Here is a 61340-nt window from a genome sequence, read left to right as displayed (position 1 = left end):
GAACATATAAAATCCTGTGTTTGTATCACGGGAGACATATAAAAATCCTGTGTTTGTATCACGGGAGACATATAAAAATCCTGTGTTTGTATCAGGGGGAACATATAAAAATCCTGTGTTTGTATCACGGGAGACATATAAAAATCCTGTGTTTGTTTGTATCACGGGAGATTTATAAAAATTCTGTGTTTGTATCACGGGAGACATATAAAAATCCTGTGTCTGTTTGTATCATGGCGAACATATAAAAATCCTGTGTTTGTATCACGGGAGACATATAAAAATCCTGTGTTTGTTTGTATCACGGGAGATATATAAAAATTCTGTGTTTGTATCACGGGAGACATATAAAAATCCTGTGTCTGTTTGTATCATGGCGAACATATAAAAATCCTGTGTTTGTATCACGGGATACATATAAAAATCCTGTGTTTGTTTGTATCACGGGATACATATAAAAAATCATGTGTTTGTATCACGGGAGATATATAAAAATTCTGTGTTTGTATCACGGGAGACATATAAAAATCCTGTGTCTGTTTGTATCATGGCGAACATATAAAAATCCTGTGTTTGTATCACGGGATACATATAAAAATCCTGTGTTTGTTTGTATCACGGGATACATATAAAAAATCATGTGTTTGTATCACGGGAGATATATAAAAATCCTGTGTTTGTTTGTATCACGGGATACATATAAAAAATCATGTGTTTGTATCACGGGAGATATATAAAAATTCTGTGTTTGTATCACGGGAGACATATAAAAATCCTGTGTCTGTTTGTATCATGGCGAACATATAAAAATCCTGTGTTTGTATCACGGGAGACATATAAAAATCCTGTGTTTGTTTGTATCACGGGATACATATAAAAATCATGTGTTTGTATCACGGGAGATATATAAAAATTCTGTGTTTGTATCACGGGAGACATATAAAAATCCTGTGTCTGTTTGTATCATGGCGAACATATAAAAATCCTGTGTTTGTATTACGGGATACATATAAAAATCCTGTGTTTGTTTGTATCACGGGAGACATATAAAAATCCTATGTTTGTATCACGGGAGACATAAAAATCCTGTGTTTGTTTGGATCATGGGATACATATAAAAATCCTGTGTTTGTGCAAGGTGAAGATAACGAACAGTGATCAATCTCATTACTCCTATAAGCAATACAAAATAGATAGTTGGGCAAACACAGACCCCTGGACACAGCAGAGGTGGGATCAGGTGCCTAGGAGGAGTAAGCATCCCCTGTTGACCGGTCACACCCGCTGTGAGCCCTATATCCTGATCAGGTAAACGGAGTTATCCGCAGTCAAAATCGGTGTGCCAAGAACGGCTTAACAATCGGTATGAAATACGTCAGACAGCACAGGATCACGGGAGACATACAAAAAATCCTGTGTTTGTTTGTATCACGGGAGATATATACAAAAATCCTGTGTCTGTTTGTATCACGGGAGACATATAAAATCCTGTGTTTGTTTGTATCACGGGAGACATATAAAATCCGGTGTATTTTAGTTTGTTTGTATCACGAGAGACATATAAAATCCGGTGTATTTTAGTTTGTTTGTATCACGAGAGACATATAAAATCCTGTGTTTGTTTGTATCACGGGAGACATATAAAATCCGGTGTATTTTAGCTTGTTTGTATCACGGGGGTTATAAACTACATATTCAGGTTCCACACAACTTTTGACTCAAATTAGAAATTAATCAGGCACCTCATAAATGTGTGCTTCTTGTCTGTAATATTTAGAACCATTTCATCTAGTTTCAGCGATTATATCCCATGATTTGATCTAATGTTATGAATATCCCCAGTATGGTTCGAATGCAGATTCAAGAAAACAAATGAGCGCAAAACTACGATGGTTTGGTAGTTCAATTCCATTAATTTCGCTCAAGCCATGTTCATTGGTACACGAGGTAGTCTATGTGGAGTGTTAACCAAATGTAACAAACGTGTGTCCTTAATAGAATCAATATAAATTCTTCACCACTGTACCATTTCTATTCTAAAGATACGGGTGGTGCTCTGTATTTTCTGAAATGAACCACACTATTCTCATTTGTTTTTATCATTTTGTGACACAGACACCCAGCCTTTCAAACCATACTCCCGATGATCCACTTCTTTTGATTTACAAAGCATATATTCTGTAAATGTCTATTGCATCTATGTGCGCTTTTATTAGACACTTAATTTACACGTGTTTACGGGATTGATAAAAAGATACAAAAAAGAATTTTTAAAAAGCGGAAATTGATATTGAGAATTGAAAAATGAATATAATACACCTATAATCTATGTATTTATAGGCGATATTTATGATCAGTTTTGTTTAACACGAGGACCAGGAATTTGGGTCCAAACGTAAGGTGCCCATGTCTGTTACCTCTGTAAATGTTCTATTCTTTAAAATCGATGTCTATTGGATAACACAGTGAATTTGGAGTTGGCCATCATCACTTTGGCAAAATATGTCAAGGTTGAAGAGATGGTACCATTGAAATTTTTCTTTTTTAATAACTAGTATTCCTTTTCCCCCTCATTAGCATTTGTTGCTACTCGAATTATGCATAGCCGTTACACGATTTATTTGTACCATAGAAATGTTCTGCCACCCTTCCAGGAGTGTCTGATGCAAAGTGGCTAGAGTCTCTGATGGATATGGACGTGTTCGAATTCGTCGATTTGACTTGTCATACACATGTACATACTCTATTGGAGAGAGATCGGGATTGTATGGGGTCAAGGTAACGTGTGGATATTGTTTTGGTAAAGATAGTCCATTGCGCGTCGCCCCTTATGACACCGGGTGTTGTCTTATTGAAAAAATAAGTTGTGCTGGTGGACAAACTGGTGGACAAACGGCACAACGACATGTTGCGGAACAATGTACCGTCAAGCTGTCAAATTGCTTTCAGTGATGACTGAGCAGGTTTTGTGGCCACTACAGATCCTACCATAACGATACCACCACTAAACCTGTCACATTCCACCATATAGTAAAACATTCACCGCGACGTCAGAAACACACAGACGCCCACCTGTAAAACGTGAATCTAGAGTACACAGCGCCATCTTTGCATAGGAAACGCATTTGGTAATGTCGCAACTGTTGGAGTAACCTCACGTCGATGTAAAGGGCTATCCCACCTTAACAAGACGTGGTTAGGTGTCATAGGAACGGAGACGCCTTAGCACAGTATCTCGATTTATTCTTGGATAATGTGTCCCTAGTGTCTTATTTGCAGTTTTTTATGCAATTGTAAACCGGTTGCGGAACTGCCGCAACCTCATGAAACGATCCTGACGAGGCTTCTTAACCTTCGAAGGACAGTTGGCAGTTACACCAGTCAAAGGCGTTTGTAGAGACGAAATATTGTTCTTTTGTGGACATTCAGATCTTTGAGGTGTATTCAGCCGATAATGACTGCACTGTAGCGTACGTTGTTAGGAAGTTTAGGTATCCTTTACACAATATGAGAAACGAATTTCAACATTGGACTATTCTAATCCCGTGTGGATACGAGTTTAAATAGGTCCTCAGTACCTCTTGCTTGTCGTTAGAGGCGATTAGATGGGGCGGTCATTCGGATGAGACCACAAAAACCGAGGTTCCGTGTCACAGTAGGTGTGGCACGTTAAAGATCCCTCCCTGCTCAAAGGCCATAAGCGCCGAGCATAGGCCTAAATTTTGCAGCCCTTCACCGGCAATGGTGACGTCTCCAAGTGAGTGAAATATTCTTGAGAGGGACGTCAAACAATATTGAATCAAACAATCAATCGGACTTTTCTTGCCAGATACGTGAAGGATAAGAAACAGGTCTGAGACGCATGAGATGTTGTCGCCTGTATCCGTGGAAGAGCTCTCTCGCAGACTTAAGAATGTGTAGTGTGCATGACCGACCGAGTTCTTGAAATCAGTCCTGAGTTGCTTGGAATTGTGTACTAGTCTAGTATCATGCAATTCAAAAATAAATTATTGAATGGGGGGTTGATTGGAATTAATTGGTGTTGATGTGTATCAACGTTCATACAACCTTAAAAACGTGCGTATTATGCACTGTTATGGTATTGTAAAAGCGGTTTCTAAATATTTATAAGTATAGTCCATTGATAGAACTTCTGTCATGAGAACTTTTAATCCTTGTATACCTTTATATTATGAGTCTATTTGTTATCAGAAAAAAATTCACAAATTTTATTTTGATGTTAAAAGAGATTAGTATATCCTCTATAAACAAATGGAAGCAAGACTTAGCTGTATACGGGGTCGATTGTTTCACTACAAACTTTTTTAAAAGCATGTTTTCAGACAACAACTGATTCTTCTGTTCAATGGTTGCAATTTACATTGTAGAATTTGACATATAATTCTTCTGTATTAAATATCTCAATATTGAATTCTCTGACTGTTGTAGATTTTGTAAGGAAATTGTGGATATTTGTCAAATATGTCACTTTTAAAATACGAAATGAAAAAAATATGCAGCAATATAAATTTTTTTGAAAAACAGTTGTCACTGGGGGAAAATTTTTTTTTCCTTCTCATAGTATTTTTTTTATGCTATCATTAACTTTATTCAGCTTAGACATATTCCAAGTAAACTACTGATTAGCCATTTTGTTTTTGTTTTTAATTGAACGAGTCAGAATGTGAGAGAAGTGTATATCATTTTAAAGAAATAACTTCTTATGTTGATATTTTATTCATTGTGTATGGATTAGAATTAGATTTGTTAAATTTTTCTTTTTTTTTTAAAAACCCATATATATCGAAAAGATTTTAATTCCAAATACATAATATATATTAAACTTCGAACCCATTGTGGTTCCGCCCGAACACCATGGATCATGACTTGAACAAATCTGAATCTGCACGTCATGAAGATGCTCGCATATCTATTTGTCAAGCCGTACCTTTGTGGTTCTTTAAAAGAACACAATTTTTAAGATTGTTTGTATGTATAATTAATGTTAAACTTTGAACCCCTATTGAGGACCTGATCTGGCCCTATGGGGTCATAGCTGAAAATACACTACATGAGAATGCTTGAAAATAAATTTGACAATTTTCACCCTCGTGGTTCTTGAAAGAAGATTTTTAAAGATTGTCCTATGAATACACAATGCTATTTAGAACTATTACGGTGGTGAACCTGGACATGATGTCAACAAACCTACTAAAAATGTACATGACATGAGGGTGTTTGCTTATTTATTTGACAATCTGTATCTTTTTATTTTTCATGAAGATTAACATGTATTTTTCCTACGTATAACCAACCCCTCCTGTGGCCTCACCCTAGCCGTGGAGGTCATCGTTTGAACAAACTTGAGTATTACAGTTGTAGCTACCAATAGTCACCGAGCCGGAAGGGATTATACTTCGAGGGTTGCTAGAAACGAAATCTGGTCAGCCACTTTTGTGTACAAGTGAAAGGTGAAAATAACGTGATCAATCGCATAACTCCTATAAGCAATACAAATTATAGAGCTGGACAAACATGGACTCCTGGATATACCAGAGGTGGGATCAGTTGCCTAGGAGTAAGCATCCGCCGTGAGTCCTATATCTTGATCAAGTAAACTGAGTAGTCCGTAATCAAAATCAATGTGCCAAGTTCTCTAAGTTAGGTTGTATTGGCAAACTATATTATTATAACGACTATAGAATTTACGAAATGCTGACTTTAAACGAGACTGTTGAAACCTCTGTAACATCACCTTGTTTGTCAGTAACCTGTCTCGATTTAAAAACTGTTCATATGCCGAAAGTAATGAGAGGCATGCGTTTTTGTTAGAACTTATTAAAGTCATCTTTAGATTGGTTTCAATGCTACTATAATTCAACAATTGTTACTACTGCAACATATAGTCAAAAGCGAGAAGAAACGCCCAAATCTAATAATCAATCGTATCATTTCGGAAATTTTGTCCGATGTTGGAGAAATCAAATGTCATACTCACCTTGAAGACACATGCAGGTTAACACACTAATTACGTTTTAAATCATTGCTAGGTTGTTGGGTCACCTTCAACCCGAAAGGTCTGAATTATGTATTCAATCGTATAATAAACTTCAATAGGTCTGAATTATGTATTCTATCGTATAATAAACTTCAATATGCCGTAAAACTTTTTGATAATGTGTGTACAATGGTGTAAGCAAATCAAGCGTGTTTGACCATATGCTAGATATAGTCGATGTTCAAAACTTCAAATGTAAATAAGACCGCGGACATCACTTTTCCGTCTATTTCTAAAAATAGGATAAAAATATGGATTCATTTAGGGTGGAGTAATATGTGCGTGTAATGAGTGTTATATAACAGAGCAATTTGAAAAATATATTTCCACGACCAATAGAAAAGTAAAAACTTATAATAGTAAAACTTAAAACACTTGTAAGGGGTTATTGACTAGATTATTTTCTAGTTCGAGCAAATTACAAACATAGAAAATAGCTGGATTGAATGAACGGCAAAGATAACGAAGAGTGATCAATCTCCTAACTCCTATAAGCAATCCAAAATAGATAGTTGGGCAAACAGGGACCCCTGGACACACCAGAGGTGGGATCAGGTGTCTGGGGGGAGTAAGCATCCCATGTCGACCGATCACACCCGCTGTGAGCCCTATATCTTGATCAGGTAAACGAAGTTATCTGTAGTCAAAATCAGTGTGTCAAGAACGGCCTAACAATCAGTATGAAACACGTCAGACAGCATTTGACCCAATGATAGGCTGTATTGGCAAACTAGATCGTTATTACGACCATAGAACTTGCAAAATGCTGACTTTAAACGAGACTGTTGAAACCCCTGTGCCATCAACTTGTTTGTCAGTAGTTTGTCTCGATCTAAAAACTTACCATACGCAGAACAAGCTCTTGCGTATCGAATCAGTTGAGAGATATAAACACCATATACAGGTGATAATGGAATATTGTTACATAAATATGGGAAGTTGACGATGGAGAAGCTGAAATCACCCCATTTGATATGAAGTTGAGTTGCTAGTGGCGACAATTTGGCATGAAATTTCGCCCCGGCGACGATTTGGGACAAGATTGTACTGTCATTAGGGACGACGATTTGGGATGTACTATAGTACACACCAAATCGTCGCCCGCCAATATCTTATTGTCTGTCTGTCCACAATCATATCTCTGGTGTTTGCCGACCTATTGGGCTGAAATGTTGTATGTAGATTACAAGTGACCCTCTGACATGCCTCCCCCAAAATGATAATTCTGGAATGAGAGATTAAAGCGCCGCGAGTTGTGGACAGTTTTCAGCAACTCTTCAATATCTCAGGTGTTTGTGAACCGATACGTGGGTTACATGTGTTCCTGGCATGTGCTTCCTGTAACATAAAATCTCTTGATCGAGGGCTCAAATGCGCCGCGAGCTGTAATTATAACGAATTATTTTCGACTGTCACTCTGGTGTTTGTAAACCGATTGAACTGACATTTTGCATGTAGGTTATATGGGACTAAGCACATAGGTTTCATTTATGTGTTTGTTTGCTTGCTGTTCATTTACTTATTGAGAGAGAGAGAGAGAGAGAGAGTAGATTAGTTTCACGCAAAGCCAGTGCAATTAAACAGTGCAGTACAAATTAATGATCTGGGCAACGAAGAAATACTCATGTTTTATGCAGACGAACATTTTCAAAGTAAAAAATAAATTGTCAAGTCAAAAACGTAATAAAACATAATAAAAAATAATACTTTTTGTATTACCAGACATATTGTCTGGTAATACTTTGCCACAGCCAGAACGAGCCTTTTCTCTCGGGTGTTGTCACACAAACCCTAATAATTTGCATAATATCCGACGTAATTTCTTCAAATTCTTATCAACCAAAAGAGAAATGAATGCTCTTTACAAATATGTAACGTTCTGTTGATCCAAACGGGAGTTATGATTTAAAAAAAAAATCTTTTCCGCGACCAATATCAGCCCGTCAAAACCACGAATTTCGCCTTTGTCACGAGTTTCAGTTGGTTGGTAGGTACGTTGCTCGCGATATCTCAAGAACAACCTAAGTGAAATCAACTCAATTTGGTAGGGAGGTAATAATTAATCCGAAGTTATATCCCGTTTAATCAAATTTCAAGCTGACTAATTGGCGCATTCGCAATGAAAAGTTCGCGATATCTCACGAACGATTGAAATGAAACCAACCAAATTTGATAGATTGGTACATGTAACATATAACTTGAAATTATACATCCCGCCTAATTAAACCTCAATTCGGCTGTTTGGCGCATGTGCAATAAATACATGGTGATATCTTATGAACAAATGAAAGGGAACGTTTGGCAAAGTGGTAGCTAGAATAGATTTTGCAGTAGACATAGATTAATTTTTTTTTTGTCTGGTAATACGTTGTCTTGTTTTTTGTTTGTGAAAGTGAACGCATGAGAGCACACCTCGCTGTCATCCTGGTGAGAAGTGCGATGCGATAAATACAATCATCATTACCACTACCACCACCACAATTGTTAACGAAGATGTTTCCAATTAGTTGCAGCAGGTTATGCCCGGCGACCATTTGAGACGGGCGACTATTTGGGGTGTTACACAAGAAACCCCAATTCGTCGCCGGCGACGATTTGGGACGTAACAGCTAGTTGGCCTTCAATGAAATATGTAAGTAGGAAGCAGAAGTGGACGACTCTGTGGTGTCTTTTTTTTTCGAGTTCACAGGGATATATCGAATCGACATATGAATGGAAGTTATTATTGTTAATAGATAAAACGTCGTCGATATATCTAAATGTCGAATTGAAGGCCAAACGTTGAAGTTTTTGAATAAATTCTGTTTCATATGAATATAAAAACCGGATGCCTTAATCACCAAAGGAGTTATTACAGGGTATACATTGGGTGATGAACGAGTTTCAGTCTGATAAATAACAAAGGTATCAATATCCAAAAACCAACAAAGGTATCAATATCCAAAAACCAACAAAGGTATCAATATCCAAAAACCAACAAAAACATCAATTCAGGACACACTCTGCAATATGCCTTTCTTTTTCATATTAATTGATATTCAACTCTTTGCAAAATATATATGTACATGTATTATCATAATTCATTATAAACAGAGGCACTATTGGTGAAGGATGAAATTTACAGTCGGAAGGAGCACGTTCAAAATTACGTACACAGAAGTTTGAAGTTTGTTTACAGAGTAAATTCTATAAGGATGAAGTTTCTGCCCCCAACATGAAAGTTCAGTCAACATATTGATTATCTCGCAAGGCTGTGTCACATCTTGGCGTTGTGCATGGTATTGTAGCAACTTATGGGTTAATATGGATCAGTAAACAAGTTATGAAACAAACGATCCTACGCACAATAATCAGGAAAAAAGATAGTCAACCACAGAATATAATATGTTGTGTATATTTTCATTCATCTAAAAGTATATATTTTATCAAATGAAATTGGAAACTCAGGAAAAGTTTGAATGCCCTGTGTTACATAAATATTGAACACGCAAGAAAATAATCATAAAAAATGGCTTTTTAAAATGTAAACTTTTGTGGGAATGATCGACGGTTGTCGTCTGGTGTATGACTGTTTGACGTAGTTGTATTATGACTTCACATCACTTTATCAAGATTTTGAGATGATTTAAAGCTGAATGAATGAAATTTCCCTCGTAAAAAATTATACATCTCAAACAGTTGCCTTTTTATCCTTTAAATCATCCCTGTCAACCAGTCATTTTTTCATTGTAGGGGTCATATGCAAACTAATAATCCAATGATCTACAAATGCCTTATCTCGCTTATTTCCAGAAGACAGATTCCGGAACAATACAAAAAGTTTGGGTGTTGAGGATGCGGTTTTTTAATTAAAATATTCAGAATTATCTTTAGGGTTTCAAATAAAACAAAGAAGATGGATGAACAAATAGAGGGGAAATACCTATTCATCGAAATACATACCATAAACATATTTTCTATCATATATTTTTTCCTTGTGATAAACATGATTTTTGATATTTTTGTTGTTTGATAATATATTTTTTAAAAATCTGTAATGAAATAGAATATATTAGCCACCAAAATGTATGAATAGGAAAGAGATATTAGAGGTATCGAACCCATAATACAAAATGTGCTACTCACAAATTACATTTGTATCCATTGGTTTCTACCACTTGACCAGCTTGCTTACAATATTCATTGGGATTTGAATTATACATGATATACAGTCATGAATGTAAGGGACTTGGGATATTTTTACAAAACGCCATTATTTTGTGTAAGGTTTTCACATCTTTCATCTATAGTGGGTCCTTATTCCATCTTTTTGAAAACTGAAAAATGTACGTTTTAAGGTGTTTTTTTTTTTAAAGAAAAGAAAAGAGTCGACCAAACACGACTATCAAATGGTCTTTGACAATTTTGACTGTTCTTATTTTCACATTCCAATATTCCAATTTTATTAATTGCTCGTGTGTTTCATTTACAACCTATGGTAAATATACATACTTTAAAACTAAATTGTCGAATTCGAACTCTTTTTGAGAACGATTTTATTTTTGTCTTTCCAATTCACCCACTCGTAAGACCTTTTCTCGCCTTGTGCACCCATCTTCTTTCCACAGCATTGTCATGGTTTTTTGTTACGGTCTCTAAAGTATGTGTACATCAAAATAGAAATAAACACATATCATTTTGTTTGAAAAGTCTGGATTTTGAAACATTTTTCAACAAGATTCAGTGATAAAGGATGACAAATCATGTACATGTAACACATTCATTATATGAAGTTTATGTGAATAAGATATCCTTCTCAACACACCCATCCACCCTCCCAGTTACCTGTATATAACAGGTGTAGACATATGGGGTCGCAAAAGAATTATTCAAAATAAAAGGATGAGAAGACATGTTACCAACTGGGAAATGTTATTTAAACAAACTTTTTTTTTTATCATACATAAGTTAAATTCCAACCATATACATTAAAAATTGTAATACGAAATTAGAACCGGATCTGTGAAAGGGCGGATCTACTAAGACACGCCACTTAACGGGAAAATACAATTTTATTCTGCAATGTCGATGACATTAGTAGTGTGAGTATTATCATAATTATTGACTGGGTTCGAGGACAACGGCTGTTTTTGTTTGACCCAAGAACGGATCTGTTGCCCAAAGCCATAGCCTGAGGTGAACAGATTCGTTCGAGGGTCAAACAAAATAACTATTGTCCGAGGACCCAGTCTATAACTTTTATTTTATACACCTTCATTTTAGGTTATATTTACCAAATGCACCATCTTCGCTAGCCAAGGAAAACCCTTGGCTAGCGAAGATGCAGATGCACATAGTTTCATGTATCTGTTCTGCTTTTCATCTAAAAAAAAAAAAAAATTCGTATTTCATCATCAGTCAAATTAGTGAACCTCACCATTACGTAAACAAATTAGCACACCAAGAATCACATGACTTGCGTATAACAGCTTTAACAATAAAATAAAAGTAAGTAAACTTAATTTTATACAATTGATTCTAGAGAAAGATGGAAAAAAAATTTTTTGTTATACCCCTATAAAACAGTTCCTATATAACTCCTTACAAAAAAGTCCAACATTTCAACTGTTCGGGAACTGTTAAAATCGACTGTTAAAAAAGACTGTTGACCAATGACGTCATATGGCGCTAACTCGAGTTATCTTTTCGTGCTGTTTGGATAAAGAGAAATGGCGGATGCACATTTTGCGATAGGAACAGAAGATGAAATTCAATTAATTCGTCAAAGTAGGGACAACAAGAACACACAAAAAAAATATTTCTTCATCATTTTCTAGAATCAATTGTATAAGATGAAGTTTACTTATTTTTATTTTATTCGTGTTAAAGCTGTTATACGCAAGTCACATGATTCTTGGTCTGTTGATTTGTTTACGTAATGGCGAGGTTAACTGATTTGACTGATAATGAAATACGGAATTTATTAGATGAAAAGCAGAGCAGATACACGAAAAATATAAATATCAATTAGGATATTGGGTATGTTTTCTTTTAAATTAGTGGAATCGGTGATAAATGCACGCAATCACACTGTCGATCCGTTTAAAGTCAACAAACCATGTGCACCTAGTAAAAACAATTTTAAAAAATTGAAGGTGTATAACAAAACAGTTATTAACTGGGTCCTTGGACAACAGCTGTTTCGTTTTACCCTCGAACGGATCGGTTGCCCTCAGCCTACGGCTTCGGGCAACAGACCCGTTCTCGGGTCAAACAAAACAGCTGTTGTCCTCGATCCCAGTCCATAACTGTGTAATGTTGTCGCTGTCCCTACTTTAGAATTACTTGAATTTCATCTTCCATTGCTGCCACAAAATGTGCATCCGCCATTTCTCAGTATTTATCCAAACGCCAGGAAAAGACAACTTGAGTTAGCGCCATATGACGTCATCGGTCAACAGTCTTTATCAACACTCGATTTTAAGGTAGGTAAATACTATTAGAAATTTCTGTCAATCAAATTTTTTTTCATTTAAATAACTTTAACAATTCATAAACTAACTAAAAAACCCATATTAAACATACCTTTGCAGGTTTATTTTTATACTATGTGCTACAGAGCACATATACCCCCAAATGCAAAAGCCAAATTTTAACACAAGAATGCATGATCTCATGTTTTATTAAAAATATGCACCAAAGCACATTATATTAAGCTATGATATATAAAGACCAATAGCTATTCATTTACTGAGAGAATTTTTAAAGATATTCAATTGAAAACATACACAATTGCTGTTTAATCTGCGCACATCCTTCAGAAAAAAATCACAGAATATCGCAATTTTGAAAAATTCTCAAAATCTAAATTGTTTACATGCCAGTTTTTCTTTAAAAATATTTAGAATTATATCTAAGGTTAACAATAAAACATATTTTACCATAGTTGACCAGAGATATTTTGCAAAATGGTCTCTTGAATACGTAAACCCCCATTTTTAAATTTAAGTTTTACAATTATTCTTTGCACACTTTGAAAATAGTAAATTGTTACAGCAAATACAGTCTTAAAATCAAGATTAACAGAATATGACAATATATATATATATGTAAAACATACTGAAAATTTTGTCCTACCAGACAATTAGAACACAAGGAGTGGGTGGGGGGGGGGACCCCACCCCTTCCTTTTTCTCACAATTTTTTTTTGGTGTGTGTGTTATTCTTTTTTTGTTTGGCTATCAATCATATCCTACATAACAATACCTACATGCTATCTCATACTTATAGAAAAAATAAATATAGTGTAACATGTGTAGATTCTAGCAACTACAGCTCATGTACAAATAATTTTGTTTCTTGAAAATACTTGTGAAGAGTTCAAATATTCAACAACTTTACTGATAATGTTCTGAGGATTTATAATTTTGGTTTCTTTGAACCAAACACAAACTCACTAAAAACAGTTTGAATTCCGCCTATGTATGATTTTTAACTTGTTCAGGCTTAGATTGCAAGCTATGAGCCTTTTAGAGATCAGTGTAGATATTACATTGCTTTGTACCATTGGAGCTAGTGAGGACTTGACACTATAATAAATCATGGTAAATATATCTAAGATTCACATTTGAATGCTAAATTTGACTCGTAAAGTTCTCGTAAACTACAAACATCAGACAAAGAAGTTATAACTGGAACTTTCTAGTCGGTGTTTAAAATTTAAAACCGGATACGTAAAAGCACGGACTTTCCTTAACAGTTCCCGGTCCAGCAGTCGAAATGTTGGACTTTTTTTTTACGTAATGAGTTATATAGAAACTGTTTTATAGGGGTATAACAAACCAGTTTAGTCGGTCACTTTATGATTGTCCTATTAAATTAAAGGTTCTTCCTTTTTAACATGAGAATTATTAATATTATACACTACCCGGATACAGAAACGATCTCTTAAAAACCTCCAAGTTTAAGCATTTTTTATTGCTGTTAAAACCCTCTTTGTTAACTTCACTAGGTAATGCTTCGGAAAGCAAGCTTCTCAAAAAGGTACAGTGTACATTGTTTTTGGTTGTGTCAAAGTCTACGGACTCATGTGAATGCTCATGACGTTATGGTTCTGGGGCCCGTTTTACAAAAGGTCGTAAGTCTTAAAATTAGTCGTAAGACATAACTTACGATGTGAGACCGTTTTACAAAGATTTAGGATTTACGAGTTACGATGAAATTCGGCCTTAAGTCTACGACCGCCCGGGGGCGACCCTATGTCCCAAGTTTTGTCGTAAGTGCTCCATAAAATCTTTGTTACTATGGTTATTAAAATAATTCAACATGGCTGCATTTCTAATGTTTAATGTTATGAATGAGACTCATAAAAAATGTGCGTTGCGGGTGTTTCGCGATAGAAATAATCCGTTGGACTACTTCAGTGATGATGAGGAAGTCGAGAGGTATCCTTTGCCCAGGCGGTATCTCTACGAGTTAACAGATTTAGTGCGGGGAGACGTAGAGCGTCCTACAAACCTAAGCAAGGCTGTACCAGCTGTTATTCAAGTAGCTTACATACCATGATTCATTATTGTCTGCTATATAACAAGCAATACGATGGATGATGGTACTTGTTGGGTGGGGGGGGGGGGGAGGCAAATTATTAATTAATTAATTCACTCACAATTTCTTTTTCCATTTGAAATACATTACAAACATACTAATAGGCCTAACTGATAATTTAATGGATGGGGGCGGACGTGGAAAAGGGTTAGGGATTAATTCACTCACAATTTTTTCCTGATACCGTGTCTTTTTCAAACATACTAATAATTTGTATAAATCTACCATGGTATTGGATAACACCGTGCATATAAATGATGTACTAGTACATGTAAGTGCATACATGTATAATAAAGGCGTACGTGTGGATGGGTGTGTCGAAATAAGATCTGATATGACATGCATACATTCTTTTTAAAAATGCTTAAAGTAATCAACATCATCATGATCATTGGAAAAAATATGGTCTATGCGGGAATATACAAACATTGTAAGAACACTTGCTACATTTGTTTTGATCCGCGCACTGACGGAAATATACTAAAGGCCTGTCCTGCCTCCTTTGTTTACTACTATGCGTCACTTCCTCTGATGACTGCGTCACACAAAATATGGTTACGTACTCGTATATTTCCGTCAGTGCGCGGATCAAACAAATGTAGCAAGTGTGTGCCATAATATCCATTGCAATGTTTGCATATTCCCGCATAGACCATACTTTTTCCAATGATGTTGACTACTTCAAGCATTTTTTAAAAGAAAGTATGCATGTCATATCAGATCTTATTTCGACACACCCATCCACATGTAGTTAGGCCTAGTTCTGTAGGTCTATATTATACATGTATGCACGCACTAGTACATCATTTATATGCACAGTGTTATCCAATACCATGGTAGATTTATACAAATTATTAGTATGTTTGAAAAAGACACGGTATCAGGAAAAAATTGTGAGTGAATTAATCCCTAACCCTTTTCCACGTCCACTCCTCCATTAAATTATCAGTTAGGCTTATTAATATGTAAATGTGTACATGTATTTCAAATGGAAAAAGAAATTGTGAGTGAATTAATCCCTAACCCTTTTCCACGTCCGCCCCCATCCATTAAATTATCAGTTAGGCCTATTAGTATGTTTGTAATGTATTTCAAATGGAAAAAGAAATTGTGAGTGAATTAATTAATTAATAATTTGCCTCCCCCCCCCCCAACAAGTACCATCATCCATCATATTGCTTGTTATATAGCCATTAACGAACTGCAAAGATTCACCTTTCCGCCACTTTTCAGACCACTTGATACAACCACGTACCTGTAAAATTATGATTTTATATCGCCTAGTATGAAATATGTAATTAATATTAAGATATAATTTGAGATCAAATAATAAGTCAATTTATTCATATAATATGCATGCATTAGCACGACTAACTTATAATTAGCAATCCGACCCCCCCCCCCCCCCCCCCCCCACACACACACACCTTAGTCTTGTAACTCGAATATAAATGCATGTGCATTTGTATATACAATGTATGTAAAAACAAAATGCTTGCTTATAACATACTATGCAGTAATTAAGAATTGTTTATATGTACATGTATTGATCAGCTTCATGGTTAACATTCAATCAACAGGTTTTGGCTACAGTCAGGTGCCTAACTACCCCCCCCCCCCCCCATTGATTTATTTTGGCGATATTTTCTTCAAAATGTGTGGATTCCCTGTCTATCCCATCCCAACTGAGGTAATCGTTTCACGTTAGGGATTGGCCTTCTTCCGGTAAAATAAATCTAGTGTCCAAAAAAAAAAAAAAAAAAAAATCGGAAAGGAGGGGGGGGGAGTAGTAATTAATGTCCATACTTCAGGTCCCTGTGATTACAATGATGGATCATCAATATGTTTGTACATTTAATGGGTGAGAAGAAAAGGTTCAACAATACTTATGTGAAGCTTCTTAATTTGGGAAGGGGGGGGGGTACAGTATATCATCAAAAACGTATATATAGACATTAAATTCTCGTATCTTTAATAATAGAAATAACAATGAATATTACACAACTATTTGAAATTTTCAACTGCGAAAGTAGTACGCTCTAAATTAACAAAGCTAAAAATATCTGCCCACCCTTTATAAATTGAAACTGGCAGATATTCAAAACCATGTATTTCAAAAGAAAATCGTTTTTTGTCAGTTTTGTAAAACTACTTTTGCAAATTAGTTACATTTAGCTACTGTTATATGCAATACTAAATTGTATACATACAGCTTGATGTCACAGATACATGTCAAATATATATACTTGTATATGAACTGTTAGTATGAATTAGTAGTTTATTAATTAATGTATCAATTAAGATTGTATGCCAACATGTTTGGTAAATCAATAGATTGAATTGAATAAATTTACTTCGCTTAATTAGCAATGCAAATATACATGTATAATTCAAAGTTAATTTGCTCCAATTTTCTTTCCTCCCCAGTGTCTGCGCGTCAAAGCGTCGGGTTTCGCGCGGTATCTATGTTCAATTCTACAACTTCATGCGCTGAAGAGTTCCATATACGACTTGCGACAAAAGAATTTACGATATACGATTACGATACGTTTTGTAAAACGGTCCTACGATCTGTCGTAAGTTCTTCAAATTTATGACTTAGGACTTAAGATTTACGACTTTTTGTAAAACGGGCCCTGTACATTCATCTTCTTTTCAAACCCACTTGAATTTTCATCTCATCTTTATGAGCGGTGGAAAGGGTAAAAAAGACGTTAATGCGAAACAAACAATTGATTTTCAAAAATATACTGAAATCATTTAATAACTTTTAAAGTGATGACTTAACAAAGATGCTGATTGGATGGAAAATTCGATTGATTTTCTGTGTCAAAAATAAAATTCGTCTAGAGTTCATCTGCACTAAGCACGCGGGACTACTTTTCTCTGGAATGCGTCTTCCCAAACTCCCCGTCGAGGCCTCATTACGTCACCTACGAATAGACGCAGTACAATATACAGATTTGTATATTGTGAGTCCGCGATTATCACGCAGATAAATAACACGAAAGAAGTAGTTTGTAGTTAAAAGTTTGAAGATATTGACATTAAGAGCATTAATATAAAAGTATGGATTTTATTTTAAACATAAAATGATCAAAAGATCATTAAAAAGTAGGGAGACTCTGTTCAAATTATTGTGTAAAGTAATGAACTTGATGTTTACGTTCTTGTTTTGAAAGTTGTTTACGTTTGACGTTATGTTTTTTCGTCATTTTACAGTGACGTCACACAGTAAACGCGGCCTAAGAAATTGCTATCCCATACTGCCTAACTGGAAGAGTTTGGTCATTCTCTCACCAGAGGGCGCGCTACGCAAGCTTCACTTTCACCTCTGTTATCGTCTGATAAATAGTTCGGCTAACCACATTTTCATCATTATAATCTGGCTAGTTTTTTTTAAATGTAGAGTCCATAGTTACGAAGTGAAAGTGAAATAATACATTTGACAAGACAAAATAGTTCCATAAATATGGAGGTTGCACTAACGTAATACAGCGTTTCGATACTTACCAATGTGTTTTTAACTCATAAATGTATGTTTTATTTATGAAAATGATGCAGATTTATTTTATTTTCAAAGACGCTCTGTTTTACAAAATTCTTGTAAATTAGACGATAACAGAGGTGTTGTGGAGCGTAGCGTAACGCCCTCTGGTGAGAGATTGGAGTTTGGTTTGTAAGCAAACGAACTCTGGCGGAAGTTTGTGCGTCTTTCCCCTTAACGGCCGTTCTAATTCTATCGCTATATATAGAACGGGAATTTCCACACATGCATTGTAAACGAAATGTATTCGTTTGATGCTACCAAAAATAAACACAACCAAAGACAAATTAATTTAAAGAAACAACACACATAGTCCTAGTGATGACGTCAACTTGATGACGTAGGGTACTGACTGCAAGAAGTAGATAGATTACGGTAGGCCGTATGCATCGTTTGCTTTACGAGTTCGATAACATGACACGGAGCAAGCAGCGACTTTTGATCTGGTAAATATTAATGAAAATGAACTGCGTTATATGGGGCTCAGTCAACGAGGGCAATTTAGATGAAGAGGTGTTGAGCTTTTTACTTGGTATTGAAATGGAGCCGAGTCGCATTCCACCATTCCTACGTTACAACCAGTGTTCAACGTCTCGAATGCAATGCAGCATACATCCAGTCACCACTTGTTCTCTTCCTTTATATCTATTTCAGCTTTCAACCATTGCATCTTTAATTTGGCGTATAATCCATTTAATTCTGCATCGTAACTCTACCTCACCCGAAAGCACAGACAGCTTTGTTGTTGTTTTCATTGTTACGTATAGGTATTCCCACGCGCCATTTCAAAAACGTTAATTGAAGCTTTTTGACGAGAGAAACTATTTGTTTTTCTATTTTAAAAATATGATTAAATGATAAGAAATAAAACCTATAATTCTTTATTTGATGCATGTATCAAACGAATAATTGGACGGAAAACTTCATCAATGCGCATAGCGCATTGATGAAGTTTACCGTCCAATTTTTCATTTTCATTTCGCAAATTCTATGGTCGTTATAACGATCTAGTTCGTCAATACGACCTCGCATTGGGTCAAATGCTGTCTGACGTATTTCATACCGATTGTTAAGCCGTTCTTGGCACACTGATTTTGACTGCGGATAACTCCGTTTACCTGATCAGGATATAGGAATCACGGTGGGTGTGACCGGTCAACAGGAGATGCTTACTCCTCCTAGGCACCTGATCCCACCTCTGGTGTGTCCAGGGGTCCGTGTTTGCCCAACTATCTATTTTGTATTGCTTATAGGAGTTATGAGATTGATCACTGTTCGTTATCTTCACCTTGCATGCATTAAATAAAGAATTATAAGTTTTATTTCTTAAATACAAAACAAACCAGCTTAAAATAAAATCAACAGACTCCCTTGTAAAACCAACGATCATCCATGCAAAATCAACGATCATCCATGCAAAATCAACAGTCATTAACTGAATTGTCGCTAAATGGAGTGCAAAAACAACAACACACACACACACACAAACCCACAAAAAACACAGACATTATCTGAATTAATGCTAGATGGCGCAGGAGTCTATCTACATATGCGTATCAGAAGCTGCAAAACTTTTGAAAGCTGCGTTGCCGTTCATTGGGCGCAGCCCCCCCCCCCCCCTTGAGATTTTCAAATCTAAGGTAAATCGTGGTCCCTTGTTTAGAAAAATGTAAACGATAAAAGAATCAATGATTTCTTCCACTCTCGAAGAAATAAACGACAAAATCTTTTGATTTATTGAATTATTTTTATTGGGAGAACTTATATTTTTCCCCCCAAATCCTTAAGATTTACGTCATTTCATTGATTTCACCTTATCAAAAATGACAGAAAATAGTAAAAATTACTACATAGGAGACGTATTTCAAGCCCTATAAAATCTGTAAAATCCACTGAAGGGTTTCGCCCTGGACCCATTGAAAGCCTCAAGGTCCCCTGCCTCATAAAGTTGCGCCCCCCCCCCTCCCGCAATTCCTGGATCCGACCCTGTCGTTACTACAGAAAACTAAGCCTAACCAAGAGACCAGTAACAGCAGCATGGTTAGGCCTACAGAACAATAGCAGACAAGCATTCTTGCAAACATCGGCAGTTATTCAGCAGCCGCAGCATGCACGCTAGACCAAGGCCATAAATTAACACGTGTAATTACCATTTATCATTATTAGGCTAAGGGTAGAATATACTGAGGTCTTCAATATCCAAATAGAATATTTCATCGTTTAAATGATATTGTCCTCGGACCCCGGGGCCAAAAGCGTCCCCCGCCCCCCTATTTTTTGCGGAAAGTTAGATTTACGTAACTTTTACCAAATTCAAATATTAATATTTTTGTGGAGTTTTTTTCGTCCAGGATTTTCGCTCTTTTGACTTGTAAAAAGCAGACCATAGATCTAATTTTAGAATTTAGATTGAATTGGAATGAAACAAGGCTAAAAAACAAACAACTAAACACATATTCATATTGTTATTCTGTTCAAGGTAGAAAAGTTTTGCATCTTCTGATATATATGTTTGCGTTCTGAGAGTCCGACATGATTGACAATTTCGTGGGAATATGTACACATAATTATAATGATTACGTAGATAGACTGGCGCGCCATCTAGCGTCAATTCAGATAATGTCTGTCTTTTCTGCACGCCATCTAGCGTCAATTCAGTTAATGAATGTTGGCTTTGCATTGGTGATCGTTGGTTTTGCAACAGAGTCTGTTGATTTTATTTTAAGATGGTTTGTTTTGTATTTCAGTATGCTTTTGAGAAATAATTGTTTGTTTTGCAATAACGTCTCTTTTTTTTTATACCCTTTCTGCCGCCCATACACATAACATGCATTTATAAACAGCTTTCTAAAGATAAACGAATTTAGTTTATTAACAATGATATTCCTTGATTAAGTGAATTTTTCTAATATCCCAGGAATGTTTCTTCTCGTTTAATTTCCAAAACCTGTATATATATATATATATATATATATATATATATATATGTTTTTGTTATTATTCTCTGAAAGTTTGACAATCTGGTTGTTCGTGTCGTTGGTTATTTTAGTGCTTTGTTATATATATATATATATATTATATATATTATATATATATATATATATATATATATATATATATATATATATGTACTATATATAGTCAGTGTTCAAAACAGATAAGAGACATAAAAATTTGTATTAATGATGAAATTATCTTTTTCTTCGGTGGAGAGGCGGGGGGAGTGTAATAATTATGCACTTTCCCCAACATTATTCACAAATTGCTTTTCATGGGTTTCACAATTTCGAAAAAAGCTCAAAGTAAACGTCTGAATTTTAATTGCTTAATTGTATAATTTCCCTGTAAAATGTGCATCAGAAAGCATCAAATCATCGTACTTAGAATCGCATGAACGCTAATGACTTCTAGCGACTGAGAGGTCACAAATCTACACATTACTACTTTTAAACTTCCTCCTTTCCTCTCGTTTTTCTGAGAGGGAAAGACGAACATCTGCTTTTAAAATATCAAAGTTCATCTTTCCAATTCGTCTTGTTTAATATGTATATGTAGTATTATACAAATATGGACTTTAGTATTAAGTATTGGTGAATACATAGGACAAGAAATATCGACCGAGTTAATATTACTTTTGCGTCTTCAGTTGAAACAAAGTAGCAAAGAAAATTGTTATGAGTATTTTAACCTTAAAGTAAGTTTTACGATGTCATTCTATAATATCCTCCGCATCATTATCACAAAATGATGACCTGCTATCAGCCATGACGTTATTTTGTCCTCAGAAATCTCTTTGTTTTCAAATATATTTACTTGCATTGAAAATTTACAACAAAGCAATGAAAATTTGATAGTTGTTCATTTAATGAAAATATTTGAACAAAATCAAAATAAATATACAAGTTTACATCGATTGTCACAAGAAGATAATATAATTACTGTTTGTCAGACTTACCAGAAGTTAAAATTCTGCACTTTCGAAATCAACCATTACAAGTTGTGGTGTCTTCCGAAATCATCAAAACCTTCACCGTGTTTGTACACATGTCAAAATCATTTCCCCATACAACAAAAGAGTTCCGATACAAATACTTGTATTCTTAAGTAAAAAGCCACAAAATAGAGAATTCAGAGTCTGATGGACTCCAAACACCGGGATACCTGACACACACAGAGTGAAAAACGCGGTTCTTCCAAGGATGCATGGACAATGTAAATACTCACATATACCCCAGAATAAACAACATTTTGAACTTACAAAATCTTTTATATATCTACACATAGAAATATCACAAATCCGATTGAGTATACTCGACTAGTTTTTTTTCCCATCCCTCAGGAGTATGCACCTGTAGAATTAAAGTAACTAGTCGAGTATTATCAATCGACTTTGTGATATATATATATATATATATATATATATATATATATATATATATATATATATCCATTTCTTCATTTAAAAATGAACTATGGTAACGAAAATAATTTGTATTTAAGTTCAGTTATCGAGATGCTATTTTGATGAACTTATGAATAAAAGCGCGCCAAGATCGACATAACTTAAGGAAAAAAAAACCTATGTAAATTTTATTTCGTATTTGAATGTTTTTCAATTTTAATTTAATTTTGATTTTTTTAATTTACGAAATAAAATTGGCTATGCTCGTTTCTGAATCTAAATATAATTTTTTCAGGTCTGTATACATAATATATAACCAGCAAACTCTGTGACTAATCATTCCATTTGTTGCTGAACCTGTTGAAGTAGCGTATGTATATGTACCCGAGAAAAAGCTGGTACATTCCCAATGTTTTATATTTACACCTTGCTAATTTTAAAACAATATTCCTGCATGAAATGTTAACTGGGTGCTGCCTCAATTTACGGTAAGGTTTATGTTCTCAACATGTAAAATATAAAATAGTTTTCATTAAACAATTGCAGATCTTGATTTTGCTTAGGACTGAAATTTTTACATGTCTTCAAACCTTTTGTTGTACAAAGGTATAAACCATACAAGAAAAATATTGTCTTGTAACTATGACAACATTAATTTTCCTTCTAGGTGAGAGATACAACGTCTATATATAAGCTCATCCCCTACAACAATAGGCGATTTGCTTTTCTAGTCATTGTTCAGAAAACACGTATGCTCAAAACCAACCTAAAAATCGATCATTAAAAAAAGAAAATATCAAAAAATGAAGATGTGTCGATTTAACACTATGATCAGTGTACAACGAAACATGCAATGTCATAAGAGTACAATTCAGCACTGAAAAATAAAACTGTAATGAATGTCGAAAACGCAGACAATTGTCGGTAATATGCCCTCAATAAATTGGAATGCAGTCATATTGTCCGACCATCACCGAATCGTAATTATTATCATCATGATAAAGTTAAAGAAGGCAAGAATTATCAGTAGATCCCGAGTATCATATAACATGACACGACAAAACCTACCAGTTTACGACGCATCGCTGTCTATAGAGAGGGGGAAAGTGTCACTGTAACGCCAGATGGCGCGTCGAGCGTTCTCAGACGGGAGGAATGGTATGCGGAAACCTGTGATGAGAATGATCGAATGGTGGAGGACGAAGATATGACGGAGCCAGGGGTTCGTTTTTGACAAAAGACAGGTTAACTCTGACGTCATCAGGTAGGCGCGCATCTAGCATTTTGGCGGACATAGCGAGATCGCTACCATAATCGTGTGGAATCATCATTTGACCGTTGTTACACATTTGCTGTTGGTGGTGTTGGTGATGGAGATGCTGATGATGGTGTGCTTGATGGTGCCCAAACGTATGCATCATGCTTTCTTCTAGCATTTCTTTCCTAAAACGAAAAGAAAACGTCTTTTCATGTTCAGTATTTAAATTCTGACAATACATCATCCACAGCACCCATTTTGTTATTCCCATAACTTTGCCTTACTGTTAAAAAAGCTGTTATTACTGCTGATTCTAAAATAAGGTGTCAGAAAGTTACAAAAACTTCTGCCGAATTACTTTCACTTGTACAGCTTTATCATTCAAAAACACCTCTAGTGGCATATTTAAGAAGCCAATTTTATTTAAGTATTTTCAGATTTGCTGGTGGGGGGTCAATGGCGATTGCAAAATAATGATGACGATGCTAATAATGATAATAATAATAATAATAATAAACTATGAAAGAATATTCTAAATAAATGTTGATGTTTTAAAACTAATCTTTCTTTTCTTCAAATTTCATGTGTAAATGTGTTTAAATTCTACACAGCACACATATATTGAGCGTTTGGGGGCGCTTTCTCCTTTGATTTGTTCTTTATAAAACTTTTAAATTCATTTGACATTATTTTCTTGTCTTTCTTCACCCGAGGTTATTATACAATAATGAGAAAATCTATTAGATTTAGTTACAGAACCCACTCCTCTCCCATTAGTTTTCGAAATGATTATATGACTTTGTTGTGCGAACTTGTACCATATATATATATATATATATATATAGAGAGAGAGAGAGAGAGAGAGAGAGAGAGAGAGAGAGAGAGAGAGAGAGTATATGTGTGTGTTAGCAGGGAACCTGTTTGTTTCGGAGGTAAACCAAGATTTCAGTTATGTACGAATTTATTTTACTTGCTCTTAGATAATTCCAATAGACACTGAAGCGCGCCATTCATTATGCGGGTAACTGGTATTAATTCCGTCAACTTTACAGTTTGAATTTAACATCCGGGTAAGTCTCTGATTGATGGGTACAGTTATCAATTACGAAATATAGGTTTAGTCTTGCAAAATACCTACAGAAAATTTACGAAATTGGTAAAATGGTTGAAAATGTTTTATGCGTTATTAGACTAGAGCCATGAAGTCGTATATGAAATCTTGATTGACATTTATATATGAATAGATAAGACACAATTCCCAAAATATTAAAACATTTTTTAACCGTGTAAATTCCTACCGAAATCTCTGGTGTAGGAAAACCGTTATAAATTAGTGACTTCAATTAATTAAGAGGCAAGCAATGGCTACCATTTATCAACATGTAATGTGGTTCTATTGAAGCCAGTTTACACGTTATTCTGACCGGACGGGATCTTCGCATGTCATATTATAATACATGTATATGTTACAGTTGAAAAAAGGCAACTTTGGAGTTTATTTGTACATTTACTTGTACATACTGGTACATATTCGGGTAAAATCTCAGTTTAGATTTACATTTATTACGTTTACATCAGGACTGAAATCGTTTCACTCTTATTATCAAGCGTTTGAAATGATATATAGTACTTCATGATATTCAAATTAGAAAGGATGTTGTTTAACCAGATCTTTCATTAAGAGGAAAAGATGATCATTAAGTCCTGAAATTTCAAAGGCTTCTTCCTCATTCTTGAGGCTACGTTCAAAAATGGCCCACTCTCAGGACATCTTATCTTAACAAGGTCACACTCCCCCGCTAACATAGCAAAACATCCACTTGTTTTGAAATACTCTACAAGATTTTCCCACCCTCATTAGCCTTGAAAGACCGGAAGTTGTTTCTACGGTCGTCATTGCGCATGATCGAAGGATGACAATGGGGGCGCTTCGCTATAAGTAGTCACGTAATCCTCTTCAAAACGCATGCTAATTGTTCTTGTTAACAAACAAAATGCACACTGTACATGGCTACTCTGGCGACAGACATGTATATTTCCTGTTGTTTGAAATTTTGTCCCAAGTTTTCAAAAGCACCATGGGAAAGCTTGTATGTTTAAAGAAATGCAAAAAATCTAAGATAAGCCTTACAAGTTGTAAGTAGTAATCTGGCGTGTTTCTTCAATATATCAGGAGAACAATCGTGAATGCCAGTATTTTTTTATTATTGCTATCCCTGCATTTTCTACTGCATCTATGATATATCATTCTTACTATCCAAACAATCTCAAATTTCAACAAAATGAGTTAAATCGATTATTTATTGCGGGTAACAGGTGTGTTTCTTTGTCGTGATGATCGACCTCTCCTATTGCATGATGAAACTCATCAATGCATTGGTCAACTACAGGTCTGCTAAGTGCTGTAGATTTGAGGATTCGTTCTTTGCAACACAACATGTAGAAACTTATCATTTTAAAAAGTACTTGGATAATGTATTACAGTAAAATCTTGATACAGTACGGCTAGATTTGTGCATTTTAATTGTATCATATGTTGATACAGTAAAACTGAGTTTACGCATCTTGGATCATACATTACAGCAAAGCTGAATTTAGGCACTCTTTTAGACTATACTAGTACCTTGCAGTGTATGCAAAGCTGAATTTAGGCACTCTTTTAGACTATACTAGTACCTTACAGTGTATGCAAAGCTGAATTTAGGCACTCTTTTAGACTATACTAGTACCTTACAGTGTATGTAAAGCTGAATTTAGACACTCTTTTAGACTATACTAGTACCTTACAGTGTATGTAAAGCTGAATTTAGACACTCTTTTAGACTATACTAGTACCTTACAGTGTATATAAAGCTGAATTTAGGCACTTTTAGACTATACTAGTACCTTACAGCGTATATAAAGCTGAATTTAGGCACTCTTTTAGACTATACTAGTACCTTACAGTGTATATAAAGCTGAATTTAGGCACTCTTTTAGACTATACTAGTACCTTACAGTGTATATAAAGCTGAATTTAGGCACTCTTTTAAACTATACTAGTACCTTACAGTGTATATAAAGCTGAATTTAGATGTATTGGATCATATATCACAGTAAAGCTGAATTTTGACATCGTGTTGGACCATATATGTATTACAGTAAAGCTGAATTTACACATCTCGGTTCATTTATTACAATAGAACTGAATTTAGACCTTTTATTGGACCATGTATTTCAGTAAAATTGAATTTTAGCACCTTGGATCATCTATTACAGAAAATACGACGATCCATTTTTGTAGACGCCTCGGAGTGTTTTTATGTAAATTGGATGAAACCACACCACTGTGACGTATGCATACGGGTATTTTACTAAGCAACTGTAGAACACATCGTTCATATATTACTTGAGAGAATCTATATTTAAAAGATAATTGTATTTGTCAATGTGTTACCCAGAAACGAACTAATGATTTAACTTTGGAAATTCTGAAAATAACGCGTTATATGAACTAAAATCGTTCAGTTGTTTTCAGTTCAAGGGTATGCAGTCCAAGGTGGAAGATTTTATTTATTTATAAAATAAGACATTGATTACAAAATTGTGGGTCAAAATTATGTATGAATATTCATCTTCGCTGAGTATGGTCGTTATCATGAAGGGAAAAAAATCAAACAAATAACAAATCACTTTAAGAAGAGTAGACGGTCAGTGAGAGGACACCGCATACTTTTTCAAATTAACAGATATACATAATCAGAAATAAGTACAAAAACCATACCAATCCAAACAAGATAATATCCCCTTTAAACTGATTATTAGTAAAATATCTCTTATTTTGCCTTTGAAATTATACATATTTAGTATCAGTTTATCTAAACATCATCATTTCTTTTAGGTTACATAAGATTTGATTAAATTAAAATACTAATTGAACTGGAACAAAAAGAATGTTATGGTATTATAGTAATATATGCAATATACAAGAAAATCTCTCTCTCTCTCTCTCTCTCTCTCTCTCTCTCTCTCTCTCTCTCTCTCTCTCTGCCATGAAGTCACACTTGAATTGCTAATTCACATAATCTCCTTGTTTATAAATGTGAGTATGTCGTATTTTACCGTGATGTGGAGGTGTTATGTTTGACCGTCAAACATCAATAATTCGTCAAGTTAATCTCTTTTAGCTCTATCTTCAGTACATATTGATTAAATTTCATTAAATTACGCATGCGTATCACATTTTCTTGGCAAATTACATCATTGTAACATGTTTGAACAAAGTTTAGTTTCATGAAAGTGTTGAATATACCTTTAATGATGATAATTATAATAACTGCCCTACAAGGATTAGTTCAACCGATTTAACACTGTGTACTACTTAGGATTGAACTATTATATCAACTCCCCCCACCCCACCCCCGGCTCAGTGGTAACTTATTGGTTAACGTGTTCGCTTCGTGACCGGGAGGTCGTGAACTCGAGCCTCGCTCTCGTGCCTTGTCCGAGTCCAACATAAGACGTAAATATAGTGACTGTTTCTTTGCCAAACGCTCAGCATTGAGAAGCGAGAGTCGCAGGGTCTTTCGAATGAGACCTTAAAATCAGCGGTCCCATGATTGACACATTATAGAATGCTCACTGTTGCAGCCCTGGGCCGGGCACCATGCATATATGACTATGTCTAATTTGTGACTATGTCTAATTTGTGACTATGTCTAATTTGTAACTATGTCTAATTTGTGACTATGTCTAATTTGTAACATTTCACCTACAACTGGTGATTTTCGATATGGAGTAAAAAAAAAAAAAAAAAAAAAAATCAGACCTAAAATAAATAAACCAACTCATCGTCTTTTTTTCGAATACCATGGGACAGATAGTTCCAGAATAATCTTTGCTTTTATACATGTATTTTACAAATACTTTGATATCCTTGATTTGATTTGAACATATTTAATTCTGTAAATTCACAACAGGAAAATGAATTAGTTCTTATTTAACAACTATAAGTTCTTTTACTACCCTTATTTCGGACTTGTGTTGGTCGATGTTCTTTTGACGTCTCGTCTGATTCCTAAACAATGCTGTTAATTTGCAGTAATCCTATCATTATATTAACGAAGGTCGAACAAATAATTTATGGTTGATAAGTGACAAGTGATGGAGTGCGTGTGTTGCTTAATACGAGGAGCTAAAACACGTGGCTTTCGGATACAATTGCTGAAATTTCAAGACTGTGGTCAAAAGATTATTACTACATCTCTGAACTCGTCAATTACCAAGAGCACAGATAGTATACTGAATTATATTAATGAAGCTTTGTGTAGGAACGTCCACACGTACAGTTGCATGGCTCTCTAGTACGTCTGGGTGTACAATGGTTTTTTTTTTTCATCCATGGAAGCGTCTAACACCGCAGATGGTGATTTAATATTTGAAACTGCTAAAAGCCCGTGATTAGAAACATTTCGACTTTCTGTACTCATGATATACACACCACTTGAGGAAATTCGGGAAATCTGCCTTCAGAATCCTAACTGAGATGCATTTTTTTTAATATCAAGTAATGGTGTCGTTGCATTTTGTTCTCGATAAAAAAAAAACGTGACTTGCAAGTGATGTTTCAAACTGACACAAAAACCTGCCTCAGTAAAGAATAAATGAATCAGGAAATATAGATATAAGGAATACATGTATACGTCAAGTTTGTTTGGATCACGAGGAATATGAAAACAATAGAAACATGGAGGAATCTATACAGTTGTTAACTAACTAACCATTTATTCCTTAAATGGTATTCAATTACCCATCCATGTGATCGTTTGATCAAAATTTATTTGGATTTTACCAAAAATATTATTCCGACTTTATTTTGTTGACAACTAAACACAAGAATACACGCTACACGGATCTCCATTTTTATTCGAAACAATGTGTTCACATGCTGCCACCCCTGTCTTATGAAACATGAATCTGATTGTAAAGACACCGTAGTTTCTTGCAAATTAAATTTTAATGTTCCTTGAATTGTCTTAGTGGAAGACCGTACCGTCATTATTTTTTTTAATGTCATTGTTTACTTTCATCACTGATAACTGTATCGACCAATGTATATTTCATCTTTTTGTTTTCATTTCAAAGATAGAATTAATAAATCAAGACATTGATATCACTAACCAGACACGGTGTCCATTGATATCACTAACCAGACACGGTGCCCATACACGTCGCCATCGTCCTGGTTTATTGCCGTTATTTTAGAAATTTTTGTTATGAACACAGAACATTTTGGACACCGAGTCGTAAGCCGATATTGAAATAAAGCTACATTTACATCATACAGAGATCAGCTGACATGCAATAAACATGTAATTTGCATTAGTTTGCTGGATAATGGACAAAACTTGAATAGTATTTCAATTTTTAAGAGATGCCACCTTCTGATATCCCAAATTTTAAAGAAATCACAAAATGATGATAAGAGTAATAATAATATAATGCTAATAATAATATAATGATAATAATAATAATATATTCATAAAAGGGCGTTGACGAACATTTATTATTTCAATTCAGTGGAATTTCATAATACATGGAATAAGTCATCGAAGACAAAGATCAATCTAGTTATACTGATTACTAGGAACTGTGAAAGTTCCCTGAATATTTAATCGAATGTTTTCATCCCGGTAGAAGTTACCCTCTGTCCAAGCGAGCAAACATAGCTAATAATAGTGTTTTTAAATGCAAAATTCTCGTGGAGTTTATACAGTCTTGAATTTTTTTTCATATCTGAACGATTCCGTATTTTGTCATTCATTTCATTGTATGCCGTATGTGAATGAAGTTACACGGATGTGAATTTAATGTTCTACAGCATTTTAGCAGAACGTTAATGCACACTTAAAATTCAATATTAAACAGTGTATTGATGCGCTCCGCCGTTCCTATTGTATTAACTGGGCATGGTAAATGAAAGTCCGCTGGTTTATCAGATAACGAGATATTAAATTTTGGCATCCAAGATTTCACGATAACGGGGTAATATATATCGGATATATACAAAAATGGAAGTGAACAAAAAAAAATTACGCTGAAAAAAAACCCCCAGGGGATGTGTCAGAAGATACGAAGATTCTTTGCAGGAAGAAATACTGCGGTATTAAGAATTTCTAGTCGGTAATTAATTCCAATTTTTTTTAAAAGACTCAGCGGAGGAGGTTGCCATTTTTCGCCATAGGACAATGTTAATAGACCATAAATCCGTGGTTTGTGTTTATTTATGATAACGAATACAGTACAGAGGTAATGGACCGGGACGCTACTAGTACAGAAATATGTTACCGGGTGCACTGGGGATTTAAGCGCTGACAGTCCTTATCTCATATATTGACCGTCCGTGAAATATGTATTTTATTGAGCGTTCTGACATATGCAAATGAACTCCATTGAATTTGTAGATATCCCAAATACATAATTGAGATTTCCTATTTGCGATAAGATTCGACCATTTGGGTAATATCCTGTATAAATGGTAATACATTAAGTGCATTAAATTACCAAATTATGCATAAGATTTGAGGTGGTCTTCCGTCTTAACTTGTCTAACAGGCGATAAATCACACCGGTAGAGTAGTCCTAGGCGATAAATTACACCAATAGGGTTGTCCTTTCTTGCGACGTTACTGTGCTAAAGAGACATCCCCGATACATCCTCAGTAAGCCGTTGGTTTTTGGGGGTTGTTGTTTTGTTTGTTTGCAGTTTATTACTTAGTAGTCCTTCTTTGTTCATCTACATTCGGTAGTGTCACGTGATAGAAAGGTTACCGTAAAAGTCAAGAGTATCCATGGGCATAAAAGTCATTTATTGTATCAAGTTTTGAGTAGACAATACATGAAATTACACGTACCAGTTAGTATTATTATAACAAATAGGAATTAAGGTTTGCGCATGCGTTATAAAGACGTACGATGCCGTCTGCTTTTCCCCAAAATCGCGCCACTTATATAGCTCTGAAATTTTCCCCCCGTAATGTTCGGGCATTCCTTGTGGTGTGGATTTGTTACAGACACAGTCTGCAATGCTCGGTTTTGCAACTTGTTAATCTCAACAGCCTACAAATATGCAAAACACGAATCGACCATTAGAACAACAGAAGGAATCCGCCATGTTTTCGTAATATGATAACAAACATGTATTATACATTGCAGTCACAGACCGATCCTACGACTGTTCACTTGGCTCTAATATTTTTCAATGTGGTCTTTAATACATATTAACTTTTACGACCAAACAAGTCATTAAATACACGAATTCGCATCAGTGTTCATCAAAACAGACAATGTTATTGAAAAACTATAGGTGCGATAAATCCGTTGAAGCGCACTGTAAATAAACCGGGTGTTTATGAATTATTTCACAGCGTTTCTGCTCATATTACTTGGCTCAGAGAATGCAAAATAAGCACGTTATTTAAAATCATATAGAAGTATATAGTAATATGCAGATACAACGTCTTTACAATTACAGAATATACGTTGTCTAATTGAGAAAGCAAACGGTTAATTACGATAGATTGATTTTATATTGCTTAACGTCCCTCTCGCGAAGTTTTCACTCATATGGAGACGTTACCATTGCCGGTGAAGGGATGTAGGCCTATGCTCGGCGCTTGCAGCCTTTGAGCAGGGAAGGATCTTATCGTGCCACACTTGCTGTAACACGGGGCCTCAAAAACCGCCACATTTAGTCTCACCTCTTACGACAAGCAAGGGGTACTGAGGACCTATTCTAACCCGGATCCCCACGAAATCGAAAGAATATAGCATATCATTTTATAGCTAGATAATTTGTTCATAATAAAAAATATTTCTGATTTCAAGCTATTATAGCGAGCAATATTTGGGTCATTGTTGAACGTCATTTTTTCTTGAAATAACAGGATCCACACCGAAACCTTTCGGGTACAAGTTAATGTTATTGTGCTTTAGCTGTAAACATAGATGGCGGACCATATATCATATGGGAAGGTGTGGTACCCATTTCGATGTTTATTTGATAAGTAATATGCGTTTGTATTCGAATCCCCATTGGGACCAAAATTTTAAAATTCCATAGGTGTGGTTTCATTTTTCATTAGCTTTCTATATTTTCCTTTTAAACATGTATATACGTGTTACCTATAGGGAAAGCTCCGCTCTCACGGCCCTTTGAGCCGTGAGAGGGCTTATCTCCCTCAATCACCCAATCATACACAAGTTTCGAGACGCGTCCGAGTAATTTTCCTCTAGAGATCTTTCGTACACAGTAACGCGAGAACAAATGCCCATCATTGCATAAATGAAGTAGATAGTAAGTTTTATATACGCAGTTCCATCACTGGAATTCGATTGATACACAAACCAACTAAGAAATACATGTAGGTATTCAGGGAGTACATGAATATATGAAATGCTTATTACCTCACGTTATTTCGTTGCTAGTACATACTATGTATCGGATATTACTTGCAAATATGACATTGTTTTTATGTTTTTATTTTATAAAAAAATTATTTCGATAGAATTTGATATTCCCTATATTTACATTTTCAACAGAAGCTGCTTTTTATATTTTTAACGTTTTCCTTACTGACTGTAGATGCACTCTGTCCCGCTTAGACATTCAAAGTGAAACACTAAATGCACCTCCTACACAGAAGAGCTCTTATCCCGAAACTTGCGTATTCTTATAATATTTTGCTTCTGATTTACTTTCGAAGACCAGGAAATATTATTCATAATTTGAAACATTTCACGAGTATTATAATCGATGCAGTTGAGTGAACGTTGAGAAAGTGCGTGCCTGTGAAATTGCTGGATTTCATATCAGCGCCAATGATGCAACAGTTTCTAAACTTAACATGGAAATTGATAAATAAATACAGAATACCTGAAATATTTTTAGCTTTATAATAAAAAGGTTGCTATTGACACTTGTTGGATGTAAAATGGAATCACAAGTTCGCGCACTTTCACCCAACTTGTACCAATATGATATAAGTTCAATATCCCTATTTTGACAATGGTTGATCAACCCATGTCGCGTAGTTTCTATTATATAATGCGATCAAAGCAAAACATTCAAGTGGCTGCGGCTAAAATATGACAAATACAATTTCCATTCTCCTACCCTAAAGACAAGCAAAATGCAGAATTTGATTGCTCCTCCAGCAGAGATGTCTCTCATTTTCAAACTTGCAAAGACATTGTAATATATTATTACATCTTCATTTTCACAACTATGCACATTGTATTGTCACTTTATTTTCCAAGGGGTATATATAATACATATCTTGAATAAACGAATCCATTCCTCTTCCTCAACCAACCGTGAAAATACATTTTCAGTTAGTTTAATTTTTATTCAAAAAGATAAAAATTGCAGAAAATGTACAAGATTTTATTTCAAAAATGTTTGCAAAATTGAACACCGTGAAAACTGTTTTTAAAAAATCATGGTGAATCTTCCGACTACATTAAACCTGCCAATCCTAATTTCATGTGCAATATAAAATCCTGGCCAGTTTTTCTTCTTTTGACGCCATTTAGTAGGTTACCATTCAATGACAACACAAAAGAAGAGCTTTTCTTATTTTAAAAAGGTCATTGAGGGAGCCTACAGAAGCAATGTGCTCCCCGCAGTGTTTGATCAAAATCCCTCTGTTGAGGTAATTAAGCGGCAAATGAAGATGCAGGTAGGATGGAGATATTAATTCTAAAACAGTTTATTGGAAAAGACGTTTAGCTTCAGGCAAAGTTTATGCCCCTGTCAATTGTAATTTCATGGCTGAAAACAGAGAAGTTCTTTAATTCTCGCTAGTTAGCTTATCCTAAATATGGATAAACTCAAGTTTGCCATTCTACAAAGATGTTTCCATGTGGGAATTTCCAATATCGAAGAACATTGTTGTTAAGTTAAATCTACCTAAATTAGAATTCATACCCAACTAACAAGAGAGACAAAGAAAGAGAGAGAGAGAGATGCTGTATTTATGCGTATTATTACAACTTGTATATCTCTGATTATACATTACATGACAAATATTCAACTTCGTAATATGTATATCAAGGGCTGATATTTTTTTCTGTTCCAAGTATCCTATTTTAAGATGCTACAAAAGAAGTATCGGTATAGATATCAATTATTTCCCTCTTTGTAGAAGAGGCATCAAGACATCAAGAAAATCATCTCTATGATTCACTGTGCTCAATAACTTTGTCTAAACCCGTACGAACATTCAAACTGAGTTTTGAATTATGTAGCTATATTGAGTGTTTATCGTAACAGTTACCTTTTAATCAGAACTTATAGTTACGGTTATTTTTTATTGATTGTTACATGCATTGCAAGCTTTTCTTGAGTGTATTTAATACGATTACGTTTTGTTGAATGTTCATCGCTACGATTGCCTTTCGTTGAATGTTCATCGCTACGATTGCCTTTCGTTGAATGTTCATCGCTACGATTACCTTTTATTGAGTGTGGTATTTTTACGGTTACTTTTTCTGAGTGTGTATCGTTACGGCTACATTTTTAGTGTTATCGTTACGTACGGTTACCTTTAATTGAGTGGGTTTTTTTTTTACGGTTACCCCCCACTAGGTGTTTATCGTACGATTACCTTTCCTTGATATTGTTAATGTTACCTTCCGCTGGGATTTTATCGTTACGATTATGTTCTATTGAATGTTTATCGTTACACTGACTTCTTCTAGAGTGATTATCGTTACACTGACTTCTTCTAGAGTGTTTATCATTACACTTACTTTTTCTAGAGTGTTTATCGTTACACTGACTTTTTCTAGAGTGCTTATCATTACACTGACTTCTTCTAGAGTGTTTATCATTACACTGACTTTTTCTAGAGTGCATTACACTGACTTTTTCTAGAGTGCTTATCGTTACACTGACTTCTTCTAGAGTGCTTATCGTTACACTGACTTCTTCTAGAGTGTTTATCGTTACACTGACTTCTTCTAGAGTGCTTATCATTACACTGACTTCTTCTAGAGTGTTTATCATTACACTGACTTTTTCTAGAGTGCTTATCATTACACTGACTTTTTCTAGAGTGCTTATCATTACACTGACTTTTTCTAGAGTGCTTATCGTTACACTGACTTCTTCTAGAGTGTTTATTCTAGAGTGCTTATCGTAAAGATCACCTACTATGAGTGTTTATCATTACGCTTACATTTTAATACAGGTGGGTTTATCGTTACGGTTAACTTTCGTTGATTACTTATCGTTACGGTTAACTTTCGTTGATTACTTATCGTTACGGTTAACTTTCGTTGATTACTTATCGTTACGGTTAACTTTCGTTGATTACTTATCGTTACGGTTAACTTTCGTTCATTACTTATCGTTACGGTTAACTTTCGTTGATTACTTATCGTTACGGTTAACTTTTGTTGATTACTTATCGTTACGGTTAACTTTCGTTGATTACTTATCGTTACGGTTAACTTTCGTTGATTACTTATCGTTACGGTTAACTTTCGTTGATTACTTATCGTTACGGTTAACTTTTGTTGATTACTTATCGTTACGGTTAACTTTCGTTGATTACTTATCGTTACGGTTAACTTTCGTTGATTACTTATCGTTACGGTTAACTTTCGTTCATTACTTATCGTTACGGTTAACTTTTGTTGATTACTTATCGTTACGGTTAACTTTTGTTGATTACTTATCGTTACGGTTAACTTTTGTTGATTACTTATCGTTACGGTTAACTTTCGTTCATTACTTATCGTTACGGTTAACTTTTGTTGATTACTTATCGTTACGGTTAACTTTCGTTCATTACTTATCGTTACGGTTAACTTTCGTTGATTACTTATCGTTACGGTTAACTTTTGTTGATTACTTATCGTTACGGTTAACTTTCGTTCATTACTTATCGTTACGGTTAACTTTTGTTGATTACTTATCGTTACGGTTAACTTTTGTTGATTACTTATCGTTACGGTTAACTTTCGTTGATTACTTATCGTTACGGTTAACTTTTGTTGATTACTTATCGTTACGGTTAACTTTCGTTGATTACTTATCGTTACGGTTAACTTCGTTATCATTACGGTTACCTATGTAGAGAACAAGCAGAAGCATACATTGATGAATTAATATAAAATGTCATTCAACAAGTAACTTCTCGTTGAATTCAGAATAATATGTCATTTGATACGTCAAAATATAAACACAGTAACTATGATAAGCATTAAGCAAGCGTACTCCTTGGACTGCTTCTTCGCAAAACGCTCAACATTTCGGAGCGGGGGTCGTGGGTCACTCAAATGAGACTTTAACAGGCGTTGGCACGTGAAAGAGCCCTTACTGCAAAGACCTCGGGTACCATGTATAGGTCAACATTTTCTCGAAGGAATGTAAAATAAACAAAACAAAAAATATTAACGTACTTGCCATTATCTATATGGCAATTCCAGGATCAAGTCTGAAATTATTACTTCAAAGATGCCGAATCGCATGAATGGAAGATATTTTAACTATCAACAACTACGTTTTAAAATGTGGATATAGATAATTACATGAATGATCCGTCCATGTACTTGAACACCCTTTGATGTTGAAAATTCTGACACCTTTACAAAATAATGCAACAATTCGGAGCTGCTATTTTGTCAGTTTTAATTGTTATTGTGAGAATCCCATTCTGAATTCATATGAAGACTTAGCAGAATGAATATAAGAACCATCTTTTGTTTGTCAAAGTAAAATTCAAGTGGCAGGAGAACAGGTGAAACAAGCAGACGACAGCTCCTGTGTGGAGGAAATTCGAGTCGACGGACTCCAAAGCGATTGCTCTATTGATAAAGGTGACACGCCGATATGGCGAAATTTGACACCGTTTATGGAAAGTGGGAAAACATTTAAATGAAATTTAAAACTATTAGGCGTTTGATTTTAAAGGAGATATGCAAATAATGAATTATATAAAACCATTAAGTCCGCGAATTTGGTAATACACACATTTCCGCGGATGGGCGACTCCAAAGGATAATATAATTCATGTTGCTTATCAATTGTTGGTCAACTGTATTAGCGTTTATATCGGAACAATCAAATATCAACAGTTTCTTTAATGGATTTTGTTTTTCGCAATAAATATTTGGTATCCATCTTTGGTTAAAAAAAAAGAAGAATAAGAAAGAGCTACTAATTTTTAAAATTTAAAACAAAATTTGCATCCTATCGGAATCATGATTCCTTATTTTGGATTCAAAAACAATTTTGAGCAGTCTCACTGTATGCAGGGTAAACTAACGGGTATTTTTTTTAGTAGATTATACATGCGAGGAATAAAGACAGATAAAACAGATACCCAGATGTTAGAGCATCTAAAACAAGGCAAAGGGGCCGAGAACGCTTGTTAGTGCCCAGAAAATCTCAGCAGCTATTCATTCAAAACAGCATGGCTTTGAGGAAATGAAAAAAGGGGGCGTGATTTAGCCAATGCGCGGTTTTGAAGTCGACTAATTAATGTTTGATTGCAAATTTTACCTTAATACCGGAGACAGAGTCCACTTTACATTACATATCGATTGATGCGCCCTCTGGGCTGATTAAGCGTACACTAAATCAGGATTGTAGCTTTATGTTTCAGATGCATGCAACAAATTTGCCGACTTAAAAACGATTAAAAGCGTTCCAAAAATGTGGTGCGTCAAGAGAATACGCTGCGACAGTTTCTGTATCTGCTTCAATATAATAGATTAAATAATAAACGCGTCATTAAGATCCTGATGGTGGAAATATACTGCTCTTAAGCCAATTAATTCATTCGTGCTCTACCTGTCTAAACAAATTTTCAATGAACTATTTAAAATAAGCTACTTCGCACTACAAGTTTCAATTAGCAATCAATCTAAAATATAATGTAGCAATTAGATTTATTAATCAATTTCATTCATTAATTCCCCATTCATTTACTTAATACATCAGTTGATTAACTTTTCTAAATTGTGAGAAGTATTTTATGAAATGTATGGAAATTTTGTGATATAGAAAGTTCGACAATAGATTATGAGAAGTGCGAGCAGACAGTGGATATATATACATATATATTGTGTGTAAACAAAACAAAACCATGAAGTTCGGATGGGAATCAGTAAAGCATTAAATGGTCTGATGAAACTTCATAAAGCACTTCCGATCAGTTGGATTTACTGATTGTAATGGCTAAAAAGATTTCAAAAATTATGAAAAAAGTAGTTCTGTAGACCGTAAGTTTATTTTGTTTATTGTAGAAATAGTGCTGTGTTTATCAATTTAGGTTTTTTTTCTCCACATGTAATTAACTTCTTAGTTCTGAGGAACGGACGGGTTGTCCCGAAAATTTGACCATTTCTATTGTTCGTGTCGGGTCGTTGGGTTACTTTAATAGTATTCTCTCTTGACCTTGTGCCTATTTTATAGGCCTATGTACACTTTTTGGGTTTAAGAGTGTTGTTAGATTTTGTGCATTTATATATAAAGTACAGAGAAATTCACTAGATCAGGATACCCACTTTTGCCATTACACGGACTTGAAGTCACGACCTGCGGAACCCTACGCTAGACCGTGCCACCATCTTGTTAAGTTTGAAAATTGTTAAAGGACAGCGATGGGATTCTTTCCACACTGTCACACGATGCGAGATATATTCATTTAACGTAAATTTAGGATGACCATGAGCACCATACAAAATACACACTGCATTTGAAATATTTCAGATATCACAGAGATTGCAATCAACTCTAATATAAACAATTGCCCTAAGTGATATTCACACAAACATACACACCAACAACCACACCACACGCACGCGCGCGCGTGTTCCTTAACAAATACATTTGATGAAAACTGCTTTTTAAAGTAACATTTCTCACAGTAATGATAAGCTGAATGCGATTAAGGGTGAATACTACATCTGAGGAATTTGATATGAGTGAAAAGTGAAGGATGTGTACCATGGTATTTTGAAATTAAAAACTTTCAAATGTACTTTATTTAGTCAAAAATGCAGTTTTAGTAGAAAATAATCTGAAAATGATTTAAAACCCCTGCTGGACTCAAACCCTCGATCTACAGTTCAGCAGGCTGATGTACTGAGTTACTCAGCTAGGCAAAGAAATCTAAAAGGAGTAGATGAATATTGCTGATATTCATATTTCCATTCGTGTTATAAAAGAAAGTCAACAATTATGACGATGTAGTATACCTCCTTAAACGAATAAGCGGTTGACCAGCTGGACTCAGTTTAAAATCCTACGCATTTTATGCATTGTTATTACAATGTACTTATTTTATATTTTAAAAAGTCTCCACTATGAAGAGAGAGAGAGAGAGAGAGAGAGAGAATCCACATTAAGTGAAATGACACAATGTAAACTATCGTATAAGGTCAATGATTTTATTAAAGAGGGAGAAAAACATAATGATTGAGAAATGTTCTCAAGGGTCTCCCACAAGAAAATCATGTGGAGATAATGATACTGGTACAAAAAAATCAAGTTCATAACCGAAATTATTAGATTCAAGAGCTCGATCAAAAGACGGTAGCCTGTGTCCTCAATTGGCCCTTAAAAGCTGGTCCATCTTTCGCCAAAAGGTCAACAGCGAGTGAAACAAATTTTTTTACCCAGTTCGGCCCGAAGAGGATAAAACTTCAAGCGTTTAAAACTTCAATATTTCTCGCCAAGGTGTAATTTTCTTCGTAGGAGAGTGCACCGGAAATGTAATTTCGATCATTTAAGATATTTGATTCAAATGATCTAGACCAAATAAACGAAAAATAAAGCTTTTTGATTTCATCTCCAAATCAGATCTACCTATACGCAACACGCGTTTCTATGGGACGTTAAAATTCGTATAGTATTGTCATTTTTCCTGATAAACCGAAATCTACGTTTTTATGAAGACGATAAAAGAAGTTAATTTACGCGGAGTATCTGTTGACGTTGCGGAACAATGTTATGGATTTTATTCACAATAAATCGTGCCTACAAACTAATATTGCCTTCATAACCGATTTCATTCAACGATTCTCGTTTTACACAATATCCTTTGTCAGTGGGTTTAATACGTTTTTTCTGTATAATACAAAAGTATTTGTAATAAGGCAAATAAAAATATAAAGCTTTATCATGTAAATTTTATTGCATCTCACATTTGGTGAATATACCAAATTTCAAGTAAATTACATTTAAAAAAAATAATCTTTTTTTTTTTAAAAAAAAACACCATCAATTACAATTTTAGAATAAAAATCGACTATTCACTTCGAATGAAATATTTAAGTTTTTAGGTAAAATATCTTTACCTGCAATGTCATTTACTAGGGGTAAATGTAAATATCCTGAAATGGATATTCCTTTATATATATGCGCATCTTCGATGGGCTATTAGTGTGCCAGCGTGTATTTGATAGGGAAACATTTAGAGATGGAAGGCAGCTGTTCTCCTGTACACGTTTTTCGATTCCCAAATTCTGAATCGCTATGGGAACAATAATTGTTTTTAATTTACAAAACAATTTTACCAAAATTATTAATTTGACACATGATCACACTACATCACATGTTCTGATATTGTAGTGTTCTTCTAGTAGTTTTCTTCGGGAATACTGGTGTCTGAATACTGTGTCAATGCCGTACTTTCATATATACTAGTAAATTGTATTGTAAAATTGGAACCAGTAAAAAATATTTTCAATACGTTTCTTGGTCAATGCAACAGGACAGGAAATAATCCTGCATCTCTCTTCATATAGTCGCCTGTACAATATGATCGGCCTATATTGTATATCAATAATTATTAAGATCCTTATATAATACTCAGATGATCTAAATAAAAACTAAATTGTTACCGAAGTAAATAAATCCTCCAGCCAGTAGAAAGTACATGTAGTTTAAAGATTTAGCCTTTAGTAGTCATCTAGGCTCGTGTTTTTTACTTATGTATGAGATGATTTCTGTTTGAACAAAGACTCTTTTTAAAACTATGAATTGTGATAGACATTTTCAAAAACTCCCTATTTACAGTCATTAATTATTAAGATTATTCAGTAACAATGAAGATACCATGCCGTTACATGCAAGGATTTATAACACTGTAAAGCAACGAGACTATGGAATATATCAGAGTATTGAGGAGATCCTCACACTCTCGAATGACGTGAGAGACACTATGTACTATAAGGTTTCAATTTTTGTTTAAATATGAGAGAGAGATAGAGAGAGAGAGAAAGAGAGAGTTGACAAAAACCAGACCCACAAACGTCATGTCTTATCCAAAACCAAAAGATATTGGGTAAACTCCCTCCCATTCTAATCCGCATGACACATTCCATGAGGGCCCCTGCTGAATTTTTTCATTTGACCTTAGTCATTAGAAATAAATTTCCCATTAATTTTTTATTTAGATACTGAATAAAAGGCGGCCCTTACACAGAAGGAGAGCAACAAATGGACCTCGCGACACCATTCACTTACTAGTGTTTACTCGTTTTCTGTCGGCTTCAGTGGTAAATTAAAGAGGACGCGTTTTTTGTTAGAATGTCAAAATTATGACGAGCTGCGAAATGAATAAACGCCGCTACACACATGGGACCAGAAAAGTCCACTTTATAAACCGGATGAAAGAGATACTGATTTTTTATCTCTTGTTGAGTTTGTTAATGTTTCAATTTTGGAATTAAAAAAGAACGGCAGCTCATTTTCCATCGATTTGTCACGGTCAAAATTGTCTTTTGTGAAAATATTTTTAATCTGATGTAAGACATTTGTTCGGGAATAGTAAAAGACACAAGTGCCCTGAAGTAGTTTCATTCTATCTTCCTATTTTCGTTTCTCTTTGAGTGTGTAGTAAAGTACTGAAATTGTTAAAACCCTTAGTGCACTACTAAGTGTAATCAGAGTACTTAAAAAAAAACAGCTCGAGAATATCTGCAAGATTGTTCTACTACAAACTATCTTCAAGCGGGGACTTTCCACTCTTTTAAACTATATCTTTCTGTGTTGAAATCGAGAATGTTATAAAATACAACTACAAAGCATGACATCAGTATCGTTTTATCACTGTTAGGAGAATGTTGTTATTCTAGAATTGGCGCTGACTTTTTTACGGTTTTAACTTACGCAAAAGGTTTATAACAAGTCTAAACTGTGAAAAATTTAATACCGTGACACGGGATAAATCAGCATTTTAATCGAAAATGCTGCCATTACAAAAGCAAAACTTTTCCCATTGACATTGACAGTATTTGATAAAAGTATAAAATTTTCCGCAAATTTGTGCTTCATTTAACTGCATGCTGGAAAGCATTCAATGGCAGTCTTTTGCAAAATTACTTCTTTTGTCAATTTTTTGTGACTTCCTTATAACAAAAATAAAACTGCTAGCAATTTGGAAGGAAACTTATATCCTGGTTTAGTCTGAATAACAGCTGTTTGGTCTTACCCTGGGTTTTGATGAGGCGTTCTGTCTCGTTGTCTACGGTTTTTGAACCAATTGCTGACTTGAGTCAAAGTCAAGCCCGTTTTCTTGGCTAAATTCCTTTTTTCGTCTGGGGTAGGGTATCTGTTGTTTTTGTAGCAGTCCTTCAAAGATTGTCGCGATTTCTCTTTAAAACAGTATATAGTTTCCTCCCCGTCCCAAATTGTTTTGGGTAATGGGTACTTCCGTCGTAAACGATACTTATCAACCGCTCCTAACGGCCTTCCTCGAATTTTCTGCGCCTCCATGTAATGTGCTTTATACCACAGTTGCTGAAGAAAAGCATGGTTGCTTTCATCGAATTTGTGACTTTCCAGAATTGCATACAGCTCCCTATAGCCTCCGCGATGGAATGCCACCGTGGCCCTAGCTTTGAGCACAGCCTCACTCCCCCTAAGAAGTTCACTTGGAGGAAGAGACCAAAGAAACCGACCAAGCCTCTCGATGTCTCCTTTCTGTTGAAGAGCTTCGCACACACACGCTACATGTTCTGGCGAGAAAGTTAAATTTTTACCAGACAACAACTCCGAATTTGTTGAGTTTGAATTGGGTGAGTCTGACTCCGATGTTCGAACGTCTGCTTCGATCAACCGATTGTTTTTATGATCATTTGAGAGGGTGTCCATGTTCAGAACATCTTCGGATGGGGTATTAGGAATTTCTCCTGGGGAACAATTCGTCACAGGATCCACTGGTAAAATACTGGAATCTCCAGTACTCGAAGAATCCATTATTGGTCGTCTTCCTCAGAACCGAAATTCTCTCGTCAGGAAAAAGTCATTCACATCCAATAAAAAAAAACAACTAAATCTAACAAGCTTTGATATGTACCATCTTTGTACCAACTTTTAATTGCTGTATTTCAGAGCTATGTATTTCTATTGGCCAAGTGTGAAGAAGAGGGTGTTCCGCTCGCTGAATGGAGGGCGTGTCGCGCGCACGTTCCTATCGTCTGCTTGTCAATACGATCGTTGGATGTCATCAGAAGACTGCCAAATGATGGACTTCCTCTTCAATATAATGAGCAGCATGTTCACGTTCAGGTAGTCACAATATATATTGTATATTGATTCTTTTATGGAGACAAAAGCATAAAACAACATGGCGATTTAAAATGAAGGGGGAAATATCGCCGTAGATCTATGGTGGTCATTGAATGAACATACCTTTTCATGTAAAAAAACATTGTATATGAAAAGTGTATCAATTTACTTGATAAATATGCTAATACCAAGAAAAGATATTTTAAAAATTCTGCGCGGCGTAACGAATTCGATTTCTTTCATGAAATAGGGCCGTACTTGATAATGTGCATCAATAATTATGAATTGACAGCGTCTAATGAAAAGAAATAAAATAAAATAGTGTCAAACTATGATTAAGCAAAAGACATATTTCATATAAAAATACAGATCGATATCACTTTATAAAAACAATAATAATTACAAAATGTTACACAGTTTACCTGTATCATTATATACATAATTTTACTTTGCATGATGTAAATTCTATATCCGTCTTTCTAGCGAGAATTTGATGTCCAAGACTGTTATTGAAATTATTTGTAAAGAATAAAAGGTGAAGCGATGGGAACGGTAGGAGATTAGACCTTTATTTCCCATTTCCAATTCGAAAAAATTAATAGGCTAAAAAATTAAAATGAAGAAAAAATTGCAATTCTTTTATGATATTTTTTTTTTTATTTTTTTTTCTGGTACTGTGCAAAGTTTACTCAAAACATTTACCCACTGGCTATCACTATTTTATATTCTTTCTCCCCCTCGCAAAATAATTTTTCCCCAATCTACTTTAGTCATTTTGATACCTTCAAAATCAATGAATTGTTTAGTTCAGAAGTGCTGAGCATGGACACATTTTCCAAGCTACACCTCCCTAAATTTGATAAGAAGGGAAAGCATCTTGCAAAATGCCTCTGCGTTTTATCAAAACCTTGAGGTTTTGAGGACAGTATTTTTTACCGTCTGTTGGGTGGTGAAAGTTCAAAGGCATTCTAGTTCGAAGCGACACAGTGTTCACAGGTATTAGCATCTTGGTACTTGTCGCCTACGCATTCTTACGATTTGATATAATGCAAATCCGAAACACTGAATTATAAATCAAATTAAACAATATGACCTCTCAAAATGAATAACATGAAACAAAATACAATAGTAAGCATGCAGACCTGTAATTTATCAGTTAGATGGAGTGAAAAGTTGTGGAAATTTACCTCTTGAGAGTCCAAGATTTACAAACGTTATAACGTTATTGTTAAATAATATTTGACGTTATGTTTATGATATGACAAGCATTAGAAATTAAAGTTTAAAAAAAAATACTGGAACCAATTCCATGTTCTATGAATCAAACAGATATTTATACTGAGTTTACCTAGGGATTACTTACTTCTGGCAGGAAAAGTTTCCAAATGCAACACAGACAGACACTGTAGCATAATAATATTATAACAGTATGTTTGGTTTACGTCATTCAAACCACTCAAGACACATGCAGCTATCATTGCTTTGTAAAACAATTAATTTTTAAAAATATTTTTACTATTTCTCTATAGCGTATATCTTAATGAATGTTCATAATGTTTATCTTTAAGAGAGAATGTAGATTAAACGGGTAAGAATGAAGAGTGGAATTTCTATTAAGAAAACAAACATCGAATAAACCAAGAGTAGAATATCATATTTCGTCATATATTTTAAAGCACGGAGACAATGCAATTTTCCAAATGATTGTCATGAGAATACGAAATGTCACTTTAATAACAGATTTAGAAGTAGAGAACACTGCTGTGTTTGCATTAATCAGCTCCAAAGTGATCGAAATACTAATGTAATACCCGAAGAATAAACACAGTCAACGTGGCTCATTCTGAAACAAACTTCCTTATTTGACATGAAAACAATATTTCCACCGGTGGCTTTTATACATATTATACAGAGTGCTTTAAAAAGCTACATGTACAACCAATATAGTAATTGAGAGAGTTAATCATTTGTTTCCAAGATCCTTGAAAATCCTTGTTTGAAATCCCTTTGGATTCAAGCATGTGTCGAATTCTATAAACATCCAGAAACATGAAACAGGACTGAGTTCTCGCAAGTATTCTGTATACCCATGTAAATATAAGTTAAAACGTTTTCATTTATCCCACGTAGTACAAATATTTTATTTAATAGATATCCTTCTTAAACTGCCGATTCATTAAGCTAAAACATCATTAGTATGTTAAAATTAACAGGTCAAAGAGTAGTACCGTGGATCCCAAAGTAGATACCATTAAACCATATCTGGAACTCGTGGTAAGAATATATGAAATGTGTCTATTCAGTCTCTGCAAGGAGTTATCTGTTTTCGGGTTCCCTTCATACAAAGTAATTTACCATCAATCATATGGACCAATACCTACCCGAAACCCACCAGAGTTAGTACATGTTTCAGTGATACTCAGTAAACTGACGTGTTTATTACACAAATAATTAATTAATTTCCAATTTCTTACGGTGCTTATCAAGATGAAGGATCTGCAACATCACTCGTTGTTCTTCGGCTCTGTCATTTGAAAAAATGGTGACAAAAAGAACAAAGGATACAAATATTTTCTTTTATATGTAATTACGATGAGAAAATAAAAGGCTCTATCAATACGAATTAATAATTCACGACATATTTTTTTTTCTAAAACGAATAAACACAAGATCTTTAAAAACTTAAATATCGATGTAAACCGCGCCATGTGGTCAGTGTTTCAACAGATAGGAACATCTGAATTGGTAAAAAGAAATTAGATTGTTTTAAAATGGAATTGGACTATTCAAGAAGTAACACGATACTTTGAGGACAAAACATTGCTTATCGACACATTTGCGTAAACAAAGAGAATGGAATTTGATCTTTTTTGAAACTGTTGTCTCTATTGGTGTCCCATTTTGTGTTCATCATTAACACGTGTCTACTGCACACTAAACTCCCTATCCTTATGGCAGAAGCTGTTCCCTTGGAGACCAAAGTGGAATATTTGCCAAACTGAAGATTAACGTCAAACAAAACAAATGTTTTTCAGATCGCCAAACCTTGTACTTGATGGGTGAAACGAATTGTATTCGTATGCAACAAGTATACATGTAATTGACAGAGTCGATTCCATTCCCATCATTCAGCTGATGAACCAGAATTCTTACAGGTAATACAGTTCAATAATTCATATCTAGATTTTAAGAATTCCCTTTCAAAATGATGTCGACATATTTCTTACGTAATATTCCAGAATTCACACGTCAGCATGACCCGTTATAGCAGCCAATAATTAGTCACCATATCGGCACTGCCTGCACGGATTAAACCCATACTAGATGACAGCCTGGTAAAGGTGTCAAAATCTAATTTGTCCGCATCGAGCAACTGTTTTGTTGCACACGATATTGAATGTTTACAAATGACCACTGTGTTTCTAAGATTAATAGTGGACTTGTGGATACTACACAGCTTCTATTAAAACGAGGAAAACTAGTAATAACAACTCGTTGTTCAGTCTTGACAAGACAGGCGCGTAGCCAGGTGTACGTTTGTATGCACAAACGTCCACATCATTTTTGCAACAAAAAAGGGGGGGGGGAGATAGAGAGTGGGGGATTAGAAATATCAAAAGGTAGTGAAGGGCAATATTTATGACAATTGTATTTGTCCTCTCCGGGATTGTTATTAACGAATTCAGTTTATATCCACTCCTATAGTTTTATAAAGTGTACGAAAAATGCGTTCAGGAGGGTCGAATATTCACATCGAAATCGTCTAAAATTTACCAGCTTCCTGGGGCTTCGCCCTCTGGGCCCACACCAGGGATTTGCCCCCTACCTACTCAGGCGTCCACATCAAAAGTACCCTGCCTACGTCCCTGCTGAACGAGCAGTTAGTTGGATTTCATGAACGGTATTTCAAAACACAGAATAATGATCAGCTGGACGAGCAAACATTGTTACAGGACATTACACACACGCACACACACGAACTGTTGTAGAAGCGGCTCATAATGATAATACAATATTTTGTAAGACGTTTGGGAAAGATTTCTTCCCAAAACTTGAAAGAATAGAAAACACGCCCAAGAATTACACAGGTGTGATAAAGGAAAGGGCTCGTAAGAGATTTTGGGAACAATAGTTACAGATTTATTAACTAATAACACTAGACATTTTGAACATGATAATACTTAATGTAATACATGTTTGCAAGTACCACCGTGTATAATGCAAAAGATACCACGGGACGATGCATTGGTACTAAGTCAACATGCCATGTTTATAATGAGTGCAAATGTGCAAACATGGTTTCATACAGAACACACTGTAATACTAGTAGCATGAGCTTACACAATGTACATAACATGAGACATTTTTATCATGATATACTTCATGTAATATATGTAAGTACCACCGTGTATCCTAATGCAAGAAGTAATAATAAGACATGTAATTATTGTAATAGTAAAAGGTAGTACAACTACATATGATTAATACTCCACTGTAATGCAAAACATACCACGGGACGGTGCATTGGTACTAAGTCGACATGTCATGTTTATAATGGGTGCATATGTATAAACATATTGGTTTCACATGATTCATACATTTTGTATTGCTTCTTTAATCAAAGTATTTTCGCAATTGAGTACCATGTTGTCAAGACTTGAAAAATGTTCACAGTGTTGTTTTATAATTTCATACATGTTCTGTAGAATTATAATTTGAACATTAAAAAATTAGGTGAATGAATTAGACGGTTTTATCGAAGACAGTACAATACGTAGTTATTCCTCGTTTGTCTAATGCACCGAAGTCCATTCTCATCATTTCCCCTAGCCTACCAAATCTACTAAATGAGGACGTCCTCACAATGTGTAGAAGAGAATACACACATATATTATTCTAAAGGCAAAAAAGTACTATGTTAGGTATAGATATAGGGATATCTATAAAAGTTTATCAAATACTCTCTTTTGAATTATGAAAAAAAAAAGGTTTTTGAGAGAGATATTAGTAAGGACATGTCCTCACACCACTTGTCCTCACTAAGCTAATATTTTGTATCTACATCTTTCACATGCTGTAGGTCACATTTATGAGGACATAATTGTGAGGACATTTATTTGTCCTCATAGTGCAATTCTTGTCCTCACAACGTCTGTCCATTGGTTGAAATTTGTCCTCACTTTACACGTTTTACTGGCCCTCAGCCTCTCTCTTAGTCCGAAATATCTGACGTTTTTCTGGCTTTTTTTATGATTTTGATATTTACCGTGCCAGGAAAACGTCAGAACCGGCGTCATTACATAAACTGGAAATTCGCCGCCTCCAGCTGGAGGCGGCATGCTCGGGCCGATTTTAAATACTTGCAAGCCGAATTTAATGTTACACTCATAATTAATCAATAAAACGATGCTTCTTGTACTTACTAATATCGATTAAAAGAAACGATCACTCCAAAATTCGATAATAGAAGCACACAATTGTAGTCAACCAAAATTTCGCTGTCATTTGAGCGAACGAATCACGTGACTCAAAACAGCTCGACAGTTTGTTAAAATGTTTTCATGAGGCTGTTTATTTGATTAAAGAACCCATAAAATCTATATCAGTAAGTACAAGAAGCATCGTTTTATCGATTAATTATGATTTTAACACGAAATTCGGCTCGCAAGTATTTAAAATCGGCCCGAGAATGCCGCCTCCAGCTGGAGGCGGCGAATTTCCAGTTTACGTAATGGCGCCGGTTCTGACGTTTTCCTGGCACGGTAAATATCAGAATTTAAAAAAGCCAGGAAAACGTCAAATATTTCGGACTACCTCTCTCTTTGCTCGTAACAGTCCAGTTATGCGGTTGGTTGTGTTTTTGAATAAGAAATGTCTTGCCATTAGCATTTAAATATACAATATAAAACCCACTCGTCCCTCCACTTTATTTGCTTTTTCGGCTTCGTCTGTTAATTTCTACTTTCAGGAAAACCTTGTCTTCCATGCCGGCAATACAAACGGAGTTGAAAGTGTCCTAGTTCATCAACTTTAGCATACATTGCATTCCGGTACGGCTGTGTGCAGTGCAACGTTTGGTACCAGGTTTTAGCGCTTACGAGCGGCACTGTCACCTCTCAGGGTCAAGGTCATGAGATGTTTGACCTCTGCATCTCTCAGAGTCAAGCACTTTTTGATATCCTGTGAACTTTGATCTATGAATATTGATATTTTTGAACTGTGAATGCTGACTTTGCAAGAGAATATGTTGTATGTTGATTTTGAATTTATTTTTGATGATGCTTAAATTGTTGTTTGTTGGGGCCTGCCCTTGATCATGCTGGCGGTCCGTCACTTTTGTGTTGTGAATACAGCCGTGCCCATGAACGCCATAATAAAGCAATATTATTCATATTTGTTTCTGCTCATTGATACACTGTTCTGAGATAAATATATATATATATATATGTATTATCACAAAGCCAGTTGTATATATATCATTATATAAAATCAGTGATACTAGAACTCCTAACATATAGCGGATATGAATTTCATACATTTGATAAAGGCCTCTATGCTGAATTTATTTGGAATTCTCATGGGCACATATTGTTCTCTGTTATAAGCTTACCTGCTTTTGTATTCGTATGAGGCAGGATTTATTCAAAAGCTTTCACGTGAGAAGAAAAATAAATTCTTGCATCGAAATTAGATACATTGCTTTATCTATTAACAATGCTCATTTTCATTCATAAATCGATTCGATATATATCCATTTGAACTTGGCAAACTAACAACACAACTTTATGACAAACGAGATGATCTCGGCTTCATCGTCAAATTTCCATATTTGTGTAGCAATATGTGGTGTATATGCCTTTCAACTGATTCAATACACTAGAGCATTTTCTGCGTATGATCAATCGAGGCAGGCTACTGAAAAAAATAAGTTTGTGTTACAGGAGTTTCTACAGTGTCATCTAAAGGCAGCATTTCGCAAATTCTTCTGTTGCTACAATAATCTAATTTGCAAACAGAAGCTTTCGTTGTGTCGAATGTTGTCTGACGTGTTTCACGCCAATTTTTAGACCATCATTACATACTGACTTTCAGTACGGAATACTTTGTCTACCTGATCAAGATTTAGGGCTCACGGCAGGTGTGACCGATCTACAGGGGATGCTTACTCCTCTTAGGCACCTGACCCCGCCATTGGTATGTCCAGAGGTCCGTGTTTGCCCTTCTCTTGATTTTATATTCATTATAGGATTTATGAGATTGACCACCGTTTGTTATTTTCAATTGTTCAGTTTGTTTCCAAGCTGTTAAGTAATAAAGAAGATTTTTATACATGCACATTTAATGTTGCTGTTGTATATTGTTTAACGTCCCACTCGAGAATTTTTCACCATATGGAGACGTCATCATTGACGGTGAAGGGCTGGAAAATGTAGGCATATGCTTTGCGTTTACGGCCTTGCAGGAGGATCTTTATCGTGCCACACCTACTATGACAGGAGGCCTCGATTTTTGCGGTCTTATCCGAAGGACCGCCAGATTTAGTCGCTTCTTACGACAAGCAAGAGCTACTGAGGACCTATTCTAACTCGGATCCCCACGGGACTACATTTAATGTATTATCACTGTACGATCCATGTAATTCGCAACCCATGGGCTATTTTAAATTTCACAATTTTATTATTGGCTTTCAAGCTTATTATACATGTACTTATGCACATGAATAGTTTCCTAGACGGTCGAGAATCATATGATCATTCTAGTTTCCGAAAATGGCGAGGACCACGAATTTCAGTTCTTGTTCCCATACCCATAAAATGCTCTACAAATTGGCATGCAGTTCCTGAGAAGATGTCAAAGTGTTCAAATGTTAATGCCCCACAACAGACAATGCACGACGACGGGCGGGCACAGATGGCAATAGTTCACCTGGGCAATACCTATATGTAATTTGTCAATTTTGATCACAAAACGGAGGAGTTTCCCAATAATTTTGAAAAAAATAACAAGGGGTATATGGGTCTTAAAGGTCATCTGAGTATTACGTACAGAAATCTCACCCAAGAAGCACTGCATGTTGAATTTGCAATTAGTGCATCTTTCATTCTCTGAGATCTAAATGGGATTCCTTTCTTTTCTTTTTTTATTATAAAAAGTGATGTTATTTTTTTCTAATGTGTCTCCAATACAAAATTATACTCTGTACAAAACGTTTTTAACTCTTTTATGCTCCATGACTCAAAATAAAGAATACTGTATTTTCATTTTATGAAACTTAGAACTCCGCCCTAGCATCTAAGCTTTTTTTGAATTCCATTTATCCCCAATAGTTTCAATAAATTATTTCTTTTCATCTTGAATTCAAAGTCATATCATCTACGAGTTCTTATTGCCACAAGTATATCATCGGTCGCCGTACGCGTAACCCAGTGGTAAAGGCGCTTGCTTAGCAAAGGATTTTACACAGAGAAGTTAGTTCGCCTTTGAACCTTGATTTAGAAAATTTGTTCAGGGCGACTTCACATCTTCCACCCATGGGCACTCTATGGGTGAAGTTTGAGTCCGACCAGGCCAATGGGAAAGAAAATATGCTCCAGACAAACATCTTACACAGATAGGTTTATCTACAGTGACATTTGGTCTAGGAAATTGGATCAAGGTCACTGCACACCCTCTACCCATGGGCAATATATGGGTAAAGCTTTGGACAGTCTTGGTCAAGAAAAAGGAATATTGTTCAAGACAAATGAAATCGGACGGACGGTCGGAAGGACGGACAATCTAATCATTATACGCCTCTCGCAGGTACCAAATACACAAATCGTCTAAATGTCAGATCGGGAAGTGACGTCATCATCAAATATTTTACGGTTCAAATAATTCTCAATCATTTTTGAAAGCTTCAAGAAAATAAACTGAGTCGTGCAAAAATTTTTTTTTTTTTGCGAAGTGTGTTAAAATGGTTGATATCAACGCGCTTCGAGAATTTTTTTTTCAAAGTGAGTTGACTTGGTCCCAAATTTAACGCACTCTGAAAAATATTTTCAAAGTGCGTAATTTTTCAAAGTGTGTTCTAACAGAGGATATCAGCAATGTCTGCCATATAGCTGAAGATGGATCCAATTCCTTATCTTTGTGGACTGTCTCATTTGTCTTCAGGTATACTAATATGGGAGAGAACAAACAGCTCCTAGGCACCTGATCCCACCTCTGGTGTGTCCAGGGGTCCGTGTTTGCACAACCCTCTATTTTGTATTGCTTATAGGAGTTATGAGATTGATCACTGTTCGTTATCTTCACCTTTCATACATGAAAGTCATTATAACCTAGAGCTGATAATAAGGCCCCATCGACTGTAAGTGACTTTTTGTGTGATTTCACTCCTGTTGAGATTGATTGCTACGGTTTGCTTGCTGGGTATGGAATAACTGCTTCCTCACCAAGGCAGCTCACTCTTACATCGTCCCTTTATCATTGAATAGAGAGAATTAGTATGCATCAAATCTCCTCATGCAAGTCTTTACTGTATGGTAGTGGAAAGCACATATTTCTTCGTGTTGTTTCATACCAATTCGTTCAATTTCTTTTAGGGGCAGTTTCCCAAATGTCGAGCATTGCAGCTAAATTCCATTCATTCATTTATCTGCGGTCAACACGGCCCTGTAGTTCAAAATCTATCAAGCAATGTGGTATTTTGAATTATCTCTTCTATCAATGAGTACTCTTTTGAAATTTTAATGGTATGGCCCTCAAAAGTGCGATTAACTCAGCTTTCTGTTAGAGATATCAATGGTTTTTCACTCTTATGGTGGTTGGCAGTTCTCTGTTGCTGATCCAACACTAAGGTACGATACGTTATCAAACCTTTACTTCATTTTGCCTAGGTCCTTCAAAATGATGTCATCTATTACAAAATAATGGGAACGTGAGTGCACGAGGCATAGCATCTGCATGACTCGAATGCATCTGCTGATAGCGTAGGTTCTTGGTTTTTGTTCTTCCAATGATAATGCTCAATTTTTTTTTGTATGAAGGTATGCCTAATTTTTCTAGCTTTTGCGTCATGAGGGTCAATATACCACAATGTGTTGATCAGATAGATAACGCGTCATCCTCTGGAGTAAATCCTGTCTTATCCGGTAAATGTTCTACCAACCCCTATCTTTGCTCCTCACAGAAATATCAAATGCTTTGAAGGGGAAACTTCAGACCTATTGAACCATATATGCGAGAAGTGGTGCAACTCAATATGGATTCTATAGACTTCAAAAGAACTTTTAGTTAATTTGAAATCACAACACTTTCCCCAAATCAACAGCATCAAAAAGGACTCTTAAACACTTTGCGCGACCTTTCCTCGCAATGGATTGAATACTGGGTTTTTTGACACCGTGGACGCCTGCTCTTTCGGTGGGGTGGAATACGGGGATGTTCGTGTTTTGTGATCAGTCCTTCAGGGAATTGCTTTGTTGGACACCTCTCTAGTTCTCTGCGCCGCACAAGTGATCTGAAAATGATATTAAGTACTTCGTTACTAGCTTGAAAATACGGATGTATATTTAATTGCTGTTATAAAATTTAGAAATTCAGTTCAAAATTAAGGATTACCTCCCTCACGCATAGCTCTTATCCTTAGACGAATTTGACTCCACTTTTTTGGCACGCTGTTTTTCCCTATAATAGCTCTAAAACTTCATTGTTCTTTCGGATTTCAAACATTTCGGTTGAGCATCACTGAAGAGACATTATTTTTCGAAATGCGCATCTGGTGCATCAAAATTGGTACCGTATAAGTTTTACATTGAGAGGATGCCGGAGTTCCTAGTTGGCAGTGTCTGTCGAGATCGGGTCTTCCAGCAGTCTGGTGGGGTTCCCGTGGGCGGACTGACGATTCGGCTTTGTGGCAGACGGGATGGTTTCGACTTCTCTGTCGTCGGCTTTCCGTGTTTGTGTGGCGGTGTTCCGTTGTCGCCTGTGTATGGTGTTTGTGTCTCTCGGTTGGTTTGGTGCACGGGAGCATATTCTGCGTGTGATCACTTTTTGAAGGGGCACAATCTGATTAAAATCATATCCTTTGATCCGCTCATGTTGATCGCTACACAAGGATCTGAAGTAACCCAATAGATGGTCATGTCCGCAAGACCTTTCGTTTAGCGGATAAAAGAATCTTATTTAAATCAGATTGGAATGGGTACAGGCTGCTGGCAAGTGGGTTGATGTAGCGGGGTTTTGGGTCGGCGTTTTGCGGTCATTATACTGATCTTGTTTGTGGATGCGACCTGTCATTGGGTCGAGTGCTGTTTGATGTGTTTTTGTCGGTTCTAGAGCCGTTCTTTGCATGTTGGTTTGGACTGCGGGTTGCTCCATTTACCTGATCGACATAAGGGGTTCGCGGCGGGTGTGGCCGGTCGGTGGGGGATGCTTGTTCCTCCTGGGCGCCTGATCCCGTCTCTGGTGTGTCCATGGGGTCCCTGTTTGTCTTTCTCTTATTTTTGTATTTTTGTGGGAATTATGAGATTGATCACTGTTCTACATGTAGTATCAACACAATTAAAAAAGTCTTTCAAATAATAAGACATTTGATCACTATCATAATTTTTGCCCCACCCTGGTACCAAAACTATACCCCTGAGATCACGAAATTTAGAATTTTGGTAAAGGGTTACCTGCTCCTCCTAGATACCGGTATCCAATCAGTTCCAGTGTAGTATCAATAGCACTAAAGAAGATGTTATCTAAATGTTTTAAACATAAACTCTATATGCCAAGTTTGGCCCCCTGGAGGCAAAACCTCTACCCTGGGGATCATGAAATTTACAATTCTGGTGGAGGCCTTCCTGCTCTAAGCGATATGTATTTAGTTTTTCATACAGATGAACAGTTGTAGCGAGGAGATTTTTTTTTAATTGGTAAATTTTTGTCCCACCCTTAAGGCCTGGTGGTGCAGGAGCATGTTATATGCTATTTAGATAATAATTTATGTTGACGAAACTATCGTTAGAGCAAGTGCAGCTATATGTATATGAGCGGATCCAGACTTTTTTCTCCTGAGAAGTGGATCCCACCCCTGCATATCTATAACGAAGGGTCCATTTGAAACGATGGAGAAACATTTAGTATTTTACAACCGGAAGTGGATACGAATTGTCAAATAATTTATTTTCTACCTAGCCCAGGGGTGATGGGTTCGGACAATAAAGTAAGACTAGATTGGATCTCTGGGTAGTAATTAGGTTTTATTAAAGCCGTGTGTTAGATTAAATGGATAGGTTGCCCACGTAACCTAAGCAAAGAGCAATAACTCAGGAATTTACAAGTATAGCTTTTCTTCAAGAACAATCTTTTAAAAAGATGTACATTGAAACAGATGCATACGCAATGCATGGGTACTAAAAGTTAAGTCAAATACAGTGGAAAGTACTTTTTACACACATCTATAAACTTTTCATTGACTTGTGTGAATGGAATTTTTTTTTTACGCGGCGAGTCTTTCAGGCATGGAAATTATCACCTAAAATAATGTCGTGTACCGTTCACACGGACATGGTAGAATTTTGACTTTAGAATTTATACGGCCAGCTATAAAATGGAAAATGGAATTTCAACAATCAGATACATGGGCATGCAATTTTTATATAAATTAATGGGGGAAACCTGTGTAGATAAATATATTAATTATAAAAATGCTCTTATAACTGGTTCAAAGAGTTACATTAAGTGTAATGCAATCTTACATGTGTACAATGAAATCTTAAACCTGTTCCTCAGTGCAATGTGTCATGTGCAACAATATATTTGCTTTAGGGGTTGGAATCTCAACCATTAAAGATATTAAAGTGATGGGGATTAGGATGACCCCGTGGCACTTGTCAAACAGAATACTCAATGTATCTACTATCTTGATATGTGCAGCAGAAACATATATATGGTTTAGGGGCCAGGACCTCAATTGTTTAAAGATGATATAATCACTATAATAATGTTGGCTTAACCTTGGAACCAAACCCTTACCCACCCACCCCCACCCCCTAGGATCATGAAATTTACTATTTTGGTAACGGACTATCCACTCCTTCTAGATATCTATTTAGTTTCAATTTAGGATCAATAGCATTAAAAAGGGTATTATCTAAATGTTTTATACATACAATGTATACACTGTATATACCAAGTTTGGCCCCCTCCCTAGAGTCAGAACCTCTACCTCGGAGATCATGAAATTTTCAATTTTGGTAGAAGTCTCCCTGCTCTACATCAATATGCATCTAGGTTTTCTTACAAATGTACGGTTGTAGAAAAGAATTTTAGCCCCGCCCCTCAGGGGTGTAGGCATCCTGCAATTTAGGCCCTCTTTCCCCAAAGATGTTTCATACAAAATTGGAAAAGAATTGGAATGGTAGCTATCAAAAAGAAGTGAAAAATGTTCTATTGTTCACACATGTAATAACCATTTTAGCCCCAACCTGATACCAAAACCTAAAGTTTACTCAGGTGACCCAAAAATCTCAATTCACTTGCTGATTATAAACTTTTTGAAAATTTCGTCTATTCTATCTAATGTTCAAAGTATATATTATTGAAATTTTGACATATTATAGTATCTATTATTTGTTTAAATGAAACTTGAAATAGATAAAAATTTAAAACATACACACAAAAAAGAAATTTTACCCGACCGCGACACCCACTACCACTCCTTTATTCACAAGACATCGATTATGTCTTGGCTCCGCCTACTACGTTCTGAATGGATGATAGTCAGTCAAAACAATTCCTTAAATCTTTCCAGCATATGACGTCATCTCCAAACTTCATGGTATTTCACAGTAATATGCCTGTGTGAAGCGTCGCAGTTCATAACCTCATGTATTTTCAAAAATGAAACTTATTTCTTATATTTACATTCTACTTTCATTTTTGTCCAAATCCCCTGCCGTTAAAATAGACGTACACTGTACTATATTTATCTATATTTATACGCGCATTATTTACATCTGCTGCTCGTTCATGAAGAAATTACTAATATTACAACTTGTAGAGATATCAAAGGCAAAAACATTGTAAATGTAAATATTCATACATCAGACAGCAAATCCATTATTAGAATTGAACTAGAATTTAAACCATTAATTACAGAGGGGCAAATATAAGAATTCGCCCCTTTGTGACCCTTATTCGGATCCCCTGGACCTCAATTCCAAATCCTTACTGCACATCTACTAGATACGCCCAATCATATGGAAAAACACTGTTTTGCTACCTCTTAAAATGTAAAAGTCCCACGGATAAGAAAGTGTGACAGTCGGACAAGGATAATAGGTATAATAAGCTCATATCTTCAGAATTATTGAAAAAAAATCCCTGAATTCTAACGGTTGAAATCGAGATGCACTCCATGCCCAACCTTAATATCAATTTTAATATAACCAATCACAAATCAAAATTTTCGCAGAATAGCAGGAAAACTTTGTATGGTAGAAGCGTGTTCGAATGTATTGGCGTAATAGTCATCGGACGACCAATCAGATAACTTTATCGAGATATCAAGGTAAAATTGGTTAAAGCTGACATGAATTTATAGATATACGAGTAGTAGAATTTTCTGTGTCCATCATATTTCTCTGCTTATCCGCCATATTAAATGAATGTTCTATTATTATATGTATCAGGGTTTGCATGGTATATTAGGGGATGAGTTTTACTACGCTTCACTTCACATCAATGTTTTCGATTTACCCGTGCGGGTAGCTTCAACAGGTAACACGTACATCTCCGATACTAAGGTATAGGACATCAAAACAAAATGAAATCACGTTTTGGAACACCTTGCAGTGCTCAAAATTACAATAAAAATATCATACAGTAGTAGAAATCATTGTAAAGGCTTTGGATAAATAAGTTTAGAATGGGTTTTTTTTTACGTGAATGTACGTACAGTTGCAGTAAACATGTGAAAACTATACAAAAGCGCAGAGAAATAATTTATCTTTATCATCTATTGATAGAATGGAATAAGCAAAGGGCATGACATTTATACCATTCACACTCACTTCTATCAAAATGCAAATACATAAATACTACTGTAACTTATGCAATGACATGTATGCTCGCCACGAAAACGCATCGAACGCGAACGACTATATACCTGGGTTTACTTGTAATATCTGTAAAGGACCACAGATGTACGTGAACACTTGTCGAAAATACTCTTAGTAGTAAAACTCCCTTTATTTGCATAATTTATGAAACAAAACGATAAACTCCATTTGTATTCCTACAGTAAAACCGCTGTACAGACCGCGACACACTTACTTGGGTCCGCACTGACACTTGTTTAGTCTCGGGATTTTCACGGACCAGTAGAGGGTCAATCTCTACAAAAAGCCATCGTCACTAGTCACGGTTACTGAGACCGGTAGTACATACCCTACCTCAAACCGTGGCTGCATGATCAGCGAAACCCTCGATTTTCATGAATATATATAAAATGGCGCAATATTTTTTTGACCTATCATAGTCACAATAACAGATTTCCGATATTTTAATGTCTGCGCCCACAACTAAAACGTACAGTATTTGTTTACAAGTAATAACGGACAAAAAGGCTACAGATCCCTGTTTATAGAAGCAAGTATAGTCTATAAGTATTTATTAAATGAAATTCGCATTAACAGTGCTCAGTGGTTACGCTTGTAGATTCTGTGTTGATAAACTTAATCGTATTCTAAAACTTGATGAGGAAATTCGGGGTAAAGTGGATGTATTGAATACTGAAAGACTAAAGTTGATCAGACAATTATCTAAAGAGAGCGACGTGGTTACGCATATTATATGGTAAATTTATTACACCGGTGAAGTCAACAAAGAATCGTCCATTAGTTATGTACAACAACTAAGTGTCCAGTTTGTTTTCAATCGGCAATCCTCGGATTATTCCGCTACGAGCACGCAATGACCTCCGAATGATTTTCTTTCCACCCCCACCCCACCCCCAAAAAATCATGGAAGCTCACCGATTGGTCTATTAATGAACATAAATACTCATGAAGTCGAGGATTTTTTTTTTAATCATTTGACGTAGTGTAAACGGAGACAATAGGCGTGGCTTGCGATGATGACAAAAAGCGTGAAACGATTACATAAATCGAAATTGGTATGAGACAGACAGGAAATCCATTGCTATAATATATAATCATTCTATAGTTTTGTCTGCTGTGAAGTTCCAGTCGATAGACTGGAAAGGGTCTTATTATTATTATTATAGACAGATATTGGTCAATGCATGCCCCTATCGGAAAAACCCAGTATCGGTTTTAAGAGGTTGAACATAAGAACATTTTTATTAAATATGATGCAAGTACATTTAAATTTAGCGATTAAGAGTAAGCACTTGAACATTCGTATACATTGAACTTGGGGAGGAAAAACGGGTACCGGTGTTGTATAGCAGCCTTTCCCCCATAGTAGCTTTACCCCCCCCGGAAAAATGGCTATATAGTAGCCTTTCCCCCTAGGGGGAATGTCTACTATATAGTAGATCTTCCCCCATAGCAGGGTTACCCCCTCACGTTTTTATTTTTGATTTTAGAAAACAGATTATGGAAAGTCAATCAGGCTTTGTACAACAAATATTGATATTGCATAGATCTGAGTATCGAATAGTGTATGTTGCCGATAATTTGAATGTAGATACATGTATTTTCATAGAGATACATTTTAAAGATATAGTTTACGGTATTACTGAGAAAGTATAAAACATGCGAAATTATATATAAATTCATACAAAGCATTTTGTAGAAAACAAAGAGTAAGTCCACTTACAATGTATCAGTATAAATCTTTATGTTCAATGATGCTCTCAGTCATAATTGTATCGATATCTTGAATTAACAAGAGGCCAATAGGCCTTGATGGTCACCTTCAGGAGCC

General features: G+C 35.4%; 1 protein-coding gene and 1 long non-coding RNA gene across 2 annotated transcripts; one reads left to right on the top strand and one right to left on the bottom strand.

The window, feature by feature from the left end:
• Positions 1-22034: 22034 nt before the first annotated feature.
• On the bottom strand, positions 22035-44102 carry LOC125650370 (homeobox protein SIX4-like). The gene is made up of 2 exons (XM_048878607.2): positions 43336-44102; positions 22035-24033 (listed from the first exon to the last, which is right to left on the bottom strand). The coding sequence occupies exons 1-2, from the start codon at positions 44100-44102 to the stop codon at positions 23733-23735; spliced, it is 1068 nt and encodes a 355-aa protein (XP_048734564.1). The 3' UTR covers positions 22035-23732.
• Positions 44103-44278: 176 nt separating this feature from the next.
• On the top strand, positions 44279-50805 carry LOC125650371 (uncharacterized). The gene is made up of 3 exons (XR_007360981.1): positions 44279-44414; positions 47450-47569; positions 50383-50805. It is a non-coding gene; the product is annotated as an uncharacterized LOC125650371 (long non-coding RNA).
• Positions 50806-61340: the final 10535 nt, after the last annotated feature.

The sequence above is a fragment of the Ostrea edulis genome, chromosome 5 (genome assembly GCF_947568905.1).
Source record: "Ostrea edulis chromosome 5, xbOstEdul1.1, whole genome shotgun sequence".
Taxonomy (NCBI): domain Eukaryota; kingdom Metazoa; phylum Mollusca; class Bivalvia; order Ostreida; family Ostreidae; genus Ostrea; species Ostrea edulis.
Note: the sequence above shows the minus strand (reverse complement) of the source record. Positions and strands in the feature narration are given on the sequence as shown.

What these genes read in the sequence shown, in the direction of transcription:
- LOC125650370 (XM_048878607.2), bottom strand. Translation starts at nt 44,102, where the DNA reads ATGGATTCTTCGAGTACTGGAGATTCCAGTATTTTACCAGTGGATCCT. An exon ending in ACGCCTCATCAAAACCCAGG is followed by an intron (nt 24,034 to 43,335) that starts GTAAGACCAAAC and finishes TTTTCGTTTTAG; the next exon opens with GAAAGAAATGCTAGAAGAAA.